The sequence below is a fragment of the Ischnura elegans genome, chromosome 2, assembly GCF_921293095.1.
Source record: "Ischnura elegans chromosome 2, ioIscEleg1.1, whole genome shotgun sequence".
In the NCBI taxonomy this organism is placed as follows: domain Eukaryota; kingdom Metazoa; phylum Arthropoda; class Insecta; order Odonata; family Coenagrionidae; genus Ischnura; species Ischnura elegans.
The window spans coordinates 55072871-55144959 of NC_060247.1; the positions used below are offsets into that span (position 1 = coordinate 55072871).

Sequence of the window (72089 nt, forward strand, 5' to 3'; positions counted from 1 at the left end):
TTTTTTATTTACATAAATTTTATCATTCTACATCGTTGTTCACATTCTCACATTACCAAAAATAAGAAAATGGGAGACTTAAATGATTTTATTGGTGACAAAGAACCTTTTGGTCATGCATGAATCCGAAATAATTACACAACGGCAACAAAATTCGAAGAGAAAAGCTATATCAATTTATGAATTAAAAAATTAAAATTTTCATTTCACAAAAAACTCATCAGTCATCGAAAAAGAGACGACAATTTTTAATGTTGCCATTCGCACTTGCAAAAATTCTTGTTAATCTTGTCAGTGTTTGTTTACCATAAATGCATCATTCCATTAGAGTTAATGAAAAACATATCAGCTCAGGCAAAGGAAAAATTCAAAAAAGTGGACCAATCGTTCGAGGAGCGTAATTTAAGCAACGGATTGTGGAATCCATTAATTTTTAAGAGTAAGGATAATTAGAGGGCAGGTGACGTTCACTACTTTGGTTCCCACATTCCTCGAGCGTCTCAATGGTAAGTATCGTATTATTGAGTCACATGACTCGCATACGATCATCAGCGAATGGTAAAATATTGCTGAGCCTTTGAGTACCATTCATTAAAATCATTCAAGGGAAACTCAGTGGTGCGGATCGGGTTGGTTTAGTGGCAATAGTGTTGGCTTCCCACTCCATGGGGTCGGGTTGGAACCACGGCGGTGGTAGAAGACAAATTTCAGAGATGTCCGATCCCTGCTTGAGTTTTGTGTGTAGGATATTTAAAGAGATACTCTCCGTCCGTCGGATGGGACGCTAAGCCGTGGTCCCCTAGGCGCCTTTGGTTAAGATCAGGCTAATGCAGACGCCGGATTTCACTCCACCCTTCCTTCCATACCCTCCTCGCCTCCTCCAAATGCCATTCCGTGCCAGCTCAGTGACCTTTCATTGGTATGCAAAGTTCAAAATATTTTAATATATTAAATTTCATTTTTATATGCGAGTTATTTTTCCTCTAGTGCTCTCCGATGCGTAAATTTCCCTAGTCACGTGGTATGCATTACGGGTGTTCGTGTTTACCGAAGAGAGAACCAACTACCTGACCCCTACTTTTATCCTTACTGTAAGCCTGTATCTCTACCAACTAACCTCAGCAGTTCGTGCGTTCTTTAATACTCTAGAGTGAGCGTAAATATTTAATTATCCACCCGAGGAACATTGAATGCGACCCACGCATTAGTCGTAAAAAAAGAAGTGCTGGATTTACATCTTCAACCACTTTCTCCAATGATCGCTAATGGTATGAACCTCTCGTCCTATTTTCTCATTCGATTCCCTCCAAATAAGTGGACAAATCTAGCTCATCGAGTACTTGTAGTATTACAAAAACTACAATTAACTTAGAGTTATGAATAATGGTCAAGAATCCAAATATGATTTCCGTTCAAGATGAATTTTTTCTAGGAAATATATGTGAATGCGAGACACTGTTAGAACTCACCCTTTGAGTATGTATCCCACATAGGCAATAATATTACTGCAGCTACTATCGCAATTGGTATAATTATGCGGAGGAAGTGGCAAACGTAATGAAAACATTTCGTTTGGGTTTTAACTTGTTCTTAATTTTGTTTGGCTCTTTTATTCCGTATGTAGCAGGAAGGGAAACGTTGGCCATTTTAAATCGAGACGCGGAGAAATCCTAAAATATCTGCTCTATACGTGAAAGGCGAGTAAAAAAGCTTTCATAATCAAGTGATCTGTGTTTGTTCATTGACGCAATCAAGAAAGGGTAGAAAAGGTAGAGATCCGGCTGCTGCATTTTCTGGAACTTTAACCCTCTGTTAGTCGCGTGGCGTCTACCATACGCCAAGCAATTTTATTTTATTTACCGAAATCGTGTTTTTAAAGTTAGGAAACTATCCTTCCTTGTATCTTATTATTTTATGCTTCTGAATTAGTAACCAATATGATTTTATGTTTCGCCCAATTCTGTTACTAATACGAATACTTTGATCCTTTTGGCGTCTAGTAGACGCCACACTACAACTTTAGGTACAATACGTTACATGCTAATTCCTTCGCGATATTCATTGAAAAGTTTTTCAATGCGTTTAAAATAAAAAAAAAAACATTTTTAACAACTATTTTAAGCATTAAATTTGGGGAATATGAACATCTCCATCATTATTATGCATATAACGCGCTGACGCATGAAATTAAACATTATATGAATGATAGTTTGCAGTTAAAGCAATTATTTCTGCTGGCATGTATTTTCTTTAACCATTACTGAGTGGCGTATGTGAGACGCCGCGCGACTAATTGCGTTCCAAAATGTGACCCAAGGGCTGAACAAGACTCCAAAATTCTCTCTGTGCAGCAACCGACTCGATGGAAGGAGTAGTAAACAAATGTCATCCTCTTTCGGCGTATCTCGGAGGGAGGACTTCTAAACTGATTAAAAAAACTCATTTTTAAGTACTTGAATTAAAAAATTTCAATCATAAATATATTTAGAAGAAAAATATTATGATGCATTACTTTTTGGGTGACCCTTGTGCTATAATTGTTGGACCAGTTTCAATACATTTGGCATTATCTTCACCTGAAAATGATACCAAATGTACTGAAATACCGGTTTTAGTACATTTTTACTAATCTATTACATATGTTATTCAGGTGATAATAATACTGAAAAAATACTGAAACCAATCGCGAAATTAAAGTAATTTTTCCAATAACATTCAATTTAATGATACTTCCGGATATGCCGATGCAATCAGCACAGTATCCAATTAGGGATAAATCAATACTAAAAACCCCTCCCACTCTTGTGGAATTTGAACCTATGACTGGAAACCCAACGCTCCAGTTACTACAGCAGCTCGATTCTACCTTTGACCTTCATTAGAAAGCCCCCAAGCCAAGCATTTACTATTTGGGGACGTGGAAAGAACGGATGCTACAAGGGGGGTCTGTGCGTGAGAGAAGGAAAATGGGATGAAGCCATTGGCAGGAGAGGTTGGGACGGAGAAGATTCGGAGGGGTCACGGGGCACGGAGGGGAATATCACGGAGCCACCACGAGCACAATGAAAGCACACAAATGCGGCAGGCGAGGAAAGCGAGGCTTCGAGATTTTTATGTCCGCCGCTAGAACTTTGTTCGCTCCGCGCGCATTAAAATTGGATTTCAAAATCGCTTCTCGCGGTGCTACCAGGCATCTATATCCACTTTTCACGAGGAAATATCAGATCGAAATATGTAATTAGGCCAATAAGTTGAATATACAAACTGCAAATTTAACGCACGCGAGTCAATTGTCAACTAAAAAAGACCTCATCCACCACGGTTAATGGCACAAGTGGCACTGAACGAGATACAGGATCCGCCGAATAAAATGCGTGCGAAACGGCAACAGGTATAACGCTTTGCCGCCATGTTTTCGGGCCTAATTATCCACTATTCGCGAGGAAATACACGGCAGTAATGCATAACTGGGCCAATAAATCGTATACACCACACATTTAACGCATGCGAGACTATTATCAACTAAAACAGATCCACTTCGGTTAACGGCGGAAGTCACACTGAACGAGATACAGCTGCCTAGTGGCACCGCCGAATAAAATGCGCGCGAAACGCAACCGATATGTAATGCTTAACCGCCATGTTCTTGGGCCTCCTTTAATGGAGTCCCCTTGTTTTTATGCTTGCCCGCGTACGCGCCACGGTTGCAGATGAGGTCGGAAGAGGAAGGCTCTCGTCCTGACGGGCGGTGGACTAGCGATGAACCAAGTGGACCCCAGCGGCCAGCCGCCGGGCATAAGGATGTGATTCTCACTGCGGCAAGGGGGAGGGGAGCTTGCCGAGGGTCAGGTGGCTCTGAGAGTATCGTGGGAGCTTCGTGAAGGCGGGACCGTGGCCTCTTGGGGTGCCACCGCGATGCTGCGCGCGACGTGTTTAATTAGGCTCGATAAGGAGAGATAAAGTGTCAGTAGTGGGGGTAATTGCGTGGGGGCAGAATGGGAAAAGGGACTCTCCTCGGGGTGGGACGAAAGAGGAAAAAGGTGGGAGAGATAGCGAGCAAAGACTCGGGGTCGGGAAGAATCGAAAAAGTGCAGACGCGATAAGGGAGGACGGAGATGACTAGGTTCCCACCCAGGAGATCGCCGGGAGATGCCGAGGATGTCAATCGGCGGAGAAGATAGGGAAGGACCAGGGATTCAGGACAAGACCTTGCGTCAGTGACGGAAAAACACCTCACTTGCGTTGTACATAAGGAAAAGCCACACCGATATACTGCTTGAGACTTCTAACCGAGCCAAAAAGACACAATTTAAAGTGGATATTTCGTGAGAGCAGTGGGATAAGTGAAAAAAAAATCCAAGACCATACGGAAAACTGTGGCCTCTTCATTTCAGGACAAAAATTACTCACAAGGTACCAGGGAAAATTTTAGAAACGTGAAATAGGCGAGGGAATACCTGATAAATTGAGGAAGACAAATATATATACATGGTCCAAAGTCAACGGTGGAATTCATTGGGAGACTATTATTGTCTTATAACTCTTGGACAAGGCAATCACGACGGTGACCACCAAGAGAAATTAATCTGCGGTAGAGAAAAATTAAGTTTTCTTGGAAAGCATAGACATTCTTATGTGAGAAGTCAGGATAAATTATTAGAAGCACCACTTGGATGCGCTATCTTTTGAAGAAGACGTCATATATAAGATCGATTGCGACACAGCCGTGAACATTAGATCCAGAAGTGCGGAGGAGCACTGAAGGGGTGGATTGTGGTAAATGGCCTGTGCGGTCATCTCGTACGTCGAGGGAGCGGAAAACAGTGCTCAGGAGGACTTGGTGGTCGATTGGAAGCCACGTCCCGGAGCGTTGTAATCTACTTCGAAGCGAGCGTCCTCGGCGCCCTTCTTGACGTTTTTTCGCTTCGCCGACCAACGCCGCACCACTTCGTCGCGATGAGATGAGACGCGAGGACGCAATCGGATCGGACCCGCGTGCGGGACGAGGATTCTGCCGCTCCCCGCATCCAGGAGCCCGAGAGGGGACGGCCGCACCAACCAAATAAAAGAGGCCCGCCTTCGAACGTCGACCGGGACTGAGAATTCTCCACCGGAGAAGGTGAGTTAATACGACCGATGCAACTGTTTTCCATTTAAATTCCTCAACACGGACAAAAGCAAGGATAATAGCGTCTGAACTTCATCGGTCCTGGCGTACTGTATACAACTTTTACTTATATTTTCGTATTATTGGCAATGAATAATTTAATGTGTTGTCATCGAAACCTCACCATGATTTCTTTAAAACAACAAATTTATATTTTGTATCGCTGATATGATATATTTTGTCAGAATGATATTTTATTTCAGAGCAGAGTAAGATGTATGTTTCCGTTTCTTTGCTCTTTTAGGTTATACTAGAGTATCATAAACATTCGTTCATTCATTTATGCAACGAAGCTTGACTTTTTTACTGCTTGGCTAAGTGGTATGTCTTTATTGCAACTTGTTCAGTGCTTCCTGACAGATGAAAGCTTCATACAGAAGCACATAAATCGTTTATGTTGTTTTTTAACATCTAATTGACGAGAAAACATGAAATTCAGACAAAAAATAGCGGCATGTGCTCCGGGACTGAGGAGTTTAATCACGCCAATTATAAGGGGTTACGAGGAAAACTTTTATAAGCCACTGCTCTCTACAATACTATTTCCATGCAACACGAAATAGGCCGAAAAGCAGAAGTACAAAACACAAGATTTATGAAGATTGAAAGGTACACAACACGACTCGGACGCTACAGGGAAAAGCTCAATTCAAAAAAGGAGCATATTATTCATATGGCACTCTGCGAGAACCACAAGTTGAGCCAGATTATCCATCCCATCATGGTCCTTCGTATTAAAAGTTTTACTCTAAGAACTGTACCATAACGATGAATGTAAAATTATAATTCATATGAGCATTTTAATCAATGCATCTAATGTTTGAAAATACGGCAGTTGTATGTCTCGATTCTATTTCTAAAGCTTTGTGTAAGCCATGGGAGAACTGCTTTACTATGAATAATTTGAAGGCAAGAGATACACTTCGCTTGGGTCAAGCGAGCTGAATTATCAAATGATGAGCACGTATGTGGCTGACAGTTCAATTCCCACGTAGAAAATTTGACTCTTTTCTATGAATTGGACATTGAGACACCGACCCTTTGCCGCCTTCAGCCAAGAATAAGCTTATATCCACTCTCTTCATTTCCTAAAGCCCTATCAGATATTTAGTCATTTATCCACTCGGAGAAAAACAAAAATTCGAGTTTAGTTGAAAATGAATTGAGAGAGACATATTATGAACGAATGACCCATAAATAAATGGAATCTTTTCGTGTTTAAAAATACGAAACAATGATTAAGAGTATTTTATCTATGAGTAGTCTTGAGTATTTACTCTCAGAAATATCATAGAACCTCACAGAAGTCAGCCTCAAAAACCTCACAAATTTCCAAAAAAAGCAATAGGAATAGTTGGTTGTCAATATTTTGCAAATAAACAAAGATAAATTTGAAATGTTTTTCATAGATCTCTTTCATTTTTGTCGAACAGTGCAGCTATTTCTATCAACGAAGAGCAGTTCGATTTTTCAATATTTGATAAAGGTAGAGGTGTAGCAGAAACTATGTTGAAAAGAGGTCATTACTATATGTTGAACTTCTGTTTCTAGCTGCCGAAGAAAATCGTAATTGCAATTTGACAAATCGAAGTGTGCTATTTAGCGACTTGAAATTTATAATCTGCCGGTGGTAACAATGCATTGAATCATTTAATAAACTCAAACCATTAACACTTTGAAGTGTAAAAAACCCCAATTTTGTGCGGACCATTTTACGAGCGCACCAACCTGAGGCGACAAGAGTAAGCATAAAGGAAAAATTGAAGATGAAGCTCTAAAAACTTTTTAAAGTACTATAACACAATTATTTTAATACACACCTTTATTTCTAACTTTTTGACGCTTGTTTTTGGATATTGTACCATCAGCAACGATCGTTAGCCGATAGAAAATATTTTACTCTGAGGAATGGTGGAAAAATATAAGGAGGGGATATTATGGAATACCTTACCTTCTAAACCTCCTTTATATATATATATCTGGTGAATTCACGATCTTCTAAAACCTGAGACCTAAGTTCAAAAACCTACGTCTCAAACGACGGTCCTATACCTAGTAGTGGCGCAGCGAGGGGGGGTTTTGGGGGTTAAACCCCCCCCCCCCCAGAGCTCAGAGAAATGCTTAAGTTTAATCCATTTTACTTAATTTGATTGATACAGTAGATTCCGGTCAATTGGGACATATCGGGACTTGTGCACTTTGCCCCAATTAAGCGGCTGCCCCAATTAGGCGAACGCTCTTGTATATGGGCATAAAAACTTTGAAATGGTAGAAAGAAGACTAAAGAATGTTTATAATGGAACATAAGTTTATTAAACTATTAATTTGATTAATAAATCAGCGAGTTTACTTGATTTATTATCATTTTTAAGAATTATAACAATTTAGTAAAAAATATTGTCACAGCCTCGGGCGACACTGAATGTGTCTTTTACTAAGTCCTATTAAAGAAAAGTTCTATCCTCCTGCGTATAGTATAACAACAAGAACTTTAAAAGTAGGGCAAGAATAGGAACATTTGTGGAAAATAAGAGTAAATCGAAGGATGAAAATATAAAAAAATAGTATTCTGAAAACAAAAAAAATTAATTTCGTCGCGATTATAGAGTCTATGTCGCCGACTCATGGCCCAATAAAGCGGCATGCTGACCCAATTAAGCGGAGAATACTCTGGGATATTCCTCTATTATTTCTGTTCTTCAAGATCTGCCCCAATTAAGCGGTTGCCCCAAGTAACCGGTGGACCCATTAAACGGAATCTACTGTATTACTAAGAGAATAGTGTAAGTATTAATAAAATATCCCTCAGAAAGCCGTAAAACTCACCATTTTGAACCATTTATCTTAAAATTCCGCAATTTATTAATATCGCACCTACCGCTTATCTTGGTGGGTATTCCACACCCCCAAACACCCCGGTATCAGTTACACCTAAACCCCCTAACCCCCCAGCCTTAATTCCTAGCTGCGCCCCTGATACCTAGAACCATGCATTCAATAATTTAATCTTAAGCCTGGTTTCCATGGGTGAGGGTGCGGCTCATCTAGGCTAAGCCACAGACTGGTGCATTTCAAACACAAAAAGCACGGGGTCAATTCCATTCATGAACCACCTCGTACTGAAGAGATTTACATTCGGGGACGTTAACAGACTTCGCCGATATTAGGACCCGGAACCATGAAAACACCTGATCAAATCTCCAACTCCCAGGGCAACACGCTTTCCCATCCAAATCCATTAGATAAATAGAAGGGCACGCTTCGTTCAAAAATAATTCCGACTTGTAGTCATTTCTAATTGTGCAATGGCGAAAAATAATGCTCATTTTTGATTTTTTGGCGAAATTACATGGATTCATAAAAGAAAGGTTGAAATAAAATTGCTTCTGAGTCAATAATCGAATACATTTGTCAAAGCCTTTTTATTAAGAGCCTAAGTCCGCAAATTCGGCCGCAAGGGCAAGTAGCTAACCTCAAATCAGTTCTAGTTTAGAGCTATAGGAGGTTCTATGAAATGGCAGTGAAACAACGTAAATATATCACATAAGGAGATCATCTCCTTTTTAGGTTAACGTAAAGCTTTAAAACTGGAGAATTTACTGCTAATGATTGTAAGAATATTTCAATGAGGTTCATGGCAGAGGTTGAAGAATAAAGTTCGCGGCGAGCAGTGCCGCAAGTCGTTGAGAAAGTCAGAGCTCACGATAAAATTCGAGCAATAAATTATTTTTTCCTTCCTGATAGTTCATCTCAAAGTTTTTCCAATTTTTGCAAAGTCATAAAATTTATTATTGGCATGCCCACTGAAATGATAAAAAAATTTAAGATTTTAGAAAGGTCCTAATAATGTGTATCTTTTTCACCAATGTAGTGTTTATGATCTTGGAGTATAGGTCATGATAAATAAAATACACATTTCGCCAACGTTTCGGAGATTTATTCTCCTTCCTCAGGGCTCTGTGATTGAAAAGTTTCGTTACTAAGTTACGTTTTCGTTAGCCTAGTAACGAAACTTTTCAATCACAGAGCCCTGAGGAAGGAGAATAAATCTCCGAAACGTTGGCGAAATGTGTATTTTATTTATCATGACCTATACTCCAAGATCATAAACACTACATTGTTGTAATAATAAGGAAGGTCAGGAGAAGAAACTTTATTCATCTTTTTCACCAAGAAATTATACAAAATAATTTAGTTCCTGGTTCATATTGAAGAATAAGAGGTCAAAATTGTTATCATCTGTAGTAGTGGGTTAAGTATTGTCGGAATCTCCCAATCATACGATGAACTGTCGACGCTCTCTGAATTGGATGTTAATTGAATCAAAGTGAGAAAATGATGTTAGTCTGTGTATCTCAGCCGAAAAAAACTCTATTAGAGAACTGTTATATCACATGATTTTATGCAGAGAAATTCAATTTAAATGCAAAAAGCTTGAGATATGAATGGAATCTTTCATATATCCCTCATTAATTACAAAACGACGCCAATGAAACAATGATGATTCAAATATAACGCTCACAAATTAATGTGAATTCTGTGAGAAATCCATAAAGGTTCTCTAAGAATAAATTTCATTCATGCCAAAGTTAATGTATCACTCACTCAGATTTTCAATCAGTAGCTTTATTGTGTTTGATGAGGATAGATGTAGAGCCCAGACTAAGCCGCAGGTGCCACAGAGATAATATTAACAGCTAAATATTTCAAAATTCAGTTCCTTGGTAGTTACCCTGTTGCACTTACCCACAAAATGTGCTGACTGCACAACACGTTTAAACTCGTAGACCCATCTTCAGGTCTTGCACCTGATGTGACCAAGCAACAGATTTTCTAATTTTCCCGAAATAAAGCCGGAATCCGTCGGTAATATTTATTTTTTACCCGTAAAACGTACTCCCTTCTATAGAAAAAGTGCGAAAATTTTATAGGTATGGGATAGGGTACAAGCTCGGCATCAACCTTTGTACTATTAGATACTCACAAGGAGAACTTGACTGGGCCATAAACTTCTCGAGATGATAGGTAGATGATAACTGTTATGGTGGGTCTTAGGAGAATATTAGTCCATTGTTCCTGGAAAACACACGTCTACCTCGGTAAAATTCATTTTGACTCCATGTTGCGACATTTGTGATGCTGGGAAATTGGTCTGTCGACACATCTTCAGTCAATGCCGTTTTGCATTGGTTGTTTAAAACGGAAGTCGTTTATAATTGAAGTGAAACTTTTTCTTCTTTGATACATTCTGAAGTGCTGCCATTAATTCAAATTCCATTACAGGCAACATGTTGCCAAAATTGCAGGCATATATGACAAGAGAAGTTTTGATACCATGCACAGAATGGAGGAGAAAAGGTTAAGAAATAGAGTTAATGAGTTATAACAAAATGATTTTTTTATTAGTAGCATGCTATTTTTTTAATCTTAAGCAACTTCTAAAAATTGCCTTTTTGATTTTCTCCCTGTTTACGCAATATAATAAGAGTGGGGATTCAACAGCAATCTTTACTTCCGCACGGTGGTATCAAAGTAAAATTTACCGAAGCCGTAGCCTTTATCCCTCCTTAATGTGGAACTGAAAGATTTGCAATAAATCTTACTTTACTATTTCCATTCAATTTTAGAGGCATTAATTTCCCAAGTTTATGGCGCTAAGTCAAATGGAAATTGCACACTTCGACTTCAATCACTTCTCAACAGGTACACAGTGCTAGGTAAAGGCTCGGAGATAATGTGCTTTGGCAATAACAAGGTCAGAGTAACGTTTAGATTCGGAAAGACGAAACGTTTCACCGGAAAAAATCAACTGCCGTCTAAGCGCGTTGAATCAACTTCGGGCTTTCGACTTCATCGTACAACCATGTAATGAAGGTCAACCCGGAGTGCCATAAAGAGAATTATCTCGAGTTGTTAGTTGCCTCGATCTTCCCGAGGACAGGCGAAGGCAATTCAAACGGTGCTTACACGTACATATAATGATGATTAGCATAGATAAGTTAGGCCTCTACGTTGGAAGAAGAAGGGTTGGCATCTGTTTGAGCAAACAGATTTCATCTCACTCACTTGGCTCACGATAAAATATGATATTGCGTCCCATAGCGTCCATCAATTTTAATATTAAAATAACCAATGAATTCTACTTCAATGGTTATTTGGACACTCAAAAAGACAAAGGGATTTATATTTACCCTAAAATATGATTTTAAATTATATAACGATTGAAAACAAACCAATGTGGTATCAATTCTATGCCTTAGAATCCTACAAAATCGATTTGTTTTTGACCAATTTTGAAAAATAAATGTTTCTTGCTTCACCGCCAATAATTATTTTCTTCTGTTGTCTTTTTAAGGATTAGTGCTTATCAAGCGTTAAGTAGTAGAATTTCAACGCAATGAATTGCAATCCCAATTACGAAATTAATTTTCCCTTGTATAAATATATTTATTTGTGTTACTATTACTTTTGCGATGGACTACATCCTCATTTCAATCAGTAATGATTACTACTATTATTTCATAGTTAATAAAGGCTCACTGCATTTCCTGCCAAATTGATTGTGAGATCAGAATTCTGATATCATTAATTTTTCTCTCTGCTACCAACTATGCCATGATGTCTGTGAATACTAAGATACTTAGCATACACATGTTTTATCAAAATTACAAATAAATTTGTATCTCGAGCCTATTAGAGTCATTAACGCTAAAAAAAAAAAAGGATAAAAAAGAAAAGAAAAAGGTAAAAAAAAGACATGAAAAAGGATAAAAATCAAATAGAAGATTTTTGAAACTGCATGGAGTTTAAAAACAGCAAACTACCAATCAACCATATATTGATTTTGTTTTAGCTCATACGGCTTACCTTCAGTCCCATCATGGTGCTAAATTCTTTATTATTTAATACATGATATTTCGAGAGCTCTAGGGCGATATTGTTGCTTGAATGTGTGTGAGTGACGTATTTGCAAAGGTATGGGCTTGGTAAAATGGTGATTAAAATTTATTTCAAAATTCAGGTAAGCGTTTTAGATATAGATTTCCCCGAAATATTTATTTAGAGGAAATAAATTATCCAATGGCAACTTATTTATGATATTGAAGTCGTTACAAGCCCAATGTTTCGGTAAAAGAGAAGCAATGTACATTCTAGGGTAGGTTGATCTTTTGTTGTACCTATTATATTTACTTGTAAATGGTGAGTATAAGTTATCCCAAATTTTCGATGGTGAATATGCCCAGTATCTACGGAAGGCGGTGGCTAAAGAATATAATATTTTTTTAAATTACTCATTATTCAGATATTTTGTAGAAGTCAAGTATTTTTTTTTTGCGAATTTCATCCTTTGGTGTATTAGTGAGAACTTTGCTCGTGGGCTCTTATGAGATAATAATATAAACGACAAACATTTTCATGCTTAGACATGTGAAGTGAATTAATGAAATACATGTCCCCGGTGAGCCATTTGAAATTAGGATAAAAAGTGAAATACAACTTCAGCGGTATCAGAGAGGTCATCTGCAGTAGTAAAATTAAGGTGAAGGAATTATCGTGAGTAATTGACCTATTTCGGCTTCATCGCGCATCAAGTTAATTTAGGTTATCCTGGAGTGCCATGAAGAGTATTAACTAGAGTTGTTCTTTGGGCAGGCGACAGGTACTTATATAGTAATAGTACAATGAATATCGAAAGATTTCCGGATTTCAGTGGAACAATTAATTGTTGGAACCACCCTGGTAGTAATATCTGTCATTGTCTTACATGTTATATTGCATATAGGCCGCAAAAGGTGCTTTTAAATTATTTTATTTAGTGATAAAATATTTGACAACTTCCGATCACTAAACCTCATCGAATGAGACTTAAAAACATTTTACCTGATATAGCCTATAGCGAAGTAAGTGACATTTTTATAGCATACCCCTGCCCCCCAATATTATCAATTTTGAATGAATCAACCATCAGAATATTTTTTGAGAAATTAAATTTTACGTGAATAAAGATTTTGGACGTCACATTAGTAATTTGAACGCAAAAATTTTAATGGGTAAATGGTAATTCAAGCCAAGCAAGAAAATTCGCCCAAGAAACCAGCATCAGCAGGATTGATTAAGCGAAATAAGCGACGGTTTCCCGCAGACTAGGCGTCGAACTTTCAATGGCATACTAACTCATCATAATTGGTTTGATTGATGAGGAGGGTATAGGCTTACCCCTACGAGAGATAGATAGTAAGGGAGTTTGACTTAACTGCCATAAGAGAATGGCTGTGCTCCCAAGAATCTCATGCGATTTTCTGCAAAATTCACCCTCGAGATAAATCAATCGCAAGGTGAAGATTCCAGCTGCCATAGGCTGAATTTAAAAACTGAAAGTCTCCAATTTTTAGAACAGTCGGTTTAAAACTTGGTTGCCCCTGCGCCGACATCGTTTTTGGACATGGGCGAGTCTATTTCGAAGAATTCCCACAAGGTTGTAGGCTGAAATAGCCATTTTTTCACTCGGGATTTTACTCCTTCCAATCAATGTCTATGCTTGGTTAAGTCCGGAGCCCTTCACCTTTCCTCCAAAGTTCGCACATTACAGCCAATCTCCTCTTCAGTCACTGGTGTTCTGCTCATTTGGGGGCCACCAATTTTTGACTTGACTGTACAGTAGGCCGGCCCTTATTTTTCAGAATTGCGAAAAGTTATGTTTCCCTAGTCTCAAAATGATCCAAATGAGGTTTGTATTCACGTGTCAAAATTTGGTTACTTTAAAATAACGGCAACCCGTGCCCCAAGGGCCCTGAGTAGTGAGGACCCTCAATTGAGTTTTTTGGGGCCGAAAAAGTGCTACCCCTATGTAAAACGTAAAAGTAAATCCCTTTCGGTCCGATTTTCTGTTTGTTTTAACCTTTCTCTAAGCAATTAGGAGATATTGCCCGTCGTAATGCAATCCACCCCCAAGACTAGGAAAACATAACTTTTCGCAATTCTGAAAAATAAGGGCCGGCCTACTGTACAGCCCTCTCTTCCCGCTCGGCACCTATAAACCTGTGGGGAACAATGAATGGAAAGTCTCCCAGGAATACTTTTTCTTATTTTGAATATCTGTAGCGTGAAAATGAATCCGACAGTACGAAATACACCTGAATTAAAAATAGTTCATAAAAAAACACAAAAGTTAATTCACATCTCGGAAGAATGAATCTACTTCGATCGGATGGATAAAAATAAATGATATTGATACTTTACAGCCGTATGATGACCTAATCGATATAGTTATCATTGGAAAGGACAATAGAAGCCTCAAATTTTGGAAACAGTCGGGTCAAATACTGCCTCCCATGTTCAGCAACTAATCATTTTTATTCTTACTAAATTATGACACAAAGCTTTCACGTGTTTACTTAAAAAAAGTGTTACAGTACGAAATGCACCCGAATATGAAAAAGTTAATGAATCAACACAAAATTTCATACATAGCTCGAAATTATAAATATACTACGAAAGGATGAATAGAAATAAAAAACATTGATCCCATTTAACCCTTAAGATGGCCTCATCGATATGGTTATTGTTGAAAAGGACAATATAACCCTCACTTGTTTTTTAAATATACAGGTCAAATACTACGCACCTCCCTAGGTCATCAATTAATCATACTCATCCTTGCTAAATTCGGAAAAGGGTTTGTCGCGTTTACTTAAAAAATGCTTTTACTTCGATAAATTTTATTTCATGATATTTCATCTCTGGAGATCAATCAATGGTCTTTGATTACAGGGATTCATACAAAATTTTTAATGGATGCATTTCACCAAAAAGTTGTTTCTGACGAAAACATCTGTTAGGTGAATAACAGACTAACTAATATCTCCACAAGAAATTGCTTACATAGGATTTTTTAATTCAGCATATGACTTTGCCAGAAATATCAAACAAATATATCCATATTTCCATTGAGCTGTTTAAATAATAGAATCATTTAATTTGCTCTAGGAGAAATCCTTCTTGTATCTCTACTGATTGTCATCAACTAGGGCAACCTGCTCTCCCAGCTATGCTCGAAATTTTCTATGGAATTTTTCCTATTCTACGCCATCCTGAAAATAGTTTCCCCAATCCCACCGGGGAAGTTAATTCATTTTTCCAAGAAGTACATTTTTTTAATCTTATGCTATGTATATTTTGCCATTGAAGAATTCTAGTTGAACAAAGCTAATGTGAACACATTAAAGAAGTTTAAATTTACTTTCTATGCTTGGAAGTACTTATAGTGTACAATGAAGATTACAGTCCATGACATAGTAGTTTGCATTTTACTCAAAGTTTTGGCAACATTCCACGTTACTTGCAACTAAAAACTTTTCCTTTTTCTTAGTTCTTAAAACCGCCGAAGGCTTCAACCGAATCATAACTAATTTTAAAAGGCCTTAAAGATGCAGTAATTGGAGCAATGAAAGCGCAGTGTGTCTTTTTAAGTCGATGGCATAATAAATGAGGACTGAATTTTCCCGATCAAACTGTAAGCATTAATATTCATGCAATTATCGCTGCTCATTTTCAATTCACATACTCCGATAATTTCATCCTTTTCAAATTCACTCAAGGGTCTATGATCATGCTTTTTTGATTTCAAGGTTTACCCACTGAAAAGGACAAGAAAGCACCGCGAACTTTTTATCACCAAGGTTAACAGGAGTCAAAGTTTGATTCTGGCCAAAAAAATTCGATCCAAATAATTATAGACACCCCACGAACCAAGAATTAAATCAAATTCAACCCCCGCTGATCCAATGAATCTTCGGTCTTTATTAAAACACTGTCAGTCCCCCGAAATCTATTCAAATTAATTGGCCCATTTATAACCTCGATCACCATGTAATTAAGCCGAGAATGATGGGCATTTACTTAGGTGTGAGACTTCAGGGGTCATTTACGCATTTTACAAATGGAAGGCAAGTGCCTCAGGAAGTGATTCAAGGGAGAGGAACGAGAATATCCAATCGAAAGTGACGTTCGCAGCCGATTCTGGAAAGGTGATAAAGGGAATCCACAGAGCACTAACGAGTGACAAAGAATAATTATTTTATTCTCTCTTGTGCGACTTGGTGGGGAGGGCAAAGAGCAGAATGAAGACCGAGGTGTTATAACACAGGTAGAATGGGAAAGAAGTTGTGGTACGTATCCAGTAGAAATTTTTCTTCTTCATTAACTTCATCGTGAGTTGTACAAGTGGACCTATACGACAAATCATTTTTTCATATGGCAATGTTCCACAATATCTCTTCATACCATTGATAGAAAACGGACTTCGGAGGATAAACTAACCTTTATTACAACTTACCCTAATTGAGGAAATAAGAATTAAACAGGCTCGGAAAAAAGGAAAATAAAAAACATTAAGTAGAGTACACGTATAATAAGGTTGAGGAGTTTCCCAAAAATGCTTTAAGTCCTAATTCCTATTGCGCATGCATGCATCCTAGTGCCCCTGTGTCCGAGAAGATAATACAGATTCACTAAGCTCTGGGAATCATTTTGAAATATCCAATACTTTTAATTTTACTCTCATTACATATGTCAATTGATTTGTTTCCCACAAATTGTACAGTTAACATTTTTGAAGCTTAATCATTATAACGGGAGCATGGTTGGCTACAAGCCGATGGGACCTGGGTTTAAATCCCGGATAAAGCTTCGGGCATCAGCAAGTTATAAATGCTGTTATAAATGAGTAATAAGTGTTGACCACTGTAACAGGTTTGCTGTTTCCGATTTTTTACAGTAAGATTTTAAATCATAATTAGCTTATTTGTTTGATTTCTATTTGGTATTAATTCACTTTAAATTGACAGTTTTTCTGTATGTGCACCAATTTGTTTACATATAAAAATTAATCCTCTGAGACAGGGAAAAGAACTGGCCCTGCCCACATCCCTTCTCCCAGAGTTTCTGAAAACAACAAGCCTGCGGCTTAGTACTTGGCGAGCTCTACTCTAATTCGCGTCCACTCTGCTCTCAACCTTACGACGACTATTTTTCCATGAAAGAGAAATTATGTCAATTGTTAAAAGAGTTGTCGAAGAAGATTGCATGCTATTAATAAGATTAAATCACTTGGATATCCTAAAAATAGTACACAGCCCTTAACTATCCTCCATCTTTTTTCTCAACCACGTGTTATATTGAGGTTCTTACAACTATTTTTCATTTCTGTAGCTGGAATACGCTCATCATGTTGTTTTTTATTGCTTACCGATAGAAGTGATGCCGACAGTCCTTGCATGCGCTATTCCTACTCCACTTGGTATAACCCCACACAATAGACAACGTAGTTCTTTAAATGTATACACGTTTATCGTCCTGTAAATATATTAATGATAGTTATCACTACTATTTAACATGCATGTCTTACCTGATACTACTTGCTATGGTGGCGTTATAAATTTCGTCTAAACTCAATTAGCACACATATTTCGCCTGAATTTTTATTTAATTTATTATATTCAACATACGCTATGGGCCTTCGCTAGCGTTATCCAATTCTACAAATTATTGGGAAACATATGTGAACGCCTCCTAAAAAAATATTCGGAGTCTGATTTTAGCCGTACTCTATCATTGCCAAAGCGACTTCATTTTTCTTCTTCGCTACCTCAGATACCTTTTAAAATCTCCGCCGGTGTAGACCTTGTCAAACCAATATGGCCGATTACTCATTTATAATGACCCTAGTACGTCAGTGTGCCATCATGATTTAAGACTTAATCCATCCGCTCATTTAAAACAATGATGCATGAAAGCAGGGGGCATAACAGCCAGCCAAAGAAAGTATGGGAACTTCCAACGCTTTGTTCTTGAAATTCAGCAAAGATAAATATATGGAAATAAATTAAACGGAAGTAACTTCGACTAGAGCAAGCGGTAAAAGTTGTAAAGGCATTCTCAGGGATAAGGGGAATTTTTTTATTCTCCAATAGATAATGAGTGGAGAAGCATATTGAAAGATATGCTACAAAATAAGTATAAGAATATTCTTCTCCGTACAACAAAAACTATAGTGTGACTCGTAACAAAATGCTAGCTAGCAAAAATGAACGAAGACCATAGGGAAAACGGTTGAGGAAAATTGAGGAATATGAATGAAAACCCAATATCGAAAAAAGTAAAGGAGTGAGGTTAGTTTGAAAAAGCTGAAATATGACTCCAAGTATTACATAAAAGTGAAGGAAGAGATAACGTTAATTTATAACATTGAGAACATCCTATAGTTTTAAAGTTATCTTTATACTTGACTGATATAAATTTTTCTTCGGACTACGAATAGGCTAAAAATTGATCTATACACGAGGGCTCCATGGAAAGAAATATCCGTTTTTTTCATAAATTAAAGGCTAAAGTAGATTTATAAAATTTATTATATAAACCTTAAAACAATGGCTTTCCTATACCTTTCATCATAGCTTAGATGAAAATTTAGGCACTAATCATGCCAATAAACTAACTTTGAAATTCCTTCTGCAAAGAAATCTCCCGCCTCTGCCTTAAGCCATCCGGCGACTGAATCTTTAAGCTCTTCATCTTCCTCAAATCGCTGGTAGACAAGCCATTCCTTCATATGCTTAAAGCACTCATGCATCTCATAACCATTCCTTCATCATAATCTTTGGGCCTTACATAGCACAAAGTTCCCTATTTGAATTGCTGCTGCCGAATATTATTTAGCTGTGAAAATCGCATAAGATGCACGAAATTCACATATGACGGGATTTTCTTTTGTAGCACACATTTTTGACAAGCTACCTAAATACAACTAGATCTCAAACAACCTTCACTCTACCACGGCTGTACGCCCACTGACCCGCCGTGCGTGCCGACGCAACCATGGCGGCACTACCCCCTCCACTTTTCATGTAGTGAGCAAACGGAGGTTACTTTTCGAACAGCCCACGTATAAAGAAAGTTTTACTGTCTAATTGAAAACACACCTTCAACTCACGCATGCTTCTGTTCAGAACTTCATCCATACGTCAAAGGGAAATCAAGAGCGTGGTGATGACTCAGCCACTAAAGCAGTACGTAATCTAACAGGAGAGAGAAATAAAACTACTCTTTTACAATAAATAAATATATATGTGAGTAATAATTTCTATGGACCCTTATTGCTAACTTTCCCCTAATGATGTAAAATAGAGCAGGTAAATATATAATTAAAGGCAAGGTCATGGTAAGAATTCTCAGCCCAAACGCTTTCGATGAAAATGTTTTGAATCGTTGGAATAAAAAGAATAAAAATCAACCCCTTGCCATCGAAAGGCACCAATAGCTATTGCCAAAATACAGGTATATCCACATAAACTACGAGGAGAAAACTAATTCAATTGTATGTCGATAAAAATTTTCAGCCCGACAAATTATCCTTTGAAACTGGACCTTGTTAAATGCTGCATGTCACAACTTTTCATTACATAACATCAAAAGGTGATGATCCAGCATGTATCTGATTCTGGGGCCTTCAGCGATACTAAACGCGTCAATTTTTCCCAATCAAAGCCTCTTTACCGCCAATTTTTTCTTAAAATATTAACCCTCATAGTGCCACCGAAATTTGGTGGTACATACTAGCGAAAAGTGCCAACCTAAATTTAAGAGATTTGTAGCACTTTTTCAAAAAGCAAAATACGAAGTTACTATTTTAGATATCAATGTAATGTTTTTTTATTTTACTAAAAAGGAATTAGTTATTGATTATAATATTCTAATAAATTGCATAAAGGATAAAGTTAAATATTACAACAATATTAGTTTGAAAATCCGGTCTACGCTCGAGCCGATATATCGGCTCGTGGCACTTTTCACCCGTAGAGCAAAAGCCGATATATCGGCCCGTGGCATTTAGAGGGTTAAGAGATCGTAGATCAACCTATCGAGGGATAACGGTAACCTCCCTTTCCATTACGAGCAAACCTGCTTCAGGTGCAAGTTCCTCCCTGATGCCATAGTTTCCCTCTGGCTTTTTGACTTTCTTTTTAGTTTCTGTGTACAACTATAGGAGCCTTTCTCGACGGATTCATTGCTTAAATATGCTCCGGTAATATCCTAAAGTTCCGCTCATTTATTCTTGGATATTCCATTAAAGATCACCTTTGATTCACTACGGCTTCATCTAAATTATTCAATCTCATGTTTTATGTATAGATAGGCAATCGAGCGTGATAAAAAGTTATCAAAACCAGAATGACTTTTTTATGAAGCAGTCTTTCTCTTACCTATAAGTTGATTTAACATTTACTCCTGATCACAAATATGCTAATTGGATTTAGACAGTTGCTAAACTGACATGCCCGCGGCTATGTGATCTAGATTTTCAGACTCAAAATGTTCGAGAACAGGTCGGATGAAGGAAAGAGAAGTTTTGATGTCCAGAAATGGCGTATATTTTCGAAACGATTTGCAAAATTGGAAATTTGGCCGTAGAGAGTAGGTACTGTTGATTTGAGTAAAATGTAGTCCAATCCAGGCACAAACTTTCACTTAATAAACAGCTGTTACTACCATCATGGGCAATGCGTGAGTAGATTAGGTGATCCATTCCCAGAGTTTGCTGAACACAATAGAGGAGAAATGTCTCCTAAGGCCTGTCTACACGATAAATTAACACGTACGAGTTAATGAACGAGTGCGTTAATAAACAAATATGTAGAATATTTAGAACAAAAATGTAAAATAGAACATATAAAAATGCATGAACCAAATTAGAACAGGTTCAATTTTCCGTTCATGCATTCGCACAAGTTGGGTGGTTACACGGTATATTTTCGTGTTCGTTCTCACGTTCATACATTTAGAAATTAACTCGTAACGGTTGACATACCGTGTAATGTACCGTGTAAAGTGTACCGTGCCTTTATAGTTGGTTCCTTGGCCACAACTAAAAGGATTGAATCGGGTACGGGATATGAATGGGCGAAGTTTATGTAGGATACAAGGTCTAAAACGAAAATGATGATATCATAGAACAGACGCGAAGAAATGATACCTGATTGCTAGTTTTGATGCATCAAGGAGGATTGAATTAATGGACGCGTTGAAATGAAAGAAAGTTGCACTTTTCCACAGTAATTAAATGCGTACGACGCGTTTCGGATCACAGAGCCATACCTTTCATTTCAATACGTCGAACTTCCACTATACCATGCCTGAAATGGTTGAACTTGGACACGTGTTCATAAAATTGCAAACATAACGAATGGCTACATTACCTATATTATAACGTGGATATATCCCTCGAGGCATTCCAAAGACCATGCCGGAGATCTTGTTCGACGGTGGGCGTCGCACTGAATTCAAATTTACGCAAAACAAACACTATGCACAAGCACAAAATCAACTCTTCCTAAATTCGATATCCTTTTACCACTTTTGCATTGTTATAAAATTAAGCACATACCCTCCCGGAGCAAGCTTTCAGATCGGAACTACGGGATAACCGGCTACGCAGCCAACAAACCGTCGAAGGAAGGCGTCCGAAGTACTCGAAAAGCGACAAGCAACTGAAAGACGTTGCATGCACGAGTGTTCCACACACAAGACTAGTTCTCTTCAGGTTAGTGCGAAGGAGTACAAAAATATCGAATGGATTTCGTCGAAAGCTACGAGAGAAAGGCGACTCCATCAAATTGGATATAAATTAGAGTGCATGTGCGGCAGGAATTTTTACGAGAGTGCCTTAGCACTCGATCCCACTTTGAATTTTGCGGAATGGACTTCTTTATTGTGAATGCGAAGGGTTTGGTCAGCTAGGTATACATTTCAATGCCGTTAGCAGTAGTATTTTTATGAATAGATGGCTCCGGGTTAACTTCATCGAATTGAAACCTCACAGGAAACGTCACATAAGCAAGAGGAATCTCAGATTCCGCGCATGGGGACAAGACTGAAATGGGAAAATCTTAGTAGATTTACAAAATTTATTATATAAACCTTAAAACTAAGACTTTCCTTTAATTTTCAAAATAATTTCCATGAACAATTTTACATCTAGAACATCTACATAATGCCCCGCAAGCCGCCTAAAAGGCGTGTGGCAGGGGGTATTACGACACCAGCCGTTTACACATAAAATAGAAGTGCTCTAACGAAGTTGGGACTACCGTTTATTAAAGTCCTTTATAGTTCGGGGAAAAAACGAGTTCCCATATATATTCGTTCGGCAAAACATATCTCTTAATTTATCTTCTATGGGACCTGGAAATATAGTGTGGCTATTAGGAAATATAGTGTGGCTACACCTATAAACTATCTTTGAAATTCCTTGGGCAAAAAAATCTCCCGACTGTACCTTGAGCCATCCGGTGACTGAATATTTGAGTTCTTCGTCTCCCTCAAATCGCTGGAAGCCAAGCCATTCCTTCATATGCATAAAACACTCATGCACTCCAGAACAACTACTTCACTCATAATCTTTGGGCCATACATAGCACAAAGTTTCCTATGAATTGCTGCTGCCGAATACTGTTTATCTGTGAACAATAGAATAACAGGACGCAATTCACACATGCCAGGATTTTATTTTGCAGCATACATTTTGACAAGCTACCAAAATACCAACTAGAGCTCTAACGACCTTCACTCTACCACGACTGAACGCCGACTGACCTGCCGTGCGTGCCGACGCAACAATGATGAGCTGACGAAACGAGGGAGTTTATTTTGTATTGTGGATTATAATCGTAAATTTTATTTCCATTAAAATTAATTGTCATGAAGAAAGACAAGTATCGGGATAGCCATTGAATTTATGTACAAGTATTCCGTGGATTTCATTTTTACATTTCCAAGAGTAAAATTGGAGTTATGCTTTCAATACTAGCGCGTTGTAGCATGTACTTACTCTTGGATTGAAATTTGAGGGGTGTTGTGTTACGGCCTTCTAACATATAGGAACATACCAAATAAGATGCATAAATCCTACTCAACCGTACATATTTTTTTCCTTCAGTGACGAATTTCTGGCTGAAACAAGGTTGTAGTCTTGAAATTTTCTGGGACCAACAGGAGATCCTAATCGACTTTAAATTATCAAGGATTTTTTACTTGGTACGACACGTTTCGACTCTAAAGTTTCGAGTACACGTAATTGGTCAGAACTCGAAAATGACGCCCTAGTGACGACACGCGCCGTATAAAATTTAAAAAATCTGCAAAAATTTACAAAGGCAATATAACTACATTCAGCATGAATCATATCCCTAATTCACCTCGAACTCAGCTACTAAAAGTTATTCCAAAGAATCATTACAGAAATGCATTAAGACTCTTACGCATTGAGGGAATATGCTGGTGATTGATTAAGGGCCTATTGAGGATGATGAGATAAACAGAATGGCCCTAGAATACCACCCATTTCACCTACCCATCTAGCTAGAAGGGATGAAATATAGAGGATGCAAGGAAAATTCAGGCCCATGGACCGATCCACAATGTATCTAGCGTTGATTTTCTCGTTTTAAACACACCTTCGCTTCAAAAAATATTCCTCCCTCTAGACTCCAGTTACTTGGATTGTTGGGCTGCTGTAACCCTTCCGAATCAATCATAATTCTATTCTTCCGTCCGACTAATTTATTTGTACAGGTGGCCAGAGGAATGACTTACCTTTTCCCCTAGAGAACAAAGTCCCCGGTGTTGAAGCTTGATAGTCATACACCAATACAAAGGTATTAAACTAGGATACATATTATCCATAACAATCCAAGAAATATTTGATATTCGATTACTGAAATGTATTACTGGTTGATTGACTGACTGATAATTACTGGTTAATATGTTTACACATTTACCAGAGCCTTTATCATATCCGTCACTGCTACAGCCTGAGTGCTTACTATAAATCGCAGCATACTTTTTTCCCCAACGAATATTTCTCCTAGAAGCTTATGGATTGCATAAATTATTTTCGCTTGTGTGAATCAAAAGTTATGGCGAAAAGTGAACACCCTTGAGCAGCTTCTTTCGTCAATGAAAATATTGTCTCCCTCCAAAACTTCTATGACTCTCTTTAAACCACAATATATCTCAACCACAACGAACGAGTGTAGTCAGAAAGATAAGTTAGCATAAAGTTCAGAATTTCAGTTAATAAAACAATTTTTAATTGTAATAGGTAATTAATTATTAACGAATTAATTTAAAATATTAAATATCCCGTCTATTAACCTGCTTACTTAACCTTTATACCTAAACTTTCCGCCTGGATTTAAAATTGCGCCACTGAATTCTATCCTGTTTTAAACATTTAGTTCAAATTATACTTAGCGTATTACTAGCCCCGAGATTTGGAGCTAGAGCTTTGCGATAATTTTATGACCATAGTCGAGGAGATTATATTTCTGGAGGGCATGTTTTGGATATCAGACACGCCCAACAAAGTAATTCCTTCGTCACCTCTACGATCATGAGGCGCGAAAGCTGATTGACGTGGTAAAGTGGTCCAGGAAGTGATTTTAATGGTCCAGGTGAATGACTCTGCGGAAATACCAGTAATAGCGTGGAAGTCTCTTTCCTTCTTTCCATCGGTGCCAATAGAGGGACTACCGTGTTACCTGATATATAGCAGCAAAAATTTCTCTCCAATCTTGAACACGTAAATGAGACTGTATAAAAGTATTTTATTGCTGACTAAATTACTTAAAAAATGACACTATGTCTGGCTTTAGTGGCACTCTGCAGCTTGATAGCCTTGCACCCAAAAATTACCTGCTTACCACGTCTAAATTATGGCATCAAGAATCTGGAAAACATCACAAACAAGGCCACTCCCAATGGCCTCAAAATCTCTCATTGCCAATTCAAAATAATAAAAAAGGCTCCGGCAAAACTGTTTTAATTATAAATCTGCACCTGTTCTACGAAAATTTGGTCGGTATAAATGCTGGCCAAACGTTATTAACTGTTGCCTATTACACCTGCAAAAATATTAAAAGATCATTAGCCGTTTCCCGTTCATCGTCTGTTTTTTTTGCTTTAATTCCGTCACATACCGCCAACCCTTTTACTAGAACGACGTCAAAGAGTCAAATATCCGTTTTCGTTCTTACAAAAAAAAGAGGGGATCAAGGTGATTTCTCTTTTATATTCCCGCTCAAGCGCACTAAAGAGAGAAGAGTGATAGGCTGAGCGAATAAAATTAAGGGAGGGGGGAACGTTTTTCTCTTTGGGAGAGTTGACCTTCCCCTACTACAAAGCCAGTTGGAACACGACTTTAATGCTGTTTTTTGGTCTTCATCCCTTCTCACTCAGATCAAGTACAATAGGTAACCTTTCAGTATTCTGCTTTCGTATCCTTACAGACTACAGACATGGCCAAATTAATGCGAGTGACTTTACAAACATTCGGAGATGAAACGAAAATGGGAATTGATATTCAACTGACGATAAGTACATTTTAAAAGTCTGAATTGTCTGAACCTACCCAATTAGTGAGTTCGTCTTACCTCTTTTCCGTAGCTCTGCTGAGATCAATATTTTGTGAGCAATGCTAATTAGAATTAGGCATTGGCCGAAGGCCGGAGACTAAGAAAATTCGACGGACAGTAGCGGGAAGCCGAAAGCTTTCTGCTTGTATAATGAGCCGCATAAAATCGAATCTGTTATTCCCTTGCTTCTGGACTTGTTTCTTTTTTATTCAATGAATGTCCTATAAATATGAATTATGTTATTTTCGGTCTCGGTAGCGGTGGGGTAAAGACCTCGCCTGCCAAATAAAAGGTCGCGGGCTCGAGTTCTGCCTGGGAAGGTTGCCCCTATCCAGGGCATGGTTGTTCGCGCTCGTATATAATTGTTAAATATGTCGAAAACCCCAATATAAAAGGCTAATATGTGCTTTTATCGGTATGTGTGGGAATAAAAAAAGAGTCTTCGTCAGCTCGAAGTCAAAGCTCATCAACTTATATGAACAGACATTTCTCTGTATTAACTCCATTCGTATTTCTTGGTTGAAACTCTTGTGGGTCATTGTAGCTATTGGTGATGTTTTTCGGGTATATCCCGCGTATTTGTCCGGTTTAAGAAGATTTATCCCGTCCGGATATGGAAGGAAGTTGAAAGGGGGTGAAGGAGGTGTCATTCGATCATATAATTTATTTTAGAAAATATAAAAGGCTAATTTTTTACAGGGGCTAGAATAGACAATGAAGATAGTGCTTGCAATTAATTTTCCTAAGAGAATATTTTTTCTTAACTGCTGTGCACTGATTCCAAAATGGCAGGTTTTTCTGATTTAAGCAACAGAGCTTTTTCTTGGTAAATTCATCTTCGACCTTAGCCAAGTCCGTGAAATAATGCATTGCATGCGATAAAGTTATTGATGCAATAGATTTATTAACATATAAGTGAGATTGATTGCGATTAAGCAACTTTAAGCTTGGAGAAAAAACTGCATTTAAATGCAGCAAGAGAAGGGCGTCATGAATTAGGGAAAAATACTGATATATGCACTGAGAAAGCAATTAAATATAAATTAATAATTTATAAGAATTATTATTTATAAGGGAAACTTTCGTGTTCTCGGTGAATAATTATTTTTCATTATTTTTAGAAGAACATTTGAAATATTAAGGAGCACTCTCTATCTCTAGCCGTGTGAATGCTTCATGAGTGCCAGCATGAATAAATAAGGTAGAAAAAGTAAGTCGCACCATTTATAACCAGTGGCGGATACAGAAAAAACTCAAGGGGGGGGGGGGCGCAACATATCTTCAATTGTCTTTACTTTTATCGTAATAAAATATGATCAAGTCACAGGCAAAGTATACGAAAATTTTATTTAAAGTGATTATAAAAATGTAAAAGACAATGCCATCTTATGATATAAAAAAGCTAAAATTGTGGTTTTGCAATGTTCGGCAATACAGGCGGACCCGCAAGGGGGGGCGCGCCCCCCCTGCGCACCCCATCTGTATCCGCCACTGTTTATAACGAATCAAAATTACCTATATTATAATCCTTTGAAATTTTTCACGCTTTGACATGGCTGTGGTAACAATACCGTATCTGTGTACCACTGCGGTTTTTCGGAGAATCTACAAGTAAAAACTTAAGGTAACTTGAATTATACTTCAGAAAACAGTTAATTAATCAGAGATCATGTATCTCAGATTTTCAGCGATTTCAAGCTTAATTAACTCTCAAAGTTAACAGCTGTAGTTAATCAAAACAGCCAAATTTATCTTACCCTTCTTTCCATTATGGAGATTGGCGCACTGTCGGACAGGACTGTTATTCTCTTTTGATTTCTTGATTTTTCTGGCTGCTCCTGACGAACCTCTTAAGCTCGCATAGTAGCGGACATGACGGTCGCATTAAAATATAAGTACTTAGATTGAACGAAGACCTGCTTTATGAAGAATTAATGCTTAAATTATAATGAGTAGGAGTATAATCTCTAGGCTACAAGCCATTTTAAGATTTAATAGCGAATCACGTGGTTCAGTGCACCAGAGTAAAACTTAGCGCGGTCTTTTTTTGTCATCTAGTAATCATAACTTATATTAAATTTTTTCTCGAAGATTTCAAACTATTCGGCAAACATTTTACATAGTGCTCACTTTTACATTAGATATTACAAACAAGTATACATGTTATGTAAAAAGCCTTTCATCAACACCACATGTATTAGTACCGATGACGTGATATTTAAGATAATAGAACACAAAATAGATGCAATATAGTATCTACTTCACTTTGTGTTAAACATGCCCTCAGCATCCTCCGTAGACTACCTATTAGACGGCTTTATTGCCTAGTTAATTGGTGCCATGCCATTACGAAGTAACCCCAGTTCTATTTTTTCGAAAATTTGGAAATAAGCCTTGTACGTAAATAATTCCAGACTTTGTTAATCGTATATGGAATGTTATAGGCAATTGAATAAAGGATTTCACTTCCGAAAGACTACTTGCTAACACCAGTATTTAAATTGGGCATGGAAAAAATCTTTTTCACGATTGGTTTGCTGAATAAAATTTTCACGCTCTGTAATTTTAAGAGGGATAATAGTCATTATCTGGTGAGCATTGCCATAATGACTTCGAAGAGAAACTAAGAGGTCATAGAGTACACTGAAGTTTTAGATGATATCTTTAACGCATAACTGAAGTGAAGCGATTAGATTTTTATCATTATTTTTTTCTCAAGTCCTCCATAATTTAACAATCAATTCAGTTCGTTCAGTATATTCGTCATTGTCAAATACCTTCGGATTGTTTTCAAGCGCACAATGGCTATAATGCCAGTGGTTACAGAGTGGACTGTACTATATCCAGACTATAGCATCTAAATAAACATGGAGGAATTGCTCAAGAAGTCCAATAAATTCGCATTTACGATAAAACCAGATACCTGGGACATTTTTAAAGGGAAATGAACAGCGTAGTTAATTTGAAATCGATGGAATTGTAATACGCCATAAAGGTTGAAGTCATATGCGTCAAATTCCAGAAAGAATGTGATGGCTCATGCATACTATGTTGATCTAGTACGTTGTTGTATAGTTAGTGATAGCAGAGATTGGTTTAATTTTCGGATTGCTTGAAATAAGGTGCCAGATTACATCGGAATCATGAGCTGAGATTACTTCATCATCATCATCATCATTAGTCAACGATTCTAAGATTGGTTTGACGCAAGTCTCCATTCCTCTCTCCTTTCCGTTATCCTTTTCATAGCGGCATATTTCATCTCTTATACAGTCTTTATAACCTGTTCTATGTGACTCGACCGGGGCCGTCCCTTGCTCTTCTTCCCTTCCACCTGCCCTTCTACGATTGTTTTCATCAGGCCATCACGCCTCATTATGTGGCCAACCAAGCTGTCTCGTCTTCTCCTTAAAAATGAAGCTGAAGGTTTTTTGAAGAGTTATCTTTTCTCCCACTCCTCTTAGCACTTACTCATTACTTACTCGGTCGATCCATCTTATCTTCATCATTCTTCGTAGCATCACATTTTGAAGGCTTCCATTCTTTACTTCTCTACTGATCAGTGGCGCAGCGAGGGGGGGTTTAGGGGGATAAACCCCCCCCCCCAGAGCTCAGAGAAATTTTTAAGTTAAATCCATTTTACTTAATTTCATTAATATTACTTATAGAATAATGTAAGGATTTATAAAATATCCCTGAGAAAGCCGTAAAATTCACTATTTATCCTAAATTGTTTCTGAGGAGGGCCCCCGCACCTTCCGCTTACCCTGGCGGGTATGCCGTACCCCCAAACATCCCAGTATTAGTTGCGCCTTAAACCCCTCCCAGCCTTAATTCCTAGCTGCGCCCCTGCTACTGATGTCAACGTCCAAGCCTCGCTTCCATTGAGAAGCATTCTCCGAATAAAACACTTGGTGTATTTTTTCCTTACTTCTTTGCAATAGGCAAGAATAACTTCATTCGGCTCCTTTCAAGGTTATAACACGTAAATTAAATGGATGATAGAATTGGCACAACCGAATGAAGAAAGTGTGCATTTTAAATCAAATGCATCGATCAATTTTCAACTCTACTTCTTATTCCAGTCAACTCTGTTTGTAGGATTTTTAAAAATGCATACGCAAAGTTGAAATTGTATATATTTTTAAGCGTGTAGTTTTGGTGGTAGATATTCATGGTTTAATTCTAAGTTTAGGGATGTGCGAGTACTCGAAAATTCTAGTCGAGCCGAGTAGTTGGTACTCGACTCGAGGGTTTCGAGTAGCATTACGAATATCGAGTCGAGTCGAGTAGTTTCGGTTACAGAGCTGTCGAGGCCAGTACGTTCAGAAATCTGCCGGCAGAAGGGGCTATCATGAAACCCATGTAGTAATATCCTTGGCCCTAATGCCTTGGCCCTGACGTTTCAGCTTGCTGCATACGTAACAGTCAGTAGTAGACGTCGGTGTCAAAAGCCTTTCCGTCAGCCGCGGAGGCCGACCGTCTTCCGACCCGGCAGCGTATTCGGAATAATCGGAGTGAATTCATAGAGTTCTCAAATATACCAATTTTGTCAAGAAAGTACTTTTCCAGCCACTTGAGTAGCGAAACACAATTTACTACATGCAGTAATACTGTAACATGCTGACGTCAAACCTGCTATCTAATCATGTAGAACAATAAACTTTTCTACATGAGAATTTGGAAAGATAAAATATTACATGATTCATTTACGTAGTATGTAATCTTTATTACAGTGGTGCAAATGCTTCTATTCAGGGCTCTTTCTAGCAGTTTGGATGCATTTATAAATTAAAATGACAGCATATTACTAGAGGTTAGTTCATTTCAATTGTCCTTATGGAACTGTTTCAGACATATAAATTTTCATTCATCTCCTATTTCTGACACAATTACCATCAACATTTCCCATTATCTTAGATGAAAACGCATGTGTATGGCTCCCTTTGCCTTTGACACGTGCTCATTCCTTTCAGTGTGTCGTTCTAATGCACATCATTGTCCTTCCTTCACAGCTCGCTGGCCGGAAACAGAGGAAGAGCGCTCGGCGGGAGGAAGATAAAAGCCGCACCCCCCCCCACCCACCCCCTCTCGGCAATAGCAAAAAGCATCCCCAGACGCCGTAACCATGGATTCGGGCATATCAGAACGGCTTCTCATGGAGGACGGCAAGGCCCTGCCGCCCTCCGGAGCGGCCACGGCGGAAGACCGCGACGCCTTCGACAATCTGCTAGAGGACGCCGGGAGCCACGGCAAATTCCAGATCCGCTTCAACGTAATCTTCAACTTCTCGCTGAGCGCCATCGTGTCCATGTCCTTCCTCAACTACGTGATGGCGATGACCGTCCCTGATCACTGGTGCCACGTCCCCGGAGCCACGGGAGCCAATATCTCGGCGGATCGGTGGAAGGAACTGACCCTGCCCAGGTGGGGGATCCGGATCCACGTGGACCTTGAGTGTAGTAGTAGATGCGCTTCCAAGATCTCGAGCGCTGTGAAGCGGTCAAGCTTCAAATCGGTTGTCAAGCCAGCATGAACCTCGGAGAACTTCGGCGTAAACATATGAACCACTAACAGCACAAAGGCATCATGTCCAATTTGGCTAATTTTACATGAGAGAAAAAAACTCAGTAAACCCATATACACCACACAAATAATTTTTCATTATATTTTTGTTTTATATGAACGGGCATTTAGAACTAGTATACACTAATAACTCTTTCACCTAGCAACAACGTAAAGAAAAACTGTTCAGCTTGGACATGATGACTGTCTGCAGTTAGGGATTCATATGCAAAATTTGGGTACTGCGCATGGGACAAACACTGAAATGGCAAAATTTATAGATCATGTGCTGAGTCTAAATGGTTTGATTGTCTGACTGCGACGCTTTCCAGAGCTCAAGGGCAGTGAAGTGTTCATGCTTTAATGCGGCCATAAAAAGTCAGCATGTACCTCGGCGTAAAACAAAACCAAATTGAAATTTGGGTCCTGCGTATGGGGCAAATATGAAAACGTTAAAATCCGAGATCACGTGATGGGTATAAATTATTTAATTAACTGGCTGAGACCATAGTGCTTCTTTTTATGCTATTTATTTCGAATACGAATTTTATTTACATTAAATTTAATGCTTACCAAGGAGGGGGAAGTACTTTGATATAGTTCAAATTTCAATGCGGTCGTAAAAGGTCAGCTTGAACCTCGGCGTAAACATGTACAGAATCGAAATTTGGGTACTGCGTATGGGAAATTATTGAAATGACAAAATCCGAGATCACACGGAGGGTCTTAGTGGCTGACTACAACGATAGCGTTTCTTTCCATGCCGTTCCATTCGATTTGAATGTATTTTTACATTAAATTTTATGCTCACGAAGAAGGAAGGGGAAGTGCCTCGATTTTTACTAAGTCCATTTTCTAGAACTCTTATTCGCTAGCTTTTTCAATCTCTCACAATATGAATGAATAATAATTTCGGGTTCAATGTTTTGAATGTGCCGTCACGTTTTTGTCACCCTGCGTTTGTTTAATACATTAAAGCCATGTTCGCATGTAGTCATATTAAAGTTCAGGTTTAAATGCTAGCCTCAGAAACTGGTACTGCGCAGCAATCTTGAGCTCACTTGTATACGTGACCGTGGCTCTAAGATATGAAACAAATGCTGGGTGACAAAAACGTGACAGCCCGTTCAAAAGACTGAATCTGTGGTGCCCCCTTATTAGGACTCATTTCTTCCACTAACCCAGTCACATTATGCCTCTTTCCACGTCGTGTAATTGGTTAAAAACTTAACTCCATAATATAGAAATTTCCATGGTTTTAAGATTAACCCTAATAGACATTTATCGGTACCTTAAATACGAAAATTTCATAATAGTGTTTTCTTTGATTTAAAATTTTCATATTTGTGGTTCAGGTGTAGTATATTTGGCTAGATTAATCTCTGTTTTTACGCCGGATCAGTTTATTCATCCTCACCGCTGTATGCTCACAGCTCTTAGAATGTTGGAGTAGAATTTCTACTTAACACCATGGAGACATCGAGCCAGTGTCAAAATCTTAAATAACGATAAAACGTATGACATCGTTTCAAGCTTGACATGGTGGAAATGCGATATATCCATGATAAAATATGAATCAGTAATAGCTATTTCCGCACTTTATTATACAACTCCACTACTAACCACAGTTTCGATACTCTTATCCCATTTTCAAGGCTCCATTTACATTTATCATAGATAACCTGAAAACCTACCCAAGTTAGCCTGAAATCTGGCCAAGATCTACAATATTCCCTTAAAATTTCAAGATGATAATGGAAACTTAAAATAAGTATTGTATCAAAATTACAATATAACCGAGTGAGATTAAAAGAGGCAAGCTTCGGAACGAATGCGTGGAGGACTCGAACCTGAGCACGCAATTCCCCTTCAGTTTGATGTCTTCGGGTTACGTCCAAAAGACTCAAATCTACCACCCATCTCCACCTCACTTTAATGGCGTAATACCCAGTTTACTCATATTCGAGACCAACGAATTCGGGGGGCTCGCTCGCTGCTTCCGAGGTCGGACTAATTGGTTGGCAAGGTGACCTTCGTCCTCCTCATCTCGGCCCCCGCAAGCCGGGAATGATTAACCCTGGTCGAGGAAGGCTGTCTTCTCCGCGTCTGCCCCATCCCACGCCGCGCCAAGTCTTTCCCGCCGTTCGAAGACGGAAGGGAGTGGATGAACTCAAGGTCGATCGGTACACAAAAGAAAGAGCGGGCTTCAAGAGACCAGGGTTAGGTCTCTTTCGTTCGGGTGGGGCACAAAGACTCGCGAAAATAAATAAAAAAATAGCACATGTCACATTGCAGATTGGGCAGCCTAATGTTCCGGGTCTTCCGCCACTCGCATTGGTCGGTTGCGAGTGAAAGTTACCGGGCGGGTTTTTGCCAATTTATGAGGGCTTGTGACGGTGGTAAATTGAACTTGCCCGGTCCGTTCAGGCGCTTCTCCGCCTGCTGGAAATCTATTCATGGACAGGGTCGTTATACGCACCTGGGCACTGCTTCCGCAATGATTTGTGTCCTAAAATGGCGGTCAGATTCGGAGGGCATACCTACTAATTAGGAACCCGTCGCGATAAATCTGCGTGAGATCGTTGTCGATGCAAAATGTTTTTATTCCAGGAATGTTTTGTCTGTGAATTCTCGTTGCTTTCCTGGAAGTCACTTCCTCACTGATTTTGACCAAATATGGTGGTTCAGGTCGAGAGAAGCCTCAAACTAATTGGCAACAATCACGTTTCAATATGACGAAATTATGATATTGTAAAAGATAAATATATATTTCTACTAGTAAAGTTAAGTTGAAAGTATGAACTCATATCACCAACGACATACCTACCTATTTCGCGGTAGTTTGGTAAAATGATAACGATATCTGTACGACGTTAAGCTCTTATTTGAGATTGAGGAAAAAATGTATAAAAAAGAGCTATTTCCACGGGAGAATAGTTTCATGGCAATGGAGTCTTAGGAGTGAGAACTAATCTCAGGTTTTCAAACATGTTCTCTATGACGGCAATCTAAGTTTTACAAGTAATGGTATTAAAAGCAGAGTAATAGGTATATAGGCAATGAACTGCCAGTCTCAATTATATATTTTTGCCGACTCAAATTGAAATGTAAAATGATCAACCAAAGAATGTGCAGAAATTCTTTCAGCATCATGGTCTTTTATGAAGGTGGCCATTTTGGTATCTGATTGAACAACGTCGATTTCAGCATCTTTTTACCTTTAAATCGCTACTTGGAGTGCACAGCAGCTGACCCAGTCATACAAAAGTACGTATGGTGATAGCACGGATTTTTAATATGAAGTGAGGATTTATGCTTGTAGAAAGATATAACGCCAAGCCCATTGTTAGATGAAATAGGGGGATGATGCTCAACCACAGGTTGATTGCTGTGGTATTTACTGCAGATCTCCGTAAATCCGTAATCTCATTAAAAGAAGATCAGCAATATAATCAGCAAGAGTTCATTACCTTATAAACAGTATACAGAAAAGGGAATTATCTAATCAATCAATAAATAGCTCAAAAGGCTAGCACATATATGCTTTAGAAAGTAAATAAATGCATAATTATTAAACATCTACATCTATATCTACAAATTACCCTGCGAGCCACCTCTAGGGTGTTTGGCAGGGGGTGATCAATCACCAGCATGCAGCATGCATTTGGACTCCCACATGCACACCACACCGTCCAAGAAACGTCCCGTATAATAACAAACTATACTACTATATGCTGTTAGAAATAGAATATAGAATAGAAATTCAGAAACATGCAGTAAGTTTTACATAGGTTAGTAGGCTACACTACAAGTCATGCAATCTATTTACGCGTTCTATTGCTGCCGTTATAATCTCTTATTGATCGTGGAAAAAATGACATTCGGAATCTGTCTGTTCTGCAATCTATCTCTCTTATTTTATTTATATGATCTGATCTTCCGTAGTACGTTGGCGTCCGCAAGATATGGTTAACTTCGTCAGAAAAGACACTGCTCTTGAATTTATCTAAAAGGTTTAGTCTATTTTTCAATCTACGGTCAGACAGAGATTCCCATCCGAGTTTATCTAAGAGGTCAGTTACACTAACAAGACTATCGTAACGACCTTTCACATACCTGGCAGCTCTTCTTTGCACGCGTTCTAACTCTGTTATTAAGCCTTTTTCATGAGGGTCCCAAACACTGGCAGCGTATTCCAAATGTGGTCTAACGAGGGAAAAGTAGCTAATTTCTCTCACTTTGTCGTCGCACTTTCCTAATATTCTTTTAACAAAACCCATTTTACGATTAGCTTGACCGGTTATTTCTCGAATATGTTTATTCCACGATAGATCATTATTGAGTCTAACCCCTAGATATTTCACAGAATTAAATGGGGTATCGGGTTGATGTGGTGGCTTGAATATTGGCTTCCCACCCCGTGAGCTCGGGTTCAAATCCCAGCGGTGGCAGAGAATTTTCAGAGACTGTCCGATCCCGTCTTGAGTTTCAAGCTCAACACTCCGCACGTCGGATGGGACGTTTAGCCGTGGTTACTTGGGCGCCTTTCATAAGAGCAGGCTAAGGCCGACGCCGGGTTTCTCTCCACCCTTCCTTCCATACCATTTCCTCATGGCGCAAATGACCTCAGCTGTCGTCTCGCCTCCTTCAAATACCAGACCTTATTAAATGACACTAAGATTTTAGCTGAAGCATTGCATTGAAATATGAAATTTAAAGTACTATATCGGAAAGGTACCACCGTGAAATGACATTCTCCAGAGCAATTGAGGAAATGATGGATGATGCGTTGAAAATGCCACATTTTACAACTCGCGGGGACTTAAAAGGCGTTACCGTCAGACGCCTCATGGCAGGATGAGCAGCAAAGAAATTTTCCAGCACAAAAAAATAAAAGCTGGGACAGTCGAGGTTAAATTAAGGCTTCTCATGCATGAAGAAATGATGAATTTTTCCCCATTCTCTCTCTCCCTCTCATGGAATCTTGCGTCCGCTTGAATTTTCACCGCGACGCTATGTGGATGTTGGCAGAAGCGTCGCACTCATACTCCATTACGAGTAGCTCCAACCAGGAAAATTAAGCAAGATGGCTAAAACTAACGCGACATCATGAAAAGGCATAGCAAAAACTGGGGTAAAAAAGAAGAATTTAAATAACTCAAAGCTTGATTATGTGCACGAAAGCACGAAGTCTTTCTTGATTATGTGTATCCGTACGCAATAGAAAATAATGTCATCATCTTTTAAAAATAATAACAGTGAAATAGGTTGAAAATTATGGAATGAAATAGGTGATGGCTGACAAATGTGTATTGTAATTATTGAATACAAATTGAGAATTTCTAGCAGACCCCTACAGTTTTAAAAAATAGCACAAAAAACTACAATTGATCTACACGAAATTAAAAATAATTGAGCTTTACTGAATACGATAATCAATTTTCTCAGGGTAAATATTTCACTAAAGAAATTATCATCGAAAGAATTGACAGCTATGATCCTGTGCATGTGGGAATAGAGCTGAAACATACGAAGAGCAACTCAAGAGGTCTTACTCTACCGCAATCCATTAAAATATTTTAAATTGAGATTAGATTTACCAGTCTGAACTCGTATCGGGATAAATTAGTGTAGAAGCGGTAAAGAGAACTCAGGTTCCCTTCTTCATTCCGAGTGATCAACTCTCACTCCATTCCTTGATTTACCCAATTAATATGTTAATCTCTTAATCTCTTCTGCACTCTCTATTCACAGCTGGTAATTAAATCCGAATACAAGAAAGGAAAATTACTTAAAATATGAAAAATAAATTGATTAAGACATTAAATATTAGCAGTTGAAATTTCTACTGAAGACAAGTATTAAAATAATTTTATGCTGTTAAAATGTGCTGAAATTGCTCCTTCAAATATAAGAAATTATAATGACATGTTCATATGCTTATACCTACCAATTACAAAATCTCATTTTCAAATAAAATTTTTATTATTATATTTATCGTAAAAGAAATTATCTAATTCCCTAATATACTAGTTCCAGATCTTTTCTGTAATTTATTCCGCTTATTCAAGCTATAAAATAATATCCACTATCCCACATTTCAACAAAAATATTAAAATGCAATTATTTCATCCAGGGAACCAGATACCAAAGGCGAAATGGCGTACAGCAAGTGCAAAATGTTTAATGTGACAGCAGAAGATATAATAATGGAGCAGTTTTTTAACCAGCCTGTGATTCACAAAGAAATAATAGGCAAGTATATATTTAAATGCATGTAGATATATCAAATTTTTCTTTTCACACACCAATAAATTTGCCGTATTTGATTGAAAATCGAAATAACCTGAAACACGATTTAACAAACAACAGTTTCCAGAGAGAAATTTCTTCTCGTCATTAAATGTTTTTATGCATTTCAAAATATTCAACATCATTTCAGGCAGTACCAATTAAAACCAATAATATTAAGTAGTTCTAAATAAAACAAAACTGATAGAATCTTGAATAATTCTAAGAAAGTGACTTTTTAGAATTAATGAAGTTGATTTTTATTTTAAAGAGCAACCTATATTACAGAAGACGGAGCAAATAGTAAACATGAAACGCATAATTTAGCACTAATTAAGGTCAATTCCAAGAAAATTAAATCTTAATTAATGTTGTGAATAGGTATGATTACAAATTCAAGACTAAAATTAAGCCGTGTTAACACAAGGCATACATTCTTCAATCCATTCAAACCGTGAGATAAGATGACTAAAATTTGAAGACAAACTGTTTTAATAACGATGTTTTTGACCTGAAACAATAAACTTGAAATAAGTACTACATTAAGCAATAATATGCATCACTTGATGTAAGCCAAAAAAAGAGTTCAAATGAATTGGTAGCTTAACGAGAGCACTATCTGATGCCTGCACTATAAAACGTAGCAGGATAATTATTGTTTGCATCTGCAAATTTACCCTCAGCAGAAATCCGCGTTTCACAGCGGCCTGTAAGAGATTTATTATTTCCGCCGTCAAACCTCTTCTAACACATCATTCTATCCACAGGTTGCCAATATGGCTGGGAGTACGACAAGACATGGTACTTAAGCACCACTCCCTCGGACAATGACTGGGTGTGTGAAAATGAGCTCAGGGTGACTAACATTTTCATGTACTCGAGGATTGGAGACGTGGTCGGTGCTTTTGTTTTCGGTCAGCTGGGCGATCAGTGAGTTCAACAAATGAGTAATCACCCCTATGTTTAGAGTCAGAGAACAAAATTCAGCGAAAGTATCATCATTTTAAAAGTTAATGGTGTACATTTTCATGTCGTTACAAACATTTTTAATCATAATGAAATGCTCTTATAATCAGAGATTTCATTAAATATGATTGACTGATTGATTATATTAACTGTAAAAACCTTTTTATCTATCTATACTTTTACATTTTCTATTTTATTTTTATGTTAAATTTAATTAATTAATAAAAGATATGATGGTAATAATTAATAGTAATCAATCAGTAAATTTTTAATTAGCCATTTAGTAAAATATTTTGCTGCATATTTTTATACTCAAGATTCCTTCTTCAAAATGATACAGTAACTATATTCGAATAATTGATATAACAGACGATTAAGTTAAATTCTTAGATTTTACATTGGATCGAACGATGTTAGAGTGATTGATCCATAAAAAAATTTGACACTAATTTTATACATGTATATAATATGCAATTGGAAAATGTAAAAGAGTATGTTATGAATTCTAAAAGTCTTATTTGTACACTATTAATATTGGAGGACATTCATTTCTCCCGGAGTGGAATCAGATAATCTTAGTTCCACTTGAAGCTGGCCAATTTATTTTCAACCCTGATGTAAATCAAAATCCAATGACATTGTTCAGTGGGCCATAATTATGTAAAATGGAGTCTACCAGCCAACCGTTCAGTGTTTCGGGTGATTAATGAGAAACAATCCGTTTTCACGTCAGGATTGGGCGCAGGAAAGTCTTCATAGCGGGCATAGCTCTGCTCGTGGTGGGACGCGCAGCTGCCGTCCTTTGTGCCAGCATCTACCCCCTCTTTGCCATTTGCATATTCTTCTCCAACTCGAGCCTTCTGGCGGTGTTTCAATCGCCCCTGGCCATCGGTAAGGATCTCGTCGACCGCTGTCCGTGATTTATACCACTCAGGTTCACGAGGCTGCCTTGCGTACAAAATGCACCTCTGACTACTGGGCTGATTAATCTCTTGCTGCAAGTGTTGCAAGTGGAACAACAGCAATGAATGCACCCAGTGCATGTAATGAATAATATCTGATATACCTTTCCAATGTTCATCATTTATAAAACTGGGTTTTGGATTTAAAAAATTTTGTTTTTATAACCTTAAGTATTTGAGGAGTAGTATCACTAGAATTCCAATTTTGATAGTCACATTACCAGATTATGAGGATATTACGAATTTTCCGTGACCTATAGAATTACTATAACTTTTGCTCAATTTGAAGGTTTTTACTTCAAGCCCTTAATTTTTACAGCTATTCAATGTAATTAATTTACACGTTAGCATCCCACAAATCTTAGTCCCATTCAGTTTTCAAACTAATGTTTTCATCTCTGGATGATTAACTTCATCTGTACATTCACACTAAAATAAATTCACGTCTACGGTATCATTTTTCTCAAAGTGTCTCTCAAATATCTATCAAAAATAAAACAATTTTGTTATTACTGAAAATGTTCTCACTAGTAATTAAAGGTTCTTTTGTGATTGAAATAATGCGAGCGATTCCAATATATATGCATACGGTGGTATTCATAAACGAATTCAAAATTAAGGAATGTTATTTTGAAATGCATTAACTTTTGCTTTTCAATGCAGGCACCGAATTTTGCTGCCGGGAAAAAAGGTCAAGGATCAACATGCTTCAATGTGTTGGTTGGACTATAGGAATCAGCGCGACGCCTTTGCTGGCCTGGGCAGTTGGCGACTGGGTGACGCTGTCCCTAGCAACCACCCTACCCTCTCTTATTTTCCTGTTTATCATTAAGTAAGTATCCTCTTACACTTCTTCTATTAAACCAGCTAAACAATATGAGGACTTAAATTCAAGCCTCTAGGATATACTTTAGTCTATATTAATACCAAAGATGGGTAAGTATGATTTATTTTTGTATAAATAATAATCAATTTGCCATTCTTTGATTGCACAGTATTATTTGGCATCAATTAAATGATAGAAGTGGATGAGATACTAAAGAAAGCTCTGAGTTGCGTTTGGTAAAAAAATAACATTTTGATCAGGAGAAACATACTTTTATATTGCTTTATGCAAAACATATTAAAATTAGTGAAAAAAGGTTAATCAACGACAAGTATTGGATTTGAATAGCTTTCTAGTATTCCAACAAAATTTTGGGCTGCGTTTTAATTCAGATCGGTAAAAACAAACTTCAAAACCTTTGATAAGTTACGAGTTCAGATAAAGAGAAAAGTGATATACAGTAGGCTAGTGCCATGAGTGAGCAAGCGTTTAGTGTTAGGTATTCTGTTGAGATACTCAGTTATCCTTACTCAAACCCAATACGTCATCCCTCTACTAGGTCATCCACACTTCAGTAAAGAAAATAAATAGGCATTTCCAACATCAGTTAATATTTTCCACATTCGGAGACATTATGATTTCATATGTTACACTGATAAAATATTTTCTCTTTACACGGGTGCTTAACCGAAGGAAAACCTCACATTAGAAATTATTTTAGAGCGTTGGAACTCCTAAAAATTGCAACTATCCTTTTAACTGTTCCAATTTCAACAATTTGTCATCTTCAAACTTTGGCCTCCAAAATCAATTTCACAACTACCTGAGCAGTAAGTAGTCGCCAGACTAAAATAACTTATTGTGATAGCTAATACTTACGAAATGCTTCATATAATCTCTGCCTACACGCAAAGACAAAATAATTTTGTTATATCTGTAATTCTATGACCTAACTACCTACAATATCTTTCATAAATTTAATAGATAAATTAAATCTTTCCGAATGCCTCTTCTACAGATTTTTCATTCCTCATACTTCAGGTTATCCGTTCGGATTGGAAAATTTTCATATCTCAGCGATAATATTTGATCTCCATCTTTTGGAAGTATATCCTAGGACTTAAGTGTGAAAATCTTTTCGGAAACTATAATTTTTATTAAATAAACTATTAATTCCTATTAAATTAATTTTTCATGTCCTTTTTTGGCAGTATTTCCTAGCATTTAAGTGTGACAATCCTTTTGAAAACTAGATATTTTTATCACAAAATCTTCAAAGAATTCTATTTTATGGCCTGAAGTTTTAGCTACGTCTATGCAAGTACCCCTCACATGACAGTTTGGAGAAAGTTGAAGATGATTTACTGAAAATCCATTATTTGTAATATTTTAATTCCTACATCAAAAAGAAAATTCTGATCAATAGATAATTTGCTTATTTATGGCCGTTAAAATACGTTATAATTCCCAAGTGGGTCGTAAAATTGGGTACGAATGCTGTTCTGCACTTCTAAATCATCTCTCTTCATACTCAGTATCACAGGAGATTTCAACGCCTTAAACCTAATCTGCCTAAATTTAAAGCCGCTAATGATACAATAATTATTTGAAGATGGCAGTCGCTGACAATTTCTGCAACATTTCAGCAAAATTTTATGGAAATTATAATAATCAATGGTGTAAACTAATGTAAAGGTTATTCTTGAGTAATTAACTCATTAGTTAGTAAAAAAAAGTCCTCAAGAAATTGACTTTTTAAGGGTTCTCAGGCTTACAGCGGGATTAAGAAGTCCATTTCTCAGAGTGTATATTTTTTCAATTTATTAGGCATTGATTTATCTAAATATAAACTTTAATTTCAATGTGTTTTGTATAAAGACCAAAGATAAGTATGTTTTAGTTTGTGTAATGCAGTAAAATCATGGGAATAAATTTTGAATGTGATGAATTAAGTGCGATATTTAAAGAATCAACCCTAAAGGAAGTCGAGATGTTCAAAATTAGACAAATCATTAAAAGGAAATACTAAATTTATGAACTAGGGTCATCTGGGAAAATACATATTAAATTAATGAAAATGGTATGGAAATGGAAAATGGCATGAAAATGATCTTTTCACCACGAAGTTTGTGAGTGTACATATCTTATACGAAGAAGAAATATTTCGTATTTTACAACTATTATTTCCAACATTTTGACTAGTTCAACCTTCATGACCGCAAGAAATATATCGCACTTGGCCGAGCAAGACATTTACATTTTTATTGCCTTAGAAGAGGTTAATATCAAATTAATTTACCCATATGTAATAACAATAAAAATATGCATCGATAAACCCAAAGTGTAGAAATCTGATGGTTATTTTTTTCATTTTACTTCCAGACTAATGCCCGAATCTCCAAGATGGCTCATGGCGAAAGGAAGGCCCGAAGAGGCACATAAAATTCTAAGTGAAATAGCGACCGTGAATGGCAGAAAACTACCTACTAATAGCTTATCTATGCTAAAGCAAGCATCAGAGAGATGTGGAAAAGAAAAGGTATACGGTATACCGAGTTTATTTTCAAGCAAAAGGCTTGCTGGATACACTGTTCTCATCCTTATTTGCTGGTAAGTCATACAAATGAAATTATTTAACTCCCTGAAATGTTTTTCATAATAGACCACTGATCTTATTATTTGCTTAAATTTAAATTTTAATTCAACGCTTTGACATGAAATATCTTTCTCATTGCAAGTGATTCCATGTGATTACAATCTATCTTAAAATAAGCCTATCTCCTCAAAAGTCATTGAAATTTCAGGAGCACCTACCATGATATAAGATATTTTACTTACGTAAGCATTCATCAATTCAGCAGATTTTTTCTCGAATAAGCATTGCTATTTAGTACGATTTTAGTGAAGAAATGAGGCTAATTTCGCATAGCCAAGAACTTTTGATATTTTAGATCTATCTGTTTCTCTTTAGACGGGATAAAATTGCGTAAGATTGCCAAAATATTTTACTACAATGACGCAAATAGAATGAAATTACTATCTACTTAAACTTATATGCATTAGGGGAGTCCGGGGTATTACCGTACGACGAGGCAATACGTGCACCATAATTTTAGATCCACTGGAGTATGTAGTGAGCGCTGGGAGGTGCTTCTACGAAGCGAAAGTAAAACGAAACCGATAAAGACAATCTGAGTGCCACTGCCTTTATGCGCTTGTATGTAACGAAAGTTTATCTGTTTTGCCAACTGTTCTTGTAATTTTAAAGACTAACTCCAGCTGAGGTGAGTGCAACATTTCATTAGTGACTATATTCAAAGTTTTGGTTTTGAATAGCCCATATCATGGGCTATTTTTAGTGCCAAACACAAGTCCTTTATTGTTCTTTTTTTAGGCTATGGTTGAATTGCTGCGTCATGTCGTTTTGGGGCAACTCCATACACCTAGCATGGGGCTATACTGTGCAATGCGCAGGTGTTCGGTATTACCCCGTGTTGAACGATAATGCCCCATATAGTATTATTTCTTTTCTGAGCAACTTGAAAATTATCATGTTTCAAGAATTTTAATGGTGTCTATGAAGGGCCTTTGATTGGGTGAGTAGCCAATCCTCCCAAGTACAGGCGAACCTCAATGGTCCGAACACACGGTACTTAGTGGGAACACCGAACGACCTTCATCCGTCGTGTCTTCAGTTTGTCTGTACTAATTATGGATTTTCATATTTTGATGCAACAAAAAGGCATTTATCGTAAATAGAAAAGGATTTTTCTAATTTTAATTTTATGTTTGCTAACTTTTTTAATAACTAAGATCGGGGTTTTGGTAGAATTTTAATTTTTATTCATCCTAATATGCTACATTTTACTTTTTTCGATGATGGAATAAATCTTAAAATTACATTTTCCATCTTTGATTTTTCCCTCAGTCTTTGCAATATCGTTCATCATGGGGCAATACCGCACAGAGCGGTATAACAGTTAAGTGTAAGGGTTTTGTAAAATGGGTGAATCACTCAAATTAAGTTAAATTTTCCAAATATGAAGCAAAAACTAGTGAGAAATCGCATTTCCTTCCAAATTATATGATTGCTCTTTCATTGAAGTTTTAAATTAAGGCGACGAAACTAAACCCAGGTCTCACCCATTTTCGTTTCGCTCCGGGTCGCAACGAAACCTTTTCGTTTCGTTTCACCTGTCATCCCTGCTTAATTCGCTTCATCAAATTTATGCTACCGACTCCTGCGAAATGTGTATTTAGCCCTAATACGGGCAACATATTTTTCTGACGTAATCGGGCAAGGTGAGTCCAGTGGACTCTTTTAACTTATGCTTTTAATTTAAACTATTAAAAGTGAAAAATATTACTTTTCACATCTATTTGTACATATTGTGCACTATAGAACCATTTAGCTTAAATTGATTATTTTTTGTTTAACAAAAGTTTTACATTACTTATTAATTTCATACATAGTCAAACAGAGAGTACAGTAGACACTTTTGACTAATTCTTTCTGTTTTCACTACATATTTATCGTTACATGTACATAGTGATAATTTTACATTATTTTGACAATTCAAACCAAATATTTGTAAAATGCACATTACTTTTTACAATTCGTGCAAACAGACTCACCTTGCCCGGATTTGTGGGAATTCAAGGAAAAAAATTATTTTTTAACTTATTTTAATTCCGTAACAATTTTGAATTACTCTAATTTATAGGAAACATACAGTTAGAAGAAGTAAAAAAATTACAACATGCTGACATTTCAATGACATAATAAAATTCTCAAAAATGTGATGCGATGAGTCCAAGAGACTCACCTTACCCGTATTAGGGTTAATAAAATGTTTTTTTTTCAGGGGCATCAACTCTTTGGCCTACTACTCCCTAGTCCTCAACGTTGGAAACATGTCCGGAAATCCATTCCTTAACTACTTTTACCAGTCACTCGTCGAGCTGCCCGCTTACATTATGGCCATGTGGAGCACGGACAGAATCGGCCGACGGTGGACGCAGTCTGCATTTTTCATACTCTTGGCCATTGCCTGCGCTGTCCTCGTTGCCGTTGTCTTGAGTAATGAACCAACACCCTTCACAATTTCACCTTTTGACTGTGGTCTCACACCTCGATTCTTCCTCACGCAAAAAAATAAAACGATCGAAAAAAGGAAAAAAATAAATCTTGAAAACTTCTTTCACTCATGTCCTCAATCGACCTTTTAGGTTGGTCCATTAATCAAAATTTGAGGCTGAGGTTTTTTAATCGCAACAGGCAAGCGGAAAATTTTGCAGGAGTCACTCAAGCGTGCAAAATGTTTTCTGGAACTTACATTGCCAAAATTAATCCTTTTTATTTTAAACTTGATCACTTTATGTTCTTGAGTAGGTTACACGGCGAAGTGAAATACATGAATTCGCACGAGTTTTCTGGAAAAGGGTACTCCTCTTATCTGATCAAGACGCCCTTATATCGGTTATTCTTCGCAAAATAATTTTTAAGAGCCGATACTCACCCAAAGATGTGTTGAAAACGACTATCAGAATATCTTAAGGTACAAAGCAAGCCTGTATATATAAATAAAATTCATAATTTTAAACATGATGATATTTCATCCAAAGATTGATCTTAACGTCTCGCAATGCATAATTATTTTTTTGTGATTATGAGTTCAGGTTTTTGATGAAAAAAATTTATAAAAAAAGCATAATTCCTTAAGAGCAATAAATTAATAATTTTGAAGTGTTGATTTAACCAGGACCGTAGGTATATAGATTCAACTATTTAATAATAAAATTTCGAAATACGATTTCTACCGAAATGGTTCATTTTTCTAGTGACATGCTCATCCAAATGCTTATCCAATGTAATAAAACATCTTCTAAAATATAGTTCTGAAATATTATCACGAAAAGTATAATTCACGAATAGAACAGACTGACCATAGTGAACAAATGCATCGCACACACATTATATATTTAATATTTAGCCCAATTTAGCTCAAATAGGCCAGTGTAGGCATGTTATTGGTACACTTATTCCACTGCTTGTTGATAATATTGATATTTGATACATTGACATGATGGTTAACAGCTCTTTACAGTAGAATTTAAGACCATCTGGTATAAATTTTCTGTTACTAGAATTTATTCACTTTGATTCTAAAGTTTTCAACAGCTAGGATGAAATTTGAAAAATAAACCTATCGCGAACATTTCCGCGAAGATGACCAAATGTTAACATGTTATATTCATGAGATTATAATGAAATTCATTGCATAATAGCATATACGGGTGTGATAAAGCTAATAGACAAAAAAAATACAGCATAATAGCTTGAAATACAATGAAATAAATGAAAGGTTCAATTGCCACAGGCTTCATTTAAAGCCAATTATGAAGCTGAGCATAAAGTAAATGCTTAATTAATGCTCTTTATCAAGCCTAGGTTTAAAGGCCGTTTTACACGGTACACGGAATTGCGCAGTCTGACGTACGTGCGAAGGCGCAATCAAAAATTGCGTCGTGTAAAGCGGTGAATTGCTAGAACACATGCGTGAATGCGTGGATGAGAGACGGCAAAATAGCCCCTGTTCTAATTTCGTTCATGCATTCGTGCAATTCCACGCCATTTTAGAAATTAATGTAGCTCTAACCTGCGCAATTCCGTGTACCGTGTAAAACGGCCTTAAGGAATGGCGTGTGAACTTCAGCGCTACCATTTTAAGATGTAATTTACATGCCCAAAAGATAAGAACTCTCGTATTTTGCTTTTACTTGTAAAAAAGTTGATGTTGCTGGTGCTTACATTATTAAAATAATGGAAAGCACAAAGAAAATTATTCAATGCCTTCACACTAACAGTTTTTCACATTTTTCTTTGCAACAGATCCAGCTCTTTCCATTGTGACAGTGGTATTTGCTGTCTTTGCCAAGTTCTGCGTTTGCATAACATTCTATGCCGTCTATCTGCAGTCTTTGGAGACTTATCCTACCTGCCTTCGTCAGACTGGTACCTCGACGAACTCTATATTAGCCAACCTGATCGGCATCATTGGACCTTATATAGTGTATCTGGTAAGCATTTTCTTCCGTTTTTAACTAATTTGATACAGCATTTTGATGAACACAAAAATTCCAGTATCCTATATGATACAACTGATAACTTCAGGCTTTACTTTGTGAAACCTCTCCATACTAGAAATAAAGAAATAAAGCTTTGTAAGGTTCACTATTATTTTAATATGGGCACAATCCTTTCACGAAACCCGAGTCGTGCCCATATTAAAATTATAGTGAGCCTTACAAAGTTTTATTTCTCTATTTCCCTATGACTATACCCTAAACCTGTACATTTACACTTAATAGCTTCAATTTATTAATTTTGTGATACAACGTTCTCCTCCATCAAGGAAATGCCTACTTTTTGTGGTCACTGTTGAGTATTAAATGAGTAAATGAGTATTAAATATGGTTGTAATCAATGTATTAAAATTTAAGACACAGAATAAAGTAAGAATCATTAGCAACTCAATTTATTCCATCAATTTCTACGTATATCATCCATTTTATTTTAATATATCACTAAAAACGATATAGTCTATATGAAAAAAGATACGCACAATGACGATTTAAAACAATGAGTTAAATTTTTAATAAGTATTCATATTTACAATAAAAAAAACCATTTCAAAACGATTTAAGTCATTTTACAGCCATCAAATCAAATAATAATACTACGGGCTGGTTTAGGATAGAATGTTGAGTGTGAGGAGAGGGAAAGTAGATGCCTATCTCTGCCATTCTTATCAGAGATCAAATCCTAAAAAAAAGTGGCGGATCAAGTACTTGAGGCGTTGGTAGGGAACATTGCCACCAAGCTGTCATTCTGGAGCCCAATATATGCGCCGGAGAAGTATCAAGTAAAATGATTGAAGTGCAATACTTCAGTAGAAATTATTACTCAACCTCATTCTTGAGGACTTTATGATGTAAATCTTGATTCATACTGATCTACTATGCATGCTATGTTGTAAAATAATGTGGAAGATTTTGATTTGATGGAAAATTTTTAGATGTTAGATGTACTTAAAGCTGGATGGCGGTACACTGTGGAACTTGGTGACAGGAAACATAACAAAGATACACTGTTGTATGTTCCGCAGAATAACCGACCCAGGTTTCAACAATATGCTATGCCATTTTCAAAGGAAAACCTTTGAAACCTTTGAAAATGACGTAGTGTAATGTCGAAACCTGGGTCGGTTATTCTGTGGAACATACAACAGTGTATCTTTATTATGCTTCATGTTAGATGTAGTAATTTGAAATCGTGTGCAGGCAAAGATTTTCTTTGGTGAGAGTGCTGCAGAAATCATAAAAATGTCCTCAACTTTCATCTAAAGTTAAAGTCATGGTAAATTTTGCAAAACTATTCCCAGGCTAGGATTTTATCTGGGCATTGGTGTAGCCACGGGGGGGGGGGGTGTTACCGGGTTACAATCCTACCCCTTGAGCCTTTAAATTGGTGGCAAGATATTTATATGCTTCCTTTTAATAAATACTCGTAAAAAATTCCTGTTTTCAAGTCCAAAAAATCACGTTGTCAGCATCAAATATATAAAAATTTTCGGGGTGAGGGGAGGGAGGGTGGGTGGGTGAACCCCATTTGCTCTGGGTTGTTTTCCATACATCCCGGAAGAGTCCCGAAATCTCGTGGTGGAGCTAGTACTTGAAGCGTTGGTATGGAAGATTGCCACCAGGCTGTCATTCTGGAGCCAAATATATGCGCCAGAGAAGAATCAAGTGTAAAATTATTAAAGTGCAGCACTTCAGAATAAATAACTGCTCCTAAACTCCCCTATTTCAAAATCCTGGCTACGCCACTGTAGTCGAACCCAGATTAGCTCCAGTCGCTACACCTATTATTTACTCATATCGGCTGCTTGGCGAAACAACTAATGAATCAGTACATTAGAACACGATGTCTTTTATTAAAGATTTCACGACCTGGGTTTAATAAAGCGTTTTTTTCACCATAATATAAATAAAAATAAAAAACAAACAATTTTACAAAGAGCAAGAGACAAAATGTACACTACTTAGTTCCCAATTTTCATCAATTCACTCCCAAAAATCAGGAAATTTTATTAATATACGAATCAGGAAATATACCTTCGCACTGGGATGTTTACCATACACCCCGGAAGGGCCCCGAAATATCCGGTAAACCTCCCCCCCCCCCCCCAATTTTAAAATCCTGGCTTCGCTGCTGTATTTGGGTGACAGCTAATTCTCACATTTATCTGTTTAAAGGGAACATCGGTGGATGCTAGATATCCCTACGTGGTCCTTGGAACTTGTTCCCTAGTCGGGATTTTCACAGCTTCCTTCCTGCCGGAAACGCTGCACGCCAAACTCCCCGAGACCCTGGCGGAGGCTCACAACTTCGGCAAGGGACAGCGGTACTGGAGCTTCCCCAAACGCTCATCTCCAAAGACAAAGCCTACCATCACGAAGACCCTCGCCTAGTGGCTTGATGTGAAACCATATCACCGAGTGACCTGTTGGACGCTTTAACAGTTTGTTTTCCCAGTGCATGGGGCACCTTTTAAAAGATCTGTTCTAATTGTCTAGCGCCCATCTTGCAATGAAATGAATAAGCAGCAGTTTTCGTCGGTGTATTAGGGGTTTTTGTTTGGTGAAAAATTGTAGAAATGAATGGAATGACACATAATGAACCCGCTCAAGTTGGTTTGCTGCTATCATATCATGCTACATCGAATTGGAATCATTTAAAAATTTCAGTATTATACAGAACAGTCACAACAATCACAATTTTAGCAACGCATTGTACATTTAATTTGATGACTTCGTTGTAGTAATAAAAAAGTTACGTAGGATATGGCATTACATTCCAAATCGCAGAATTTAGCTGAATAAGCTAGTAACCACCGTAATGAATGTATATTAATACCTCGGAAATATGCGTAGAGCGAGTAGCAGGGAATAAGTCTCCCTGATAGCATATGAGTTGTAGTGGCATTGATCCTCAACCAAAAAGATCTTGTAAAAAATATTTTCTAGTCCTAGATTGCCAAAGTCTACGTTAGTGTAAAATAATAGAATGAACTGGATAAAAACAGTTGACCTTTTTGAATTTCATTGTTACCAACACATGACGAAAAGAAAAAACATGACGAAAAGAAACATTTTCTCGTTCCTGTGGGAATGTCCAAAAGGTATGCCTCCTCGACTTAAATTTTCCTGTATAGCTAGAAAGAATATCCATTTAGTAATGGGCGGTGAAAGGTATTTTATGAGTGACAAAAATTAATATATTTTGGTTCTTTTTAGAAGATGCTCCAGAAAAGTGACCACAAAAGGAAAGTTTATGTGAAATACGAGCGTAATTTCTTTACCATTCATAATGTGTCTATTTCGAGGGAAAGAAATGGGAAGACAAAGAAACGGACGCTGTGGTTCCATGAGATTATTTCTTCATGAAAGTAATACACTGTTATTTGTTGAATCCACAAACCATTTGTTCCAAAAATCTCAATTGATGTAAAATTTATAGTAAATATATTTCTGACTGGAATCCGGAGAATTGGTATCTAATCGTCTAGAATGTAAAGTACAAACTTGAGTTTCTTAACACCCGTCACTTGTTAATTTCATGTTAATTTAAGAACAGTTAAAGAGATTTATTATTCGTATTACAATAAAATGTTAAACAAAATTAGATAATCTAAATTTAATTTTCCCAGTTTTTATTTCGGAATGTGAAACTATATTACGGTCGTTAGAATGAAACTTTCAACGAGTGCGGTGATCATAAATCAAGAGCAATGCATGAAATCATTATTTATTCGAGTTATTTTGAGAAATTGCTTCACGTTAAATTTTTCGGCAATGAATGCTTCTTTTCGACTGTTTACTTCCCTTGTGTGTCACCAACTTCTGATGGGAATCAAATTAAAACCAACATTGGCCATTTCTTAATTTATAGAACGAAAGAACAAGTTCATTAGCGGTACAACATATTGGCGGCATATGATGAAAAATTTATATATCAAAGTAATTTGAGGAAATGTACATATTTTTCACTGACAATTTAGTTAGTTAATATATATTTGCGAACTTATACTTGAAATGGCAACGAAAAATAAATAAACATAAAATATGTATTACACTTTTATTTTTTATGGACATGCAGACATAATAATTTATACTGAAAGTGAAGACCTTTAAACTCATAAAACGACGTTGAAAAATATTTATGTAACAAATTGAAACAATATTTTTAAGACCTAGAATACATTTACATTGACTTTTAAAGGCATCAGTTTCACTCCAATTCAATAATTTGAATTCTACTTCTGTTTTGTACCTGTACCTCTTACCATCTATTCCTTTTTGTTTATAATACTTTTTACATCTTTAAGAGATCACATAGACCATGAAGCAGCTTTTAATGTTGTACATAATACCCAACACTTGAAGTGCCAAGGTAACTTTGAAATATTGACGTTAAATAAATTTTACAGAAATTAATGCCTCTCAGAGGATAAGTCCGTTTCTTTTTAATACGTATTAGACGGTGGAATATAATTTTATACATAAAGTGCATAAGAAATCTGAATGAATCCATAGGTGGGAGTGGCTGCCAAATAAAAATGTTTTTCCAGGTAGTGGAAAAAGGTTTTTAATGTTATGTAGCAAAAAGTGTTTTTTTAATTCACTTTATCCGCTTACGTCTTGAGAAATACGTAAGAATTACCATAGTTATCATACATTATTTGTCTTGAAATGTAGGTTTCAAGTTATCAAGTGATTTGGATTATATTTGCCAACGATAACAGTGTTCCCAACAACAAACGAACATTTTTTATTGAAGGGAATAATATAAAAGCCTTGCGTAAAGGCACCTAGCGCCGCTATAAGGACAAGACTGTAATCAACAATGTAAGACTTGAGAAAATTTTTTTACCCTAGGTTCCTATAGGTATTTAAGGAAAACATTTTATAAATGTAAAAATATGTATTTTTACCAATATTTTATGAAGAAGACACCAAAAAATTGACCACAAAAGTGGAGGTTATGCGAAATACGAGTGCATTTTTCTAGGCTTTTCCCCTGGGTCTACTTTATCACGAAATCAATCCAATGTTATCTCATCGATCCCAAGAAATTGTAAACTTTCATTAAAAAGTTAAATTTAAATATTTCGCATGGTGGTACCAAGTTCCGAAACCCTCTTCGGTCAAGTTATTCAATATGTGCGGAAATTTATTATATTTTAAAATTTGGGAATGGATCCACTGCTATCTTCAGTAGGCCTACTTTTCGATAGAGCTGCATGAATCCGACGCAACGGTGACACATTGAGGTTTCTCCTCAACGGAACTTCCTGAGAATGACATCTCCTTGCGTCACACAAAGATTGAGTCATCGCTGAAAAACACCAACATCGGTATTCAGCGGCAGTAAACTCCACCAGCAAGAACGTAGAAAGAGGATGATTATCTAGTCATAAGACTCGAAGCATAAACATAGTAATGTGAACCCTGTGGCCTAAACATTCCCCAGGTTCTATAGCAAGCGACCAACGTACGATTGGTACTCAACTCTGCGGAATGAAACTTGTATGTATACATATCTTCAAATACTGTTCCCCAGAACAGGAGAAATAAATATTTAAAATGTTTGCAATTGTGGTTCCCTTCTCTGCAGAGCGATGGATGGTCGACAGTTCGCTCTCCACGTTTATGAGCGTAAGCGTCAAAGGTAAAGGCCGTTTTACACGGGGCACGGAATTGCGCAGGTTAGAGCTGCATTAATTTCTAAAATGGCGCGGAATTGCGCGAATGCATGAACGAAATTAGAACAGGGGCTATTTTGACGTTTCGCATCCACGCATTCTCGCATGTGTTCTAGCAATTCACCGCTATACACGACGCAATTTTGATTGCACCTTCGCACGTACGTCAGATTGCGCAATTCCGTGTACCGTGTAAAACGGCCTTAAAACATCACACAGACAGGGCCGCCCAGAGAAATAGGAATTCTTTGCCCCATGTCATCGAAAACTTTCACAGCATTCTCAAGGTTGAAGGGAAGCAAATAGTCCCGACGAATACACTGCTGAAGGACCCCTAATGTCTCTCGGCGGCCCCAAACACAGCCACAGATATCCACATTTCACAAAATATAATCGCTAACCGTTCAGAGCTGTAGGGCGTCAACAACATTTCAACACACCACAACCTTAAATACTGTTGTCGAAACCGGCAGAAATGACCACAATTTACTCAAAAAATACGTGTCGATGTTTTTTTCCTCTTCATGACGGTGTTATCTATGAGTAGAAGTCGAAGTACTTCCTTTGCGGTTTGGGCGTGCAAGAGGGACCACCGTCGATGCAACCGGTTCGAGAGAAATCGGAGAACGGAGTCCTCTGTGGCTGCCTCGGCTGCTCGTCCCGAAAGCTCGGGGGCCTAAGGATATCGTCGGATGGAAATCCGGCGTATAAGCTTCGTCCGCCTCCGTGGCCATCGTAGCGTTGTGAATTGCGTCTCTGCCTTGGCCTCTGGACTCGAACAACATCAGTCAAAGCATCCTGAAGAGCAAGTCAAAGGGATTTAATAAAACTTCACTGAGCGGTAACAGTACATGAGAGAACTAAAAATTAATGATACAACGCCTTGCAATGTTTTCATTTCCCTCAGTCTTGGTCAAGTTTTTAAAAAATAATTTAAAGTTTTTCTGAAGTTAGAATTTTACTGTTTATTGTAGGATTCTTAAAGGGATTTTGAAAATCGCTGAGGATTGGCATATTTTTCCAAATTCGAACCATAATGAAACAAGTTTTTTCTACCATACCACCGCCGTACATAAATAGTAAAAGAGTGAACACACCTTGAGAAAGATGAAATCACACTTTAAGTGGACAAGAAAATAACAATTATATGTAATGCATCGATTTCGTAGGGCCTACTCAAAACATACTCTCTCTGCGAATGGCTTGGGATTAAATTCATTGCATCGTATCGAGAAGTGCCTGACGCTTTAGATGGCAAAGAAAACATCTTCTTAATGTTTATTTGCTGAGACGTTTTCTGTTCATTCCTAAACCAGAAAAAGCACTGCAACTCTGTGGTGTATTTCATTCCTACACTGCATCTAAAAACTTAGGTATTCCTAATATGTGAATTCTGTGAAGAAAAGGCCACAGTGTATACCAAGAGATTATTGGAGCAGGACAATGTGAAATCACATTGTACACTGCCTATACACTGAGATAAAATCAGACTGGCATAAGCGATAACAGGTTTGATTATTTTTCTTAAGGATTGGGATAATTTTGCCAACAATATGACTTGGTAGATCTGATATAAAGCAGATAAACAAGAACATGTGCTTGTTCAAGTGTGGGAAACCGATGTTTGCACAATGGGGAAAGAGGTAAGCAGGAAACAAGAGGGATTACCTATCAAGAATATTTTTATCTTCCCAATCTCTCCGAGAAAACATCAAAACAAGCTAATCATTTTTAAAAGCAAAAAATCGTCAAAGCTAATAACGGGTAACATCGGTGAAAAAGAGGACATATGTCAAATTTTTTTGGATCATTCCCATGAAGTCAGTTCTCCAAACAGGCACAACGCAAACATGACATGTATTCTTTTGAGACCAGAATCACTTATCATCACTGATGAACTCTTATCACAAATATCTGAGTTGTTGCGAGTCGGAATTACAAATAGTTACGGTCGATTTGAAATAATCTATAAAAGGAAAATTTTAATGGAACGTAAGTAAACATATTTTTTTTTTATTTACAGAACGAATTGTTGCTCCGATTAAGAATCTCTTTCTAGTCACCACTTGCGTCGCTGATGGGCAGATTGAACAGATTGTCACAAAAAATAAACTATAATTAGGGATGTTCACCCATATGCATATACATGATTAATGGTCATGAACTATGATGTGATTTATCAAATTTATAACTTTTAAATACTATTCCTCACGACTGTCAATGTAATATGGTATACAGGGTGGATAAATTTTTTTTCACAAAAAGTTAACCTTGGATAGCTGATGCCAGTGGAAACCAAAATTACAAATGGTGCTTCGGTCGAAAACGCACCTTTTCTTAACCACAGACTTTGAGTCAAGAGCTCCGCGAGTTTGCCCTGTTATCGGATGCCTCGGACAGTGGCACCGACTCCATGGGGCCTGAAGGGGCCCGAGCCCCCTCAAAAATTCGTTATGGATGTGAGGAAAAAATGTGTCAGGCTTGTCGATTTTCCCCGGAGTGTCCAGATATCGAGATTCGAGTTATCAGGGCTCTAACGTTGATCATATGACCCTTCTAAAATGCTTAAAAAACTTAAAACTCACTACTTATAAAATTTCCCGGGGCAAGATCCCCGGTTTGGGCCCCCCCAATATTTTTTTTTAGTCGGCATCCCTGGCCTCGCGATCTCCGGCAGAAAAAGCATTGAAAGTTATGAGTTGTCCAGAGCATCCGGCAACATTGTAATCTTGCGGTCATTCGGTGCGCTTAGCTCAAAATTTCTGTTGTCTATAAATGTTGCGTGTTCCACCCATTCATTATCTGTAAGTTTGGTTCCTATTGGCATTAGCTTCTAGAGCTAAAATTTCGTGACTTAATTTTCACCACCCTGAATATTGAAAATAAATAATGGATCGCAACGCGATCACAGCGGCCAAAAAAAATTGAAAACTGTTTAAAATGCGCTCAGATTGGCGACAAGAATCAAGCTTCAACGGGACGAAACAGTGCCTCCTATATTCAGTCCTATTGTTCGGGACACTCGAACTTCAAGTCTCCCGATAACGAATTCCGTGTTGGGCCGACTCAAGAATTTATCCTCCCACTTGAAAGGTTTGGATACTAACCTCGGGCAGGATGTGATAATTATAATAGGTTGGGTTCCTGTTAAGGTCAACCAGCTGCGTGTCGAATCTGGACGGGACTGAGGCTCGGTTGGGACCTCGAAGGACACCCGACCATGAGCGGGAAGGCTCTCTACGGGGTTGCCCTAGGTCGTCTCTGGACTCAACCGTGGGCATAGCCAGTGCGCAGGCGCAGAGGGCCGACATGGCGAGGAAGAAGAAGCAGGTGCGGATTGACGCCTCCTTGAGACAGGAAAAAAGAGAACATGAATGAATGCGTAAAATTAATGGGCTGTCATGCAGAATAGCTACGCTGAAAACAGGGGCAAAAATCAAAGAGGGGCTTTCCACGGGGCGTGGATACAACCAATTAAGCAATAGCACAAAATAGCCATTGGCTTGGCATGAACTCGGTTATATATTTCTCGATTATCTAATCCATAAGAATGCCCATTCGAGTTGAACCCCATGTTGACGATAAAAAAAGTTATCATGAGTACATAAAAAGGTACCAAAACGTAGCCCCCCAAAATGAAGTACCTACGTACGTAAATTTTAAAGTACGTACTTATCACTAAAGGCATTGATCGTTTATATAGCTCTACAAATAAATATTATTAACTCATGCTGAAACTTGGATGTATTTTTCCGAGATTCGCAGATAACATATCGATTTACTTAAAAGTTCTCCTTGTTATCTTCAGTGATAAATTGTTCCTCTACTCCGTCCACTCTATTTGAAATCGAATCATTTGAATGAACTTTAATGTCGCCAATAAAATAACAGCTGCACCGTATGGAAAAGGCTAAGTAATTGATTGTCAAATTCCAAGCTTTAAATCTTGGAATTTGACACCATCTTACGAATGTACCAAAACATATCAAATGCGTTACAAGTATCGTAACACACGGTGGTGGAGACGTCAGTGCATGAAGGTCTCTAAGGTGATACCTTAACTGCTTATTCTATATCGCTATATTGCTAAAGTATTCATTAAATTATTTTTCGAATAGCCACATAATAGATGAGTCCCATTAAGTAACCCCTGAGGATATTAACGATGTATTTTGAGCAATAATTATTTACTTAATACAGGGGTAAAATAAAATTAATGAGATCAATACAAAGAAAACCAATGGTAAATTTCCCCACAAATGTAATCTTCACCCAAAAAAGGTTTCGGGTCTAAGAGCCATTAAAAATAAGTGTGATAGTTTACCATCAGCTTTTTATTAATACATGGACATAAACTAATTACACGTAGTTACCCTTGATATAATTTCATACGTATAAGAAATCAACAAAACTCCTTACTTACCATTGCGTTATTCACTTTTCTTCTTTCTAATAGCGTTCAGTAATCGGAACAGATCTACGCTCTCCCAAGTCCGCACCGTGAATGGAATGCATGACGACGGAAGCGTACACATTTATACTACCAACAACGAAATGGATTCCCAGGAAAACTTGTCCCGCACCTCTCTCTTAGTCATCGGCACCCCGCTACGCTGTTTCCGCTGGTTCTTCCCCTCGAAGGTCGCCGCATAGGAAGAATCCGGCTACGAGAAACAAGCAGTTTCAAGCAAGCCGCGTCGTCACGAGATTCGATTTGTGGTACGACGGCTTCCTCCGAGGGACCGATAACGCGGCGTAAGTGGGGTGAGGACATTGTAAATGACCACCAAAACGCGTCACTCGTCTCGGGGATAGATAAAGGATAACCTCGTTGACCTAGCAACCCAAACAACAAACGAACTGAACGGCTTCTGCGAAATCGCGTGTAACTCTCTCTTGGTTAGCCTTCGAAGAAACGTCAAACACAATCAATGGGAAAAGTAGTCGGATAGGACTTTCTCCCTCTTGGGATTTCCTCCATAATTTTTCCGTATCTTTATATTGTGGAACCAGAGGTTTCGTTACGGCAAGATTTTGTTTGGAAATCTAGGTTGGAAATTCTAAAGTGTGAGCAAAATACGAGGAAAAGAGCATCGATCACTTTAGGAATGTGTGGATTTTATTTAACACCAAAAACAACACTTATGCCTTTACATTAGGTTTTACAAACAGAATAAACTATGTAAATATAATAAGAAAACGACTATAAAAATAATCTCACAAATAACAATCATTTTTAATATATTAAATACATAAAAAAGTTGGGTATCAAAAAGAGAGTCTTTGCAATTGGCTGTTGAAATTGGCGCGGGAGGCAAAGAGGTCAAGAGAAGAATAAGTATTTGAGATGGAATTGAAAAGAATTGGTAAGCGGTTAAAAAGGGATTACTTAATACAATATTGACAGTCGGAATTTGGGCTGGTGCAGAGTTTCAGCATTGCGGGTTTTGCGAGCTGGAATGTGGAGTGAAAAGAATGTCAGATGATTAATGCATCTGAAGGACCCATTCATGATGCAGTGAAGAAATTTGATTTCGGTTGTTAATCGGTGGTGGGTGGGATGTAATATGGAAAGTCAAGACTTTACGGTAGGTAGCCTGTTCGATATGCGCCAATGGAGTCTTTGTATTGGATATTAACACTATGGAATGAATATCGGAATTTTTACGTATTGAATTCAGCGCCACACTATATAAGGAATAGCCACTAATCCTAGCGTAAACTTACACCAACTTAAAGATTAGATGATTTTGGGACTGGAAGAGTCTATTTCCTTAAAATCGGTTTTCGCGGGTAAAATGGTGTTACTGGCGGATTTGTGCTTACGGTTTTCGTTGCTACCTTTGATGCTCATCATATGCCGTCGGTGACTCTGAATCATCCCCACAGCTGATCACCATAGTGGATTATGGAATTTATGCATGAATGCATATAATTATGTATGTTGGCACTAAATGGCTACAAATTAAACAAACCCTGAGGCCAACCCGTAAACCTCAAATTCAGTTCCACGTTGAGTAATCGAAAAAGTAGGGAAATTATGTTCTCATAAATACTTTTTAAGCATTCACTTTACTTATACTTCTTTGACAGTGTAAAATTTCTCTGAAATAAAATCTCTAATCAAAATTAATACCATGGAAATAAATCACTTTTCATTTAAAAAAATCCACGGAGGAAAAATCATTCGCCTTGACCGAGATCCCGGTCAAGGCGAATGATTTTTCTTCTGTGGATTTTTCGCACAATTTGTGCATTGCGGGTGACTCCGTAAAAGTTATCACCGTGGCTAGTCCCGTTATGATTAAACAAATCACTTTTCAGTTTCATTATGTTACAGATTAATAATTGGTTGATAAAAAGAAGAATGCTTCCAAATATATTGTGTACAGAGTATTTTGTGCTAATTAGTATAATGTACTAAGATCATTACATTTGTTTAAAAAAGCACATACTTGAGTTTCATGATAAATACAGAAAATTTCGGATGGAAAAAGAATGATTACTTGTATATTATGTTGTATATGCATATTCAGTACTAAATATATCAGTGTTAATAAATTTAATGCATTTAGACAATTGATTATTCATATAACTACATATTTGAGCTTCATTTTTAATATGATGTATTTTCTTCATAAGTATATGATGTAATTTTAATATATGGGTGACGGAAAGAGGAATTTAATAGTGTTCAAACTCCTTTTCCTAGAATTTACTAATGTTTATAGAAGCGCTAACTACTCCTAGTCACTAAGTGGCGTCAGATTCGAAGTGTCTATAATTTTTAAATTAGTTTATTGATTTAACTTTTGCTATATTTTTAATCAAAAGAAAAGACTATGGTCGCAGTTAACCAATCAGGCATATAATATGTAATCGAATTTTTCCATTTCACGTAATCTCTCTAAGTATAAATATACTCTGATGTCCTCACATGCTATTCTATCCCTTCCACAAACTGCACCTCCTTATCTATAAATTAAGTTTGTTACGTGTCAGCCTGTCTGCATTTTGCGCAGTCCCACTTTAGGGGTCTATCTCAGTCGTATCAAGTGCTACAGGGATGGAGTTTGGTCCATTCGACGCAGAATCTTGGCACGGACATTTTAGATTTGGTTCCAGCGCTGTAGATCGACCTTGCATAAAGTTATTGGAAAAAACGTACAAAAATGGACCAAAATGGTCTGCCCACGAAACGGGAGACAAACAGTGGCAAGCCACAATTTATTCATGTCTCTTTAATGCTGTGGTTATCCCATACAAAATTCTAGCAACCAGCAACAGGTTCAACACTATGATTGGCAACGTCAACGACACGGCAACGACCGGTAGCGCAGCACAGTCGATGTCTGTAGATGTAGAACAGACTGGTTGGCCCTGTTACTCAACCTATGAAACAAACATGCCCTTGAGCTTCGAGAAACTTTTACACACCACCTTACACATTGGTATGAATGTGAAATAAACCTCAAATTTTTCCGAGTTTACAGAAGCAAAATTCACTTAATCTGCTACAGGAGAAATTTCCCTCAGAATTTATCTTTGAATTTCCGGACCAGTGAACAGAGCATATCGCAATCCAGGTTCTTAAATTCCCATGTTTATTTCTTCGCAATAACACGCGAATGTGCACTGCATCAATTTTCTAAGCTTTACAGCATCAGAGCTGCTTTAATGTGTGATTAGACTCTTAATGTGTGTCTTACATGGTAACCAATACAATATTAAGTATAACTTACGAAGCTCACGATCTCCTGTTATGACATTATCTTATAAGGAAGTACTGGCAATATCTTCTAATATGAAATAATTGATACAGAGTAAAATGTAAATTCTTTCAGTAGGGACCAGAAGCTTGAACTCGATGCTATACGCACAGGCTCAATACGCCTCAAAACTGGAGTCTTCATCGGGGATAAGGGGAGTTTATTGAATCAAATAAGGTAAATAAATTCTGCATAAGATTGAAAGGTAAATTTAGGTTTATTTCCTTAATTGTTTTCAAAACAACGAAATTTTAAGAGAGCAGTACTTCAAAATGGTGTTAGCAATGGGCAATCACTTTTCTATCCTCACAAAAAAACTTCCTTTGTTATCTAGACCTCTAGGAGAAGGCAGTTCAATCTGAACGAAATTACGGCAGCATGTGAACACAATCCCCATGGGATGTTTTTCGTGGTTACCCTCTAACGAGATGCTAAAAGTGACAGCGTAGGACGAAGGATGTAAACTAACTAAGGCTCCGGATGATACACGCATATCATTGTCGACAAAGGCTGAGGCACGAACACATTCGAGGAAATACCGTCCTACATCTAGCGAATTGTCATGTGCATTCACGATTGCATGAAGAGGGGATATGGCTCACTAGCATCTTCACCAGACCCTACAGGATTCCCGAGAAACACCTCGTGTTATTCATACTCTGTGTTAAGTGCACGTGCACCCACTCCATCGAGATCGTCAATTACAATCCTTTCACCGTGTATGCAAGGACAGTATCCGCTCAAATGGGGTAAAATGGCAAAATCATGAATGTAAATGTGAAAAAATATTCAATAAACATAAAAACATATGACTACCCATGGAACAACCCAAAAAAGATATCCTCCAAGGAGGTCCATAGAAACGTACTACCCCCTTTCCCTACGATTTAGAAATTCAAAAATCTGTAATTTCACTTTGGGCGAGCTCTGCCCATTGTTATTGCAGGCAAATTCGGGTTGAATTACTGAGAAATTGATAGTAAAATTGAGGAATTGATCAAAAACTCCTTAGAGAGTTTTCAAATTGTGAAAAACTACGAGAGAAGTGAGAAAACTATGAGTTAAGTGTACGTGCACCCACTCGATTGAGATCGTAAATTACACATTCAAAAATCTGTAATTGAACTTGGGGCGAGCTCTGCCCTTTGTTATTGCAGGCAAATTCGGGTTGAATTTCGGAGATATTCATAGTACAATTGAAGAATTGATCAAAAACTCCTTTGAGAGTTTTCAAATTGTGAAACTGCGAGAGAAATTGTAATTAAATTTAAACATTGCTTTTCACTCAATTTTTCACCATTATTAATGAAATATTCGAAATCTTAAATCAAAAGGGATTATAATGTCTCGTCAAATTTTAAAGAGAAAACTTGGCCGCAGTAAGAGCCCGCTAACACCTTTTAGGTGTAAAAGAGAAGGCTGGATAACATTACAGTATTCCGTTGAGTGGAGATATCCCTAGGGCAGGCTTCAGAATAAGAGATGGAAGCATTTTAGGTGGGTGTGCCACGGGTAAGAGACAGTTGGTTCCATTAAGGAAATAGAACACCAAGAGTTTTAAACTGTGGTATATAGTAGCTAATTTTACCCTCGAAAAATTCCAAAATAGCTTTGAGTTAAAAAAAACATTTCTTCAGCACCCGATCTGCACTGGTTTTCTAAAGCTTAAGGCTTAAGTACTTAACTATCTTGTACACTATCTAATCACCATTAATTTTCGACACCCCTCATACTTTCCTCCCTATGTTTCAATATTTTTTTCGCTACACCCAGATTTTCTGAACCATTACCGAATTGTTATGTAACCATGTGTATCATTTCCATAAGTTTAATTCATCATTCGGGAGCAAAAATTACCATGCCCTTAATATTTTACAGCAACTTTGTTTTATATCTCGATTTTGCAAAAGGAAAGTGGGTTCTTACAAAAAAGTTATTGCACCAGAAGAAATAATTATTCGCTTAAATCTGCCACTGCATTGGCAAAATATATAAGCTTGATTTTATATGACTGAGTACCTATATAGATTTGATTTCTGTTACGATTGTCGGTCTCTTACTCAAGAGACCGGTTTTATGGGAAAAGGTACAGCTCACAGAAGGTAACACCCATGGGAACTTTTAAGTCTTATGTTAAGTATCAGTTTATTTATGCATGGATCATGTAGTTTTCCATGACATTTGGTACCCATAAATATATACATCGTATTTTAATTAAGCAACGAACCGCTTTGCAGTGGTTTATTAATTGAAAATATCTCGATAGTAGACATCACACCTTAACCAAAGGGCTTTTAAGCCATGGCATGGAAAAGAAAATATAGACAAATTTTAAAAAATCAGCGTCATATTACAAGTCTATTGAACAATATAATTTATCATAGGAAATATAAAGATGGATATAAAACGATATTAGATGAACGTCGTGAAAATCATCACGATGCCATTCCATGCACCAAATTTAATACACGTTAATTTTAAACTAAGCTACGACTACCGAAGCGTTCATAAAAAATATTAGCCGAACGAAATATACCAAGATAACAAAGGCTATGACCATTTTTTTTAAGTATAAGAGCCTACGTATGGGGGAAACTTGCTGAAAATAGCGCATAGCATCCAATATGAATGTTTTTTTTTACGATAAAAATTAGAGTAATACTATGATGAAAGTAAACTCGACTGCGTTGAGATACTTGAGTTATGACTTTTTAAGTTTTACTACGGTTGCGAGACATAGATGCCCTAAAAAGTAAATCAATATTAAAGAGCGATAACCTGATCCAATATTTCAGAGCGTTCAACCGCAATATGTGATATAAAACTTCATAACACACTGCACTGGGCGGAAGATTCCGCTACAAGGTATATGTGTCGGTAAATAGGCTATAGGACGAAAATAGGTAAGTAAATAGGCTGAGAAATATTTTCGTGAATTGACCGAGTGTAACCTCTTGAAATTGTGATGATGGTAATACTTTTTAATATTGATGATGAAATATATCATGAAAATGATTGATCGTTGTAAAATAAATGTTAAGCATAGAAGAAAACAGTTACATGCATTCACATGAAATTTTATTGATCCATTTGATGGCCCATTTGAAATTGGGGTTGATGAATGTTGATTAGAAAGTTTGTTATTTAGCCGTAAAGCACTCACTTTAAGATGATATAGGAGGACTGTTTCTTTTTTCAACCTTCGATGGGCTTTGAACAGAAGGCGAATTGATTGATCAAATTTGTTGTTGGTTGTTATTTAATTGGTTGTTATTTTGCAATTAAGCATGAGATGGAGAGTTTTAGATGATATATTATAAAGGTAGGTCCGATATAAAAATGACTGGCCTGCATCGCTTCACAATCATACTTCCGGAAAGCAAGTTCGGGCCAGTCTGGCTTTTGAGTGACGCGGAATTCGACGATATTGAGGCTAAGGTTGTGAGTTGAAAATGGTGGACAATGATTGATGATGACACAAAATATCAGGAGTTATTTAGTGTAAACGTCATTACAAATCCAAGACCTCTCCATCAAATTCACGTTGGTCATGTTGAAGTCCCCGTCGCATGAGAAAGCTAGCTCACAGCATTAACAACTTAGTCTCAAAACATCAGCTGCACGGAAATTGTCAATTTTAAATGGAAGTAAGAGAGTCGTTTATCTTATTTTCAACAAGAAATCTCTTTAACATGATTTGGAGATAAATTAAACTCAAGACAAAGACCACTTAAAACTTTTTTGCTATTAAGGAAGGGTTAATAAACTTGAGGTTATCGAAATTTGTTTAATAATATATCATACTCTACGTAACAGATAGAGCGATGATATATTTTTTGCCGTTTTTCAGGAAAAAGTCAATATATACATTATAATTATAAATCCAGAGGGAAAGAACAATTAATAAAAGGATGTTTGCAAGTTAAAAAAATTATTTCCCTGCTTTCTTCCTTTAGTTTCTCCAGATAAAAATTATACGTTCGGTAGCCTCGCAATATCGTCTTTGGAGGCTAAAATCGATGGATATAACAGGATAAATTAAGTAAATGGTAAAAAGGTTGAGAAATATTATCGTTGGTTGACCAAGTACAACTTCCTGAAATTGTGACCATGGTAATATACTTATAATGGTAATATATGTTAATAGTTTCTACTATTAACGATATAATAGATCGAGATAATGGCTCCTCATTGCAAAATAATTGTAAGCATTGTTTCTTTTTTCAACCTCCGATGGGCTTTGAACTGAAGACGAATTGATTGCTTAAAAATTATTTCGTTGCTAATTATTGTGCACACTTGTAGTGTCCTTTCGACATCATCACCTCGGCGATTGAGGAATCGGTCGGGCCTATGGATAAGCTTTACTATACCTTCTTCGTAGGATGTTGGCGCCGACGACTTCCAATGAAGTTTGCCTTCGTTCTGAAGCTCACCGTCCTTTTGAAAACGCTTCCCTCCAAGCCATTTCTTAATTTTAGCATAAAGATTGAAGGCACACGCCTCTAGGTCGGCGTTTCACGGCTAGCGATCGAAAATATCCTGTTGAAATTCCTCAAGGAGCAGTTGGGCTGCATCAGCGCTGAGATGATCAGATCACTGGATCAGAACACTTCCAGAAGGTAACATGTCTCTTTTTTTGTTTTGATTAGGAATAGACGTATTGTTTTACACGATTAACCACTCTATCCGCAGTGCATTAATAAGTTCTATTTAATCGGAATAAAGGTCAAAACAATACAATAGGTTTATACATGTCAATTCTGAAGCCATTCGGAGTATTTTCTGGGTGTCGCTCCGCAGTGCACACTTGGCGGGAAAAATCAATTGATGCAGTGTTGTTAACGAGATTGTCACTAACCTGATACTAAAAACCTAGGGTCAGAAATGGCTTTAGCGTGTGGTGCGGAGGACGTGCAGTTGCCCTATTCGCGCAGTACCCACCTGTCGCTTGCACGTTGTCTTTGCTCAGCGATCGTAGGCTGAAAAAAACCACCCTCGTATTATAAAAAAGAGGTCGACATTGGAATTGCTAAAACCGGCAAAGAATAAATTTAGAGGATGAAATATTCAAAACGGCAGTTGATACCGTTCATTCATAGAAAAAGCATGAAAAGTAGTGATTGACAGTGAAAGAGGCGGTGAAAGTTAAATAGGAACATCTGAGGAGAATGTGAACTATCCAGTCATTTACGACATAGGCTTGCATTCGGATGATAAGGAAATTAAAAGCTGAATTACATAAGCCAAGAGTTTTTTTGGCTGAATTTTGACAAGATTAAAAAAATACTTGGTCCACAAAATTTTTGGTAGAATCATCAAGATAACGGAAAGTAGAAAACATGTATCGGAAGTTAGATTAAGATATGAAAAGCAGCGCTGGATGCGGTTAAAAGTGGAAGTGGAGAGGAAAGAGTGCATTAGTATTACGTAATTTGGTGATAATTTATGGAAAGATAAGAATGCAGCAGTGTTGCTGACTTCAACCTCCATTCATGACTTGATGTCTTGTCGCTTTTTTGCTTGACAAAACGGAAAATACATCCACTTCCACCAAATGCAAATCCAGCAACCTTATGATGATTGGCTAAGAAATTTCAGTACTGTGCTTCATGAAAAAAACTGAGGCTACTCTGAGACCAAGAAAAATTTTCCCCCTTATGCGTTCTCAATGGACAAGGAATAGATTGAATTGTCATTAAAAGCATATCGCCTTATAAATTCAATATTCACAGCGCAGATTTGTTGTGCAATATTCAAAGAGAACTTTAAAAAGTACCATTTAGATCCTTTTCAATAATAGCAGTTAAACTATCCGAAAATATTTTCCTTCCTCCATGATTAAGTTCAAATGATCAACTATGTGTTACTCTCTCTTCTCTTGAAGCCTTAAGTCTCTTCGAGGCTCTCTCTTCTCTTGAAGCCTTAAGTGCTTCGCATTTCTTTTCCAGACTGTAGTCTTTAGATCTCATGAAATAACTTCTATCCCTAGGATTTAAGTGGAGATGATAATTTTCATACTAAATTTTCTGCATTGCCCAGACTTACTGTTAGAGGAAGAATAAATAAATACAATACGCTTCGAAGTTCAAGTTATTGGATCGAAAGCTTACATCGTAGATCGAAAATAATAAGAAAGGGCTAAGCACATATTACTTTGCAGAAAATATCTGAGCTTAGCCTTTCGTGGAAAAAAAAGTCCTCAAGACTCGGAAAAAGATATCGAAACTCAGCTAATCCCTTAATTAGAGTGTTCCCTAAGTCTGCTGCGACTCCCTTTACTATAGCTGATTCCTTCCACCTTAGACTTAACAGAAATCGAGTTCCTGTACAGCCTTGTTTTCTGAAACTGAGTCCACTCCTACGTCTTTCTTTTAAGGCGAAGCTAAAAATTTGAGAATCTGCCTTACAAAATATGTGTTTCTCTTAAATTTTAATTGTTGTATCGTGTTATCCTGACTGAGATTAACTCCCTGATATATCATAATTCGTTTAAAATCTCTTTAGTTATGACAGTTCATTTTCAACACGTAATAACGTATAGTCATCATTATCATTGGTCAACAGTCGTAAGATTGATTTGACACTGCTCTCCACTCAATTCACCTATCAGCTAATCTTTTCACCCCTACTTTTTAATTCTCTTACATATCCTTCTTTACCTTTTCCATATATTTAATCGAGGTTTTCCTTTTCCATTCTTCTCATTTACTTATCCTTCGACGGTTGTTTTCATCAGGACATCATATCTCAACACATGCCCAATTAGATTTTTTAAACTTTTTATCAAGGTTTTCACAGGCTTCTCTTATGTCCTCATCTTCTAAGGGCTTCCTCCATATTTTGCTTACATATTCCGATTTTAGCCTATAATTATTCATTTTCACCATAAACCAATATCTTAGTGATTATTTTCAGCTGATATCTACCAATAATCCTTCTCATATTCACCAGAAATTTCTCCATATACTTCTTTGACTCTGCCTTGAACGATGCGTCATCAGCAAATCGCAGCATGCTGATTTTTTCTCCATATATCATTACTCCTGACACCTATTTTATTTCATTAAAAGCATTACAGTTGAAAGTGTGGCAAAATAGGGGTGACTAAGCACATTCTTCTTTCGCTCATTATATAATTCTTGCTTCTGAACAAGTGGTCCCTAATATTATTAAAATTACCTGTTTTTTTCTTTATAACTGTGTACGAGTCTCCCGTCAATGCAGAGAACCCTAATTTATTTCGGCATTCTAAGCGTTGAGTCCAATACACGTAGTCAAATGCCTTTTATGAGTCCACAAACGTAACGAAATCGGGCTTGTTCTTCTCCATTATCTTTCCTAAGAGCTACTTTAGGGGCCACGATTGTTCCTTTGTGCCTTTGCTCTTTCTGAATTGGAATTAGTCCTTATCCAATTAATTCCGCTTTTCGTTTCATTCTGCTATGGATGATCATTGTTAATTTCTTAGACGCGTGTGTTTTCAGGTTTATAGCCCTAATATTTTTACACTTTTTCCCTCTTTCTCTCAGGAATTGGGATTATAATGTTCCTCTCGATGTCTCTTACTGCCCATCAAATCAGATCTTAAAATTGGGGCTTTCATATCTCTGTGTCAACTTCTCCTTTTTTAAGGTAGCCAAGACTGTTTCCGCTGAACAACTTCCAGATATTTCTTCCATCTCTTCACTTTGCCTTCGTTTTGTCAACGTTCTCCCAGCCGTATCTTTATCTGATACCTCGGAGTTACGTTGTCAGATTGTACACCGATCGTCCATTCAAAGAACCTTAATCGGGCCTTTAAAAACATAACTTCCGTTCATAATTTTTCATCGCTTACCTCATGTTTAATACTACTGTGTATTTCGACGATTTGACCGTAGGAATTAATTTAATTCCTCCGTCTAGCCCTGAATTGACCAAATATTTCTCTCTGTACCATTTCAAGAACCTAATCAGTGACTTGTCGATTACATAATGCACTATCTTTGTACAAACGGTCTTATTTTAGCAGCGCTATCAAGATAGCTGTCCTGATTATCGGATTCAAACCGAAGTGATAAATACGATCTTAACATCTTCTACAATAGAGAACAAAATGAACGAAAAAAACCTTTGTGGGACATCCCGATATCCCTGCATATTGAGCAATTCTTCCTTCGATAGAGGATACATAAGTCTCAACTCGAGGCAGATCAATCCACTGTTCGATCATCCGTGAGTGAGGAACGGGTGATCATGAAGGGAACTTTCATCATTCTCGCGGCACTTTGCCTTGCAGCGGTCTCCGGTGGTTTGATCAAGAAGAAAAAGAGCGATCTTTGGCTCCAGACGCTTCCAAAATGGGAGCCTCTCCCGGTGGTGGGAGATGTCGGCGAAAGACTGATCCTGACGCCCCTGATCCAACAGGGAAAAATTGACGAGGCAAGGGCAATGGCGGAAGTCAAGGATCTGTCGGACGATCCCGAGGTGCAGGCGATCAAGTCTTACTCAGGCTACTTCACAGTCAATGAGACGTACAATTCCAACCTGTTCTTCTGGTTCTTCCCAGCAATGGTGAGTGAATTCATCCTTTTCTCCTCCTTATTCATTCACCATACTCGCCCAATTTTGAAGATAATTCAGTCTCTTAAAAAAAATTATAATCTGTGAAAGTAAGCATGTTCAAATTAAATGTTAAATGAAATAAGGGTGAAAATGTGAGCTCCGTGCGGTCCATTCACGCTTCTGAGCTATTTAGTTCGTGGTACAGTCGGTTTATCGCAATTTTAATGATACATCGAGTGGGTGGCGTTAGTCCAAGCTTTGCCCACTCCTGGACACCACGACACCCTTTCGTACCATTATTTCCACTTGAGTTATGTATATCTGATGTTAAACGGAGAGATAGTGTGGAATAAACTCTGCACATATTCTCAAACGAGACGATTATCAATGAAACACGCCAACTGTTTTGTAACTTACACAAGATGACTTCAGTGTTTTTAGGGAACCACTATCTGTAGACAAACCATGGCATTATTCTGGAAAATGCAAAAGTTTGGGAACTGAAGATCACTTCGGAGGAGTGGGAGGAGGTCTGCACCCAGATCCACGGTTTACTTGCCCTTTCTCTTTATTACAAACCTAAATCTGCCTCTGAACTCCCACATCATTTCCTCTACGAGTTCAACCAGACAGCTTTTTGTGATAAAAAAGGGATAAAAATTAATGCTTATTTTTTTAAATATCGAAGGTGCTAAAGTTATTTCTAAATGTAAACATGAGAACTCCAACTCTGGGAAGACGTAAATATTAATGAGTTAGACTTCGAAATTTCCCGTCAAACTTGTGCATACCTAGTAAATCTGCATAGCATAGATGAACGAAAATATTTTTTTTTTAAACTTGCTATTGACTCATGATAGTTGCATAGGATACTTTATGACTACTTTTGGGTGTTAAGACCTGGATCTACAAGTATTATGTCTGAATTGCAAAATACGTGAAGCAATTGGTACTCGTATTATGCAAAACAGAAGAAGAACCTTCCTTGGGCAAGTTGAAATTTCGAGATAAATGATATGGCTCTCTTGCATTTCATTAGTTCCGCATGTAAGCGTTTGACATGGTACAGACAGCGAGCCAATACTCATTACCAAATTTGGAAAGTGCACATGAAATACATAGCATATAACGAGAAAATACGTATACGTGTGACAATATTTTCACTACTGCCAGCATTAAGCTGCCATGTCGCTTTCGCCAAGGCCATTTTCAAATCACATGATTCGGGAATGCTTTGAGGCAACAGGCGTCATATGGCACCATAGAAAACATGCAATAACATATCCCCATTAACGCTTTCCATTGTTTGTTGGTTTCCCCATCAACAATGCGTGCAGCAACTAGGATTTATTTGCAGGAGTTGACCTGCGGCTGAGATAATTGGCGTTTACGGGAAGGACGAGTTAAAATGTTAGTGCGAAGGTACACGAGAACGCGAAATGAATTTTGCACATGGGGAAAAAATCGATACGGGAAAAACCTTGGTCACGTGACGAATCTGATAGGTCTGGGAAGCTGATTAAGACGATAGCATTGGTTTTCATGCTGATCATTTCAGGCGTTCGTTATCATATCGTTAGTTTCGATAAAAATTTCATTAAACTCAGAAATAAAAGATAATTACAGGATTTAAATAACATATATTTGCAAGCACATTTCCACTATGCATTATTACGGGAAATGAAAACTTTTCTGTTTCTATTTCCTATAACATTACTTAAGTTGGGTTTTCAATGTCGGTCTCGGCTTTGTGTTTCTTCATGCGGGCTATTGATTAAATTTACTCTGAGATCGGGAATGGTGGAGGGAAACTCAGGGTCGTCAAAAACCCTGCTCTTTACAAAAGGCTCCCAAGGGACTATGACTTTTAACTCCATCCGACCGACAAAATGAAATACTTGAAGAGTCTACCACAAAGTTCTCACGCAGGGATCAGACAATTCCCGAAAAATATATACCACCGCTGGTATTTGAGCCCATGTCCAAAGAGATCTTGGCCAGCAGTCAGGCTAATAGTATCACTCAAACGTGATCTTCACGAGTATCTAAATAGTGGTTATTATAAGATATAGATTCGAATTCTAGCCCATTCGTACATTTATTTCATGGAATAATCCAATATTGTTACCAGTTAGAAAGTTTTGCTGTCAATTTTCAACTAAAATGAAATACGAAGAAGACAATTTAGACAGTATTTTAGTTAATTTTTAGTAGACATGTATAAGTTGATCGCAATAGATAATTCATCCCCCATGAATCCCATTATCATTTCAGAACAATCCTGAGGAAGCCCCACTGCTCCTTTGGCTTCAAGGTGGACCTGGTGTGTCGTCCCTATTCGCGCTTTTCACAGAGAATGGTCCTTATTTCATCAACCCCGATAACAAGACCCTTTCTCTCAACCCTTATTCGTGGACCACGAATCACTCTGTCATCTTCTTTGATCAGCCGGTGGGCACAGGTAAATTGCTCACTCTGACAGCTCCAGAGAAAATGTCTAGTTAACCATCTTTAAGATACGACGGATAATATGATAAACGACTCTAAAATTTATAAAGACAGCAAAATATGAAGCTTAAGATTGGTGTTTTCCTAACAGTAACCGTTCTAACCTAATCACCGTGCCCCATATGTACTAGACTGCTGGTCATTTTCACTTCATTTGAGTTATTTCTTAACAGCCAACCTTAGATGCAAGGAA

At 37.4% G+C, this 72089-nt stretch overlaps 3 protein-coding genes across 3 annotated transcripts in view; 2 read left to right on the forward strand and 1 right to left on the reverse strand.

Moving 5' to 3' along the window:
* Positions 1-3796: 3796 nt before the first annotated feature.
* On the forward strand, positions 3797-52026 carry LOC124153757 (carcinine transporter). Its single transcript, XM_046527109.1, has 10 exons — positions 3797-5119; positions 30651-31062; positions 37337-37455; positions 38259-38421; positions 39191-39348; positions 40083-40251; positions 42628-42855; positions 45111-45325; positions 47138-47325; positions 49564-52026. The coding sequence occupies exons 2-10, from the start codon at positions 30764-30766 to the stop codon at positions 49777-49779; spliced, it is 1755 nt and encodes a 584-aa protein (XP_046383065.1). The 5' UTR covers positions 3797-5119; positions 30651-30763; the 3' UTR covers positions 49780-52026.
* Positions 52027-53599: 1573 nt separating this feature from the next.
* LOC124153758 lies at positions 53600-58230 on the reverse strand. The gene is made up of 3 exons (XM_046527110.1): positions 57496-58230; positions 56180-56419; positions 53600-53870 (listed from the first exon to the last, which is right to left on the reverse strand). Exons 1-3 carry the CDS (start codon positions 57496-57498, stop codon positions 53610-53612), a joined length of 504 nt encoding a protein of 167 aa, XP_046383066.1. The 5' UTR covers positions 57499-58230; the 3' UTR covers positions 53600-53609.
* Positions 58231-69035: 10805 nt separating this feature from the next.
* Positions 69036-72089, forward strand: part of LOC124153759 (venom serine carboxypeptidase-like) — an 8749-nt gene continuing 5695 nt past the window's right edge. Inside the window, exons 1-2 of the mRNA XM_046527111.1 lie at positions 69036-69397; positions 71663-71849. Coding sequence (XP_046383067.1) covers positions 69080-69397; positions 71663-71849 — 505 coding nt within the window. The 5' untranslated portion in view covers positions 69036-69079. The remainder of the gene's footprint in view (positions 69398-71662; positions 71850-72089) is intronic.

What these genes read in the sequence shown, in the direction of transcription:
- LOC124153757 (XM_046527109.1), top strand. Translation starts at nt 30,764, where the DNA reads ATGGATTCGGGCATATCAGAACGGCTTCTCATGGAGGACGGCAAGGCC. An exon ending in AAGGAACTGACCCTGCCCAG is followed by an intron (nt 31,063 to 37,336) that starts GTGGGGGATCCG and finishes TATTTCATCCAG; the next exon opens with GGAACCAGATACCAAAGGCG. An exon ending in TTCGGTCAGCTGGGCGATCA is followed by an intron (nt 38,422 to 39,190) that starts GTGAGTTCAACA and finishes TTTTCACGTCAG; the next exon opens with GATTGGGCGCAGGAAAGTCT.
- LOC124153758 (XM_046527110.1), bottom strand. An exon ending in ATTATCACATCCTGCCCGAG is followed by an intron (nt 53,871 to 56,179) that starts GTTAGTATCCAA and finishes CTTGCTCTTCAG; the next exon opens with GATGCTTTGACTGATGTTGT.